This window comes from Pimephales promelas, chromosome 16 (genome assembly GCF_988280905.1).
Source record: "Pimephales promelas chromosome 16, fPimPro1.hap1.1, whole genome shotgun sequence".
Classification (NCBI taxonomy): domain Eukaryota; kingdom Metazoa; phylum Chordata; class Actinopteri; order Cypriniformes; family Leuciscidae; genus Pimephales; species Pimephales promelas.
This window is the reverse complement of record NC_142784.1, coordinates 5,810,378-5,871,325: the sequence shown is the minus strand read 5'-3', so window position 1 is coordinate 5,871,325 and position 60,948 is coordinate 5,810,378. Positions and strand designations below refer to the sequence as shown.

The window sequence follows — 60,948 nt, the reverse complement described above, 5'->3', positions numbered from 1 at the left end:
TTCATCTTTGTTAATGTTAGTTCATGAAAATACAGCTGTTCATTGTTTGTTCATGTTAGTTCACGGTGCATTAACTAATGTTAACAAGATTTTAATCAAGTATTAGTAAATGTTGAAAATAACATTAACAAAGATTAACAATATGTGCTATTCATTATTAGTTCATATTAACTAATGCAATTAACTAATGTTAACTAACGAACCTTATTGTAAAGTGTTACCATATATATATATATATATATATATATATATATATTATGCAGCCCGTTCTCATCCTTTAGTCTCACATAAAACGCTATATGACAAAACGGCGCTATACTACGCACATGGCACCCTTTATCGTTAATATAACATGCGAACCCAAGACTTCATAAATCCTTTAGCGTGAATATAACACGCAGACCCTACCCCACACAACTTAGCCCTCACAGCGCGTGTTATATTAACGATAACGGGTGCCATGTGCGTAGTATAGCACAGTTTTGTCATATAGCGTTCTGTATGACGATAAAGGATGAGAATGCGTTGATTTTATGATATATTAATATTATATTATGATATATTATTAAACATTTTATATAAAAAAATGAATACATGGCTCTGAATTCTGTATTCTTTTGAGGACAGCTTCTGCTATACTCAATTGTAAATTTCAGTTTCATGGTGTAAACATTGTTGGACCACAGTGCGTCTTTTTGCTGGTGACTGGTGTTTTTATTCCTCCCATCACAAGGTCTTTTATACCCATTCGCTGATTTGGTCTTATTTTTGTTTAAAGTGAGCTGGATGATGACATCACTGTTTTCTGAAGAACTGCTTTAAAGATGAAATGAACTAATTTAATAATTGGTGATCTTTACAATGGGACTGAATAAACACTGAATTCGCCTTTGGCTAAGCCACGCCCTAGAATGTAGATTGACCAATCACAGCCCAGCCAAGAAAGAGCTTCCACAGAGGTCCGACACTTTTTCACAGCGCTCCATTGACTTTCAACACAGGCGTCTCATATTTTTGGTCTCGGCAGGTTATTACCATCGTAGTTTTATCCAAAATATGGTTAAACGTTGTGCCTCGGGCATTTGCAACGCAGATACGCGTTTCCCAGAGAGGTTGGAGGGGGGTGTCCGCTTTTTCCCCTTCCCAAAACCAAAGTAAAATCCTGACAGTGACAAGTGTGGTGTTTGGATTAAACTGTATGTCCTCAGTCAGATAAACCCCTCAAAGATCAACAAGCACATCTTTTTTTTACTTCTAACCTTACTGTGAGTGTGAAGTTATACTAGTTAGACCGTTTTATAATGTTTTAGGTTATGATTTCAGTTCTCATACCGGTTGTTGATACGCTAGCACACGCTGCTAATAAATACAACGTTAGTACTCGTGTAGTCTGTTTGCTTTGTAATAACGATTATAGAAGTGAATAGAGACCTACCCAGCTTTACATGAACAGTGTTGCTCCCTGATATTGTTAGTCCCAGCCATAGAAAATGCGGTGGTTCATTTTTTGACTGTGACTGGTAACGTTATGCTTTTGCCTCTATTTTGGATGCCTTGTTGTTTCTTGCGTTTCACCTGTATGTCTTGACTATAGCCTTCAAACGCATATTGCAGCCCCTTTTGCCTACTTCTATCGGACACTTTATTCGCTGCTTTATAAAAGTTTGATAACATTTCTGCAGGAAGAGCTGTCACAGCATAAGCCATGCAGAGCGCAGATGAAGTTTGACGGATGTAGCAACAGTAACTAAGGGGGGCGGGGCTTAGCCAAAGGTGAATTGACTTCAGCTGAACAAAAACGTTATTTTCTCTTAGAGCTGCTGTACAGCCTTAATTATGCATCAATAAATAATTTTCCTGGTATCACTGTAAAGCTGCATTGACACGTAGTCAAAAACTGACTCTCATTTATACCTACTGATGCAATACTATAAAGAAGTCAAAGCTTTCTTGCCATGATTATCAGGAATTTAAAGTATATTTTCAAAATATTTATGGTACTTTAAGTATTAAAGGAGCCATCTTTAGAAAAGTCTCGACAAGTCGAACCAGAACGACGTGCCCAGTGAGCTGAACTGTATGAAGTTCAGCGAACTTCTGAACTGCATGAATGGCGTTCGTGGTTCGACTTGTCGAGACTGTTTTTCCAAAGATGGCTCCTGCCTGTAAACACGAAGTGAACTGTCTTTATAAAACATTTTTTCATTAAACGGTCTGTACACTTACAAAGTTCTCAATGCTTCATACTATGTTAGTGTGGGGCTATTTTGAGCCTTGTTAGTGGTATTGACTAGCGATTTCTTTTTACTTAGTAAATGCCCCCATTACTAGCGTTAAACAGTTTTTAGAGATAAAACTCTTTACATTCGATAACCATGAAAACAAATCTCAGACAACGGTCGCCAGGTACCAATGTGTTATTAGATCAAAAGGTTCATTTTGCGCCGGAGTTCTCCTTTAACATGAGTTGCAAGAGTCCACATCTACAGAAAGGCCAACAGAAGAGAGAAGTGAAACAGAGGTGGAGAAGTGAAACAACTCAAAATGTCCGAATCAGCCTTGCGTGAGCCTGCAAGGGTGAGGTCACAGCAGCATGACAAATCAGTTAATTAAGACACTAAAACATTTATTTTGATATTTTCATTTTATTACAAATTATACTACAGGGCTGTTGAATGATTGATTCTGATTGGTTGAGAACGTTCTAAAGATGTGCAATTATTTTCAGGGAAACGCACGGCTAAAGTAGTTTCAGGCAAGTTTGACCGTTCCATATCTCTGCGCGTAGTTAACTAAAATAACAGAAAATACTGTAGGATACAATTCATAACAAGAGAAGACATGCAGCCCCATGCACTTGATATGCAGTTTTCTATATCTAACTTCACAATCAATTGACACATACAGTTTAATTTTAATAAATAAAGTATGTAGTCCTATCTATAATAGGCTAAATAGAAAATTAAACTGAATAGGCGATAAAAAAACTGATAGTCCTGCTGCACGGATTTTCGTAATTATTCCAAATAATATAACAAATAAATAATTATTGATAGGCCTACTTTTTAAAAGGGCTTTGTGTGTTTCATTTATTGGGTTATCTACTGTCAATTATAGAAAACAAGAATGAACGAATTATTAAAACGAATTTAATTAATAAATAAATAATAATATTGACGCACATGCTTTTCCATCTCATTATTTCAACATCTTCCTCTCTGCATAATGCCGGGACACACTAAGGCCAGTTATGAATGTAATTTGCGTTCAGTCTTTGTTCACAGTTGGTGCTTAAGACCTGCTACAGTCAATGGAAACAGTTGGTCTTCGAATATTTCAGCGAGTCATAAGTGTGTCCCCATCATTCATTATTCTGCATGCTATCAGTGGCTAAAACCTCCATTACTACTACCTCTAAAATGACGATTTGGAATTAGCAACGGAGGCATGGGATTAGATGCTTAAGAAATTAGTCCTACATACAAGAGCATTTTAAAGGGGGGGTTGACTGCGATTTCACTTTTTTTCATTTTAAATAGTGTGTAATGTTGCTGTTGGTGCATGAACAGTGTCTGCAAAGTTGCAGCGCTGAAAGTTCAATGTAAGCAGAGATATCGTCTTTTAAAAATCAGGAAGTATATTGCCTACAAAAACGACTGAATTAGGACTACAGCTGGGTTATGGTACGTCACTAACCCACACATTTGCATCAACCCCTCCCTCAGAATATGCAAAAAAGGGCATGATCATATTTCTGAGGCACGTCGAGTGTGTTGTGTTCACCCAGCTGACAGTTCTCCTGTGTTCGAGCTTTCCACGGATGCTACTTCGTCAACAATGGATACAATTTATGTTTGATTATGTTCCTGAAAATGACGATCGTAATCTAGCTCTCTGTGCTGCGCATTTTACGGAAGACAGCTTCCAGAATCTCCACGAGTTCAATACCGGATTCTGTTACTGAAACATGAAGCAGATCCAACTTTAAAACCAGAGTCAGCAGTTGTTGGGCCACAACCTGTAAGTAGGCTAAGACTTCATCATTTTAAATGTATTTGCATGTAGAAATCCAGACGTAGCCTTGTGTTTTATTTTTTTCAAATGCCAGCGCTAGCTTTATAGCCACTGGGCTACTAGTTATGCTATTTTGTGTCTACGACAAACACGTACAAACATTATGGACCTGAATTTTGTATAGGGACTAATGTTGTAAATGTATTTTTCATGTATATGTTTTATGATGTTATTTTCGATTTGATCAAGAACGTAAACTTGCCAGCGCTGTTTGAGTATAACATAGTAGCCAGTCAGTCGCTATTGTTGCCAGTCAGATGCTACTGTGTAAAAGAAACGTATATAAAGTTAAAAAAATGTAGCAAACTATCATTCAGAAACGTTTAGTAAGAGCCGTGTGTGGTGAGGTTCTGCTTGCCTCTCTTTCTCGGTTTGATTATTCCTCAAATTGATACTGTAGTATCGACACATATTTACATCTGGACCGGAGCTCATGACGTGCACGTTTCGCCCGTAAAGGTAATGGCTGTTAACCTTCCGGACAACGTGAGTTCAGCCAATTACAACACACCGGCCCAAACTAACCAATCTGAGCCCACTGTTTCTGAGGGAGTGTTTCCATAGAATCAGGAAGTGAACCGCTCGTTCAGAGGACAGAGGAGAGCGCGGCTGACAATAAAGGTGAAGTTTATGAAAAATAAGACTTTTAAAAAAAGAAAAACCACGAATACATGTTATATTGCACCCCATAAACACAATCATGCAAAGAAAAAAAGCAGTCAACCCCCCCTTTAATGACAAAAACTTGACAAACGTCTTGAAATGCGTCCTCTGAACAATGTTTTGAGGTGTGGTAGCTGTAGCATAAGCGAATAATTGACTTCAGGTCATTGAATTAATCGAAAATCAATGAACACCCCGAGGTGCAACGGTCACAACGCGAATTACCACCTCGGGTGTGCATTATTTTTCTAATTATTCAACGGTCTGTCTTCAATTATTCCTTACTTTGATGCTACGGAATCGTTTTGATATACAGTATGTCTCATAATGGTTGGAGCGATGATGCAAACACTCAGTGGCTCCAACAGCGCCAGGAGAGTACGAAATCCTCACACAAGTGGCTTGCTTTTGATGGAAAGTCAATGAACTGGCATACAGAGGCCAAAAGTGTTGACTAGCCTAGAAAAATTGACATCTTCACCCTTAATCCAATTAATTAAAAATGTGTTAAAAATTTTGTAAGCATATTGTGTATTATGCTTTTAGTCAATTGTTTTATTTGTGATAATGGAATGAAACATGCAAAAACAAGATAAGAAAGTATGCAAAAACAAGAACCAATGAAATTGGTTATGTAGTTGGTGAATCAGAAAAAAAAACATATTTCTTGACGCATGTTTTATCACGTAATCATATTTTAAGAAATAATTATCATGTTAATCTGTTTCTCATTACTATAATTGTGTTGTTTACCATTATTATCATTTGAGATATATTTTTAATACTTTTCTTGTATTAATCTTTATGCCTCAAATGTAGCTGATTGACTTAGGGTGAACTTTTGTTCTTGTTTGGATGAGGACTAAAGTCTGTAAGTTTCAAATAGACAGACCACACATTCACAAATATCTTAGAGTTAAGTGTTAAAGGAACGTTATCTTAGTTAAACATATTGCGGTGTCTGACACCTCAGAGTGTGACGACATGAAAACTAGATATGTTTGTGTCTTGTGTGGTGCAATACACTATAAAAAGAGGAACTTAGCTCTGTTCCGATCATCTGATCCTGCACAAACTGTCTTTTCAAAGAGAGATCTCTCAACCAACTAATATTATTCTCAGAGTGTGTTCATTGTATTTTACTTAGAAATATTGGACGTATGTTTCTTTATTAAACTTTTAATCCTGATTATGAATTCACTAATTTGACTTTTCATTTATTAGTTGATTGTCTGCTATAAAAATTCGACGTAATCATCGGACTGGATCTTCCATCAGTTGTCGTCAATGCATGCTTTTTTTTGTTTTTCTAAAGCCTGTTACAGCTGTAGTTTACCCTTTTTGCCAAATAATTATGTCAGATAACGTTGACTAAGTTAGTTTTGGTGTGTTTTGGTGGGGTTAGTGCCACAACAGTGCAATTTCATACCCTGCTTACTGTGCACTGAAAGGCCCAAGTTTTTTTTAGTTGCCAAAAAATGCCAGTCAGGAGCATTTGCTGCTACTAAGACGGAAATATCATGTCTTTGCACCCAAGCACGCTTGAAGTGATGCCGGCCATTAATTGTCACTAATCTGACGCAAAACGTGTGGAAATATACAAATTCGATAATCTATTTGGGAAAAATAATCTTAGAGTCAGTCAGAATAAAATCTTTTACAATTTATTGACTAGGTAATGAAGCAATAATTCAAATCCAATTCATGAAATCATCAGTTAATCCAACCCGATCTCACGACCAAGTCGTACGAATTCGACGAATGATTAAAAAGTGGCTAATTCGTAACAATTCATACGACCTCACTCGTACGAATTAATACGATTTTGCTAAATCGTACATATTTTACGAATTGGCCAATTCGTATGAATTCGTACGAATGACCTACCCCTTACCCCGCCCCTAAACTCAACCATCACGTGGGTTTAGACAAATTGTACGAATTAGTACGAGTGAGGTCGTACGAATTAGACACTTTTTAATCATGCGTCGAATTCGTACGAATTGGTCGTGAGAGAGTGTCGGTTAATCATATCATAACAACAATTCAGAAATCCAGGAATTTAATTACCTGTAAATTCGGTTATTACCTGGCAACTAAACTACAGCGGTTGTGTGGGCAGTCAACCTACAGACTCCTCAAACCTTTAAACCCAGGTATTCAATGTTCTTTACCAAATGGTGTTGTCTGTCATTCTAATTAGATTGTGGTTCACAGCTTGAATGGGCTCTTGTTTTACATACAGGAGGTAGTTTGAGTGGAGGATTTGGGGGAGGGCACACCTTTAAGGGACACATCACTTTTCTCATACTTTATAACTTCTTTTAGCCTTTCATTATAGTTGGGAGAATGAGACCATTTTACCAGACGCACTGAGACACTTAAAATGAGACCAAACATGTATAGTTACTTTTTGTACACAGATAATATTGCATGGGTTTTCAGTGAGTTCAGGGGGAGGAGGAGAGGGGGATGTGATGAGACTGTGGTGTGATCTCCACTGTGTGTTGCCGTTACATATGCAAGAGGGAGTTCAAATGTTAATTCTCTGGAGAGCCTTTTGCTCTCTCGAGGGGGACACTCAGACGGAGACGGACTGGCACCCGGCACAACACATTTCTAACAAGGCCAGTTACACAAACTACCTTTATCATGTATACATTTTTATTTAAATCCCTGTCATCACATTATATAATACACATAATATAACTCCAATACAGTATATCTTTATCAGAAAGTGTGTGTTTTCCTCCTCCCTAAGCCATCTTGTTACTCTTAACTAGGATACTGTACCTCTCCAGCACTCTTAAATCATTTAGATCAAGTCTTGACACTTAGGAACCTTTATGAATCCCACTTATTCTTAAGTCTTGGATTTAGAGTAACTTTCTCGAATTTTGACACACTTAAAGGAGTAGTTCACTTTTGATGAACGAGTTCGAACAGGAGAGTCACGAGTGCTCATTACAGAACAGAGCAAGGCGAGCATTTGAGCTTATAAAACTTTAAACAATTTTATTTATTAATTAAATGAGCGATCGTTACGCTTGATAAGACCCTTATTCATCGTCTGAAATCGTTTTATTTCCCTTACACGAGAGTAATGTTAAAACTTCATGCTTATTTGTACTCGGCTTTCGCCAAGATAAGTAAAACTAAGACGTAGCTTTACAGTAACCTATTGGCGCTTTTCCACTGCATAGTACGGTACGGTTCGGCTCAGTACGCTTCGACTCGGAGCGGAACAGTTCGGTTCGCTTTCCGTTTCCACTGAAGTAGTACCCCTTCAAAGTGTGTGGGACTGATCGTTATTTGCGCGCGCCTCTACTGCCATGACATCATCTTAAAACCGCCACATTTTCAAACCCACAACACAGGAACAATGGAGACTATCGAGGGGATGGTGTTCCTGATTCTCGGTATGTGGTTGTTTTTAACTGCTAGACGGAAAAATGTGTTTAAAATGAGGCTGATGGCAGCAAAACAAAAATACTGCTAAAAAAGTGTCTCGTGTCGCAAATCCAATGACGCTAGTAGTGACGCTGGTAGTGACGATTCTGTCTGACCAATCAGTGATCTGCAGTGTTTCACGTCACATTTTAGTACCGGTACGGTACGCTTGGAACCTCAACAGACCAGGTACCATTTAAAGCGTCCTGAAGCGAACCGTACTGTACCGTACCATGCAGTGGAAAAGCACCACAAGTGAGCCGTACCGAACCGTACTATGCAGTGGAAAAGCGCCTTATGCTTCTTTCCATATGGTGGTGTGACTCCCCTTCTGTCCAGCTTTAACGGCTGCTGTACTTGGTGCGTCAGCACACGTGACGGCTGCAACTACAGTGTGGTCTCCCTAGTGGACCAACACGACAACCGTCTGGATTGAGCCGAGTAGGGGACATCTCTAGGGTCTTCAAGTCCTCAGTGTTTCGTCGACTAGCCCAAGACACCTCAAGAGCCCAAGACACCTCACCTCATCTTACCCCACTCTCCCCCTATGTCACACTAATGATAATCGTTATCGTAATTATGACTTAGTTTCTCATAATATTGAGCAATATAAGAGTAATTAAAACGTGAACTGCTGTGAATGAGATTTCACCAAGTGCAACATATTCCTGGATCAACATCTTTATTGATCCTGGATCAACATTTCAATCAACCCATCAGATTTGAGAGACAAGTTTAGAGTTTGTCAAATTTAAGCTCACAACCGGAGTTAGTTATTTAAACAGTGTTAAATTCACCTACTGTATCATTTCTCACTAATTTTAGGGATAGCTTGGGTTTAGAGATAGTGTTGGGAACAAGGATGTGCAGACATTGGGATGGGAAGGTCAGTGCTCAAATGAAAAAAAGGCCACTCCTCTAATACCTTTTTTCAAGTAAAGTACATATCATTGATCATCATTTTGTTCATTAAACTATAAGGCTGTTATACCAATTGAACGAAATCAGTAAACAAAGTCCATCTAACTCTTCATCATAATCAGTTTACACTGCAATTATAATTGCTAGAATAATGTTATGAGATTAATGTTCTAAATATAACATTTTGAATATATAAATATGAAATGTTAGGAAAAAAGTAATTATACAGCAATGTATCTGTTATGCTAACACTGACAAACCAAAAACAGTAAATGGGTGCCTTCCTGTTTCTCCTTGCCACAGTCTGGCATTTCAAAATGGTCACATGGCAACAGAAGTGTGTGGGTACATAGATAAAGGGAGTGGGTCAATTTACCCCATCTGACCCCACCCTATTTCTTAACATTAAATGTGAGAAAGTTTCTCAATATAATGAGACAGTAAGTCATAGGCTAACTGTGAGAAAGTTTCTCATCATTATGATTTTCAGAATCATATTTTTACTCAACTGGCACAAAACAAACAAAGCAGAGGGTGATTCAAATCGCAGTGCCGATGAAGCAAACGCTTGTTTATTTTTACAGCACGCTGCGTCATCGCTCTTGGCTAGTTTATAGAGGCGCTTGTTAAGAGGAAATCCAGTCAGTTTCACCAAACCGGTTCTGAATGTTGTGTTTTTGCTGCAGTCAACGATACTTTCGGTTTCGTTATGAACAATCTGTAGTGGATCACATAGCTTCAGTGTCGGGAAAAAATCCCTGCGCGCTTTTACGTGCGTCGACTTCTTTCTGATCTCCCACGGGTGGTTATAAATGTGTGTGAGTGTGTGTGTGTTTCAGCCATAAGAGATGAAGTCTGTGCTGTGCGCTTTAGTGACGGCCGTGATCGCACTACAGCGTGCCGAATGCATAAAGAGGACATATTACATAGGCATACGAGAGGAAGACTGGGATTACGCACCAGACGGAAACCTTGTCAACACTGATCTAAACGAGTAAGTTTGTGTGTTGACATATCTAATTATCAGTTATAGTAAAACAGGACAGTTATTTTAAACATTTTACATTACTTTTTTACGTTTTAATACTGTAGGCTACAAAAAAAAAATCAACGTTTGTGTGGATACGCTTGTAGGCTAGTGCATGTTGCTGATTCTGATCGCATGAATCAGGCTATTATTAAATGAACTGTACATAGTAAAGGCTTAATAAAAACAACAGCAATCGTAGATGTTATAATTTTAAACTAAGCGACTTACTTTCGATTTTCTCTAAACCCCTTTCTGTAATAGAGACGCATCAGTTTTTCTGACAAATGGCCCTAGCGAAATAGGAAGAGTTTACAAAAAGGCTGTGTACAGACAGTACACCAATGACTCTTATTCCCAAGAAATACCTAAACCTGCGTGGCTTGGTTTCCTTGGACCTATTTTACGGGCTGAGGTCGATGATGTCGTGGAGGTGCATCTGAAGAACTTCGCCTCCAGACCTTATTCCCTTCACCCACACGGAGTCTTCTATAAGAAGGATTCAGAAGGTCGGAACATTATCTCTCTTTATCAGTTCCCTTATTTAGCCTATTCTTTGTTCAGCCATTTCCTTTTGTTTATCTTGCTGTCCGTCTTTGTTTATCTTTGAGTCAGGGCAGCGATTTAGAGTCTCTTGACACACACCCCATAAATCAATAACAGAGCAATAAACAAAAAGTATGCAGCAAAGTGTCAAAATGCAAGTTTTTACTGAGCAGGTCAAAGGGCCAACACACAGAAATGACTTGAGTCAACTTGAATCTTTAAAATAAAAGCTACCTGAAGCAACAACTTTTATATATAGCCACTTTATTTCACTTATAGCTGAAATAATACTCTGTTAAAATATGTGCTAAGATATTGAATATATAAAACAAAACAACAACATGTATCTAAACTTTTTAATGATTTACCAAGCTAATTAACCCTTGTGTTAAAACCCCTAAAAACACATTTGATGTTCCCAGTCAAAAATGACTGGCCTATTATGCTATATTATCACCCAATATTGGATTCAATCTTTTTTTGTAAACTTGTTTTCTTTCAATTAGGACTGGTTTTATATTTCTATTTGGATCTGTTTCATTGTAGGCTTCATTTATTTGAGAGTATCTTTTTTTTAGTAAAAAATGGGATTAGTTTTGAATAATTTTGGAAATAATAAATACAATATGAAGAAAAGTGGCACAGTTGATCACACTAGTCTACTTTAAATTTTCACCATCAAGTTTGTTTTGAAAAACTTTTATTTAGTACAAAATGTCTCAGAGTTACACTTGTGGTGTTCCAATGGGCCATTGAAAGTGAATGGGAGAGACCTAAAATAATGGAAAAAAAATTTGCATGTTCATTATGTTAATGTACACATATGTGCATGTGTGCTTGCAAACATTGAGCCCTTGGCCATCTGCATGTGTAAATACATGCACACACTACCCAAACACACACACACACACACACACACGTTAAAACACACAAACTATTTTAAGTAGGGATGCACCGATACCGGTATCTGGTATCGGCCTCGATACCACATTTTCTAAAGTACTCGTACTCGTTAAAAGTCCCCCGATACCGGGGACCGATACCATGTTCTGAGAAATGGGTTAATCACAGGCGCCGAGTGCCCACCCCCAGGCTCCGGCTGCAGCTCAGAGCGGGGAGATGGGGAGACATGTCAGCCGTGTGGAACAGTGATGCGCGGGTCAATGTAAACAACCCGCACACTACCAACGTTTTCAACTACCCGCCCGCTACTCGGACCGCAAAAAAAAGTAAGAAAATATTGTACCCGACCCTCTTCCTGACCGTATTTTTTAAAAGTAGTACATGCTCATCGTAGCGTCATTGGGCCATAAACGTGTAACAACACAGCATCGCAAGAAGACGTAGCCTACATATAACAAAGGCAGCACTCTGGTCATCATCTTTCATTATTTCGGTAAATGTCTCCCACACTTACTCTTTCTATTTGTGTATTTGCGGAGCTTCCACTCCCCAGTCTTCACCTTTTCTCTTGCCGCCTCCATCTCTCTGCAGACTAGTGATCATAGACATGGCCGGTTCGTGAACGAATCGGTTCTTTTTAATGAACCGGTCGAACCAGTACGCTAAATCGAACTGAATCATTCGCATCAGTTCACGTCTTGCGTCAGTGCTGATCCACAAGTTACTACAGTTACTCACTTTCAGACATGCCTGACAGTCCCTCCGAGTTGAAATAAACCAATATCCCGAATTATATTTTCCTCCAGTAACTCTAACAGTTCACTGAACTGAGACATGTTGTTGATACTGCTGATACTGCGCATCCGCGTATAGTAACGAACGCAGAGGTACAGCGGTTCTCGGATCACACCAGTACAGAACTGAGAACTGTTTAGACTGAGCTTGTGTGTCATCTTCGTGCCAGTTATTCAGCCAATAAATAAATTCGGCCTATATATTTCATAGAAAATTCTATCTAGTACTATATAAATACAATGGTTTAATTGGCATTTTTTTCCAAACGACCTGACCGACCACGACCCGAATATCATTAAAAATATTTTTGGATGACCCGTAACTGCGGGTAACTGCGGGTAACCGCGGGTGACCGCGGCGCAGGCACCCGCTCATTTTGGATCAACCCGTGCATCACTGGTGTGGAACAATTTCAAAGTGAATGACTTTGGATTAGGAGAATAAGTTTACTTGTAGTCGCCAAGTTACTTATAGTCAGTTGAATGTCTGTTGGGGGACCAAATAAATAAAGTGTTATCAGATATTAAGCTGATCGTACTAATACTCTAGTCTACTAATACTCTAATGACAGTTAGTTGACATGTAATTGAAAAGTTACTTATAGTTAGTAAAGTGGACTATCGAAATAAAGTGTTACCCAAGTAATTTAATCAAGGACCTAAAAACCCGTAGGCCTATATAAAAATATTTAAATCATGTTTTTTTGTTTTTTTATTAAGTACTCGGTATCGGTATCGGCGAGTACTGAAATGCAAGTACTCGTACTCGTACTCGTTTTCCAAAAAAGTGGTATCGGTGCATCCCTAATTTTAAGTATTACATTTAGTCATTTAGCAGACCAAGCAAGTCATCATGAAGAGGCAAAAACAATGTAAAAAGTGCTCAAAATACAACGTTCAGGCACTGCTCAGAGAAGCATAAGCCAGACAAGGGAGGATTTAAAGGAAAAGGAAAGGATAGATTTCAAAAGACAGCTGAAAACTCATCTCTATTGTGATTCTGCATTCCGGACGGGGATGGGGAGATCATTCCACCAATATGAGACTGTGAATGAGAATATTCTGGAGAGTGATTTTTTGGCTTTCTGTGATGGTATCACGAGTCGTCGCTCATTGACTGATTGTGACGTGGGCTATTTTGAGCTTGTTGAAGATGAGACTGGAAATCCAGCCAGAAGAGCATTGCAGTAATTCAGCCTAGATATGACCAGGGCCTGGACGAGCATGCTCAGTTAGAAAGGCCTGATCTTCCTGATGTTGGGGAGCGGAAACCGGCATGATCGAGCTGTTTTTGTAATATGGTCTGAGAAGGTCAGCTGGTCATCAAAGATCACTCTAAGATTTCTGACTGACCTTGATGGGGTGATTGAGGAAGAATCTAGCTGGATAGTGAAGTTGTGCTGTAGATACGAATTGGCAGGGAGGACGAGAAGCTCCGTCTTAGCCAGCTTGAGCTGCAGGGGATGTTCCTTCATCCATGCCTTCATCCACCAGACAGCTTGAGATCCGTACAGATACTGTGGGATCATCTGGTTGAACTGAGACCAAATGAACACACATTCTTTTTCACTGAGAGAAACTTGATCCTACTCTGAACTGCATCTAATAGCCATTCATCCATCTGACACACACACACATATGTGCATGATGTGCTTCATCAGACATTGATCGAGACACTAGTGAGGAGGAGGCGATGCAGGATGGATCTCACAAGAGAAGCTAGCTTGCCTAACAGTGTTGTAGTACTCGAGACTCGGACTCGTCTCGGACTCGGTCTCGAGACCATATTTTAATGGTCTTGGTCTTGTCATGGACTCGTGTCCATTTGGACTCGGAATTGACTCGTACTCGAACATTTTTTTTTTAGGACTCGGACTTATTCCCGAGTCCACTCGAGTTCAATTCAAAATATTTTTCATGATTATTAATGTATGTTAATAAAATATTTCTTGACACGCCCAGTGATTGGTGATTTTCTAGTGCGCAACTGCGCATGACAAATTGTAATAAAATTACTTTTAACACCACCTACTATGTGGCCTTTTTACCCTAAACTGATCATATTTTTTAAACTCTAAGTAAATTCAGTAAAAAAAAAAAAGGATTTCTCTAAGTAATTAAAAGTAAATTAGGTAATCAACCCTCACTGGTCTCGGTCTCGACTCGGACTCAAACCGTCTCTGGTCTCGGACTCGACTCTCTCTGGTCTCGGTGTCAACTCGGACTCGAGTGAGGTGGTCTCGACTACAACACTGTTGCCTAATATGTGGGGATGAAGACCAGGACAAAGACAGTTCTATCTTTGGACCAGAAAGTAACCGTAACATCAGCTGGCACCTCATCATCAGAAGATGAAGACTGCAGTTCATCAGTTGTTTCAAGGTCTGGTGCCTTCTTCTTCTGACACATCTTCTAATGCTCCTTCACTGCCAGACTCATCCTGCATCACCTCCTCCTCACTAGTGTCTCGATCAATGATCTGATGAACATCATCACGGAGAGCTGTCTGTGTCTGTGCTATACAGTTTGCGCGTACATGTGTGTGTGTTTGGGTGTTGCGTGTATGCATGTATCCACACACATGCACACGTCCAAGGGCTCGATTTTAGAAAGCACACACGCACATATGTACATGAACACAATGAACATGCTCCTCAAAAAAACTAAATGTTTCTCATATTTTCAGTCTCTCCCATTGAATTTATAAAGATGCCAGTATGCAAACAAACTCGTTTACATGATTGGATAACCATGGTACAACATTTTTGTTTTTATCCAATTAACATGTAGCAACTTGTAACTTAGTAGTTTTATATTTTTTATAAGCTCAAAGGGTAATTCCACCGGTGGAGACATGAATATGTATTGAAAGTGGGTCATAAATGTTGTAGAACAGTATCATAAATTTCAAATTTGGGTCCTTCTTGGCCGATAAAACAATCCCCATAGTGCATTGCAATGCTCAGCTCCGCAGGCCACTCCCACTACTCCGCCCATCACTGTAGACTAGAGTTGAGCTCCACTCCTGGAAATCATTTCGCACAATGAAATCCGATAATGCGCGCTAATATAATCAGTCCCTCCAGAAAAACGCGATTATGCGATCGCTGAATTCAATGCAAAATCAGCCAAAGTCCGCATATGTATGCGGGGGCCGCATTTTTTCAAATACACCGCACTTTCGCCGCATAAATTGCCGATTTCCGTGCAAAATATGCGGGGTTTGCATAATTTCATAATCCTCGCATTTTCGTTGCAAAAAAGTCACATGTATCTTTGCAGAAAGTTGACAAATGTTGCGTTTGCTTCACACAGCAGCCATTTCCCCCTGTTTCCATGGGAACGTTATGAAGTGACGCAATTACGCGACGCCAGACAGACTCACGGAGGCGATTGACATCTCACAAATCGAACTCGTATTCTGTCTGTCACACGTTCTACTGTCACATCGTTACTTAATAAACAACATAAGATAAAAGAAGTAGCATCAAACAGAAATTACCCGCACACATGGGGTGTTCGACAGTTCAACAGGGAGCGCGCAGCTCTTAAAGGGGCCACACCTTATTTACACTCGTTACAGTCTGAAATAAAACAAGATGAGAAATTAAATATTCCCAGCACTTTCTATGATGTAGTATGCTTGCTTATCAAAGGAAGTATTAAGAAATGACTCTTATATTAACAGGATGTTGGGGGAATCACTTTTTTTCTCTTTTTCATCAAACCGCAATTTTTGCAAGGTCCCTCAATTTTTGCTAATTCCTGCAATTTCATCGCATAAAATTGCATAAATATAAATATATATTCCATCGCATTTTTAAAGAAAACGGGCCGTATAATCAATCAATTTTTGCCCGCAACAATCACAAAAAAACTCCGCGTTTTTCTGGAAGGACTGAATACTATTATGGTAAATGTTATATATAAATCGCACATTTTTTCACAAATTTTTGGGAATTACCACCACAAAATCAGTCATTTTGATCGCAAAAATCACAAAAAAAAATCGTGAAATCCTGGAGGGACTGTATAATATGACGACGTAAGAGCGTCGAGGCGGCGCCCGCGCCATCAGCCAATGGATTGGTGTGATTCTATATGGGCTTCAGACAATCGCCATACTTACTCTGACGCGTAATTTTACACGTGAAATGCAGCCAAACCTTAGAGCGTTTTGTCTTCGGCATCTTCATTAATCCCCTCGCTATCAGACGTCCTGAGAGTCTCCCGCATATTGATAACAACTCCCTGATGCCCGTAAATGAGTTAAAATCTCCCGTGCGAGAGATCAGACTGGGCTCCAAACCATATAGTGCGCGTACGAGAGAGAGCGAGAGACTTTGCGTGTGTGCGCCTCATGACACAGAGACTCAGGCACCGACATTTTCGTTCTTATTCGGTCTGGTTATTACCATTTACGTTGGAACCGGTTCCCTAATTGGCACCGTGTTTTGGTACCTAACACTACCCATAATGCATCCGTCATGCGTATTCAGGACCTTCGTCCATATTTTCAAAAAGTTTCTGCCGGTGAAATCAAACGCACTGGCACTGATCTGTGATTGGTCTTTTAGCGTATTAGGTCCAGCCCCCTATGGGCGGGTTTGAAAGGGTGAGATCTAGTGCTTGCAGTCTTTACAGAAATCCCCCCTCTCCTCCTACAATGACGTAAAATGACGATTCTTGCATCATTGTAGGAGGAAGTGAAAAAGGTAAATAGCGGATTTCTCTCGTCTCAGGGGAAAATGAGAGAGTGTCGCACGACCATTCAATAGTATGACTGGTTCTAACAATGGAAAGCTTAATGCAAATGGGTGGAGTGTCCCTTTAAGTACAACTTTACAGTGTCTTATTATTTCTTCATGACTGTGAAGGAAGTTACTTAATGCTAAATAGGCATTATTACGCAAACTTTTGTAGTCAGGGTTATATCAGTGTTTCTGTGAACATTTCTATGTGATCTATTTAGCATAATCTTAGCTTCCATAAGTTTGGGTGGACTGCGGAGAAAAGTTGCGGTTCATTTAACTTTTTATATTAAAAGAGCAAGGAAAATCTTGTTTACGTTGTCCCCTATTGTTAGTTCACAATAGGAATCATTGAGGAAATCAGATTGGATAATCTCATTTGCTTTTACTTGAATCCTCGACTCTTTAGGAGCGCTGTATCCTGATGGCACCTCTGGTCATGATAAGGGTGATGATGCGGTGGCTCCAGGTCAGACCTGGACGTACACCTGGCAGGTCAAGCCAGAGTACGGCCCTACTGAAGCAGATGCCAGCTGTCTCACCTGGGTGTACCACTCGCATGGAGACGCACCTAAAGACATCGCATCAGGGCTTATCGGAGCTCTGCTCACCTGCAAGAAAGGTTCACACAACCCGTGATAAACTGTTCATGCATGGAATCAGTGTCTCACAGTTAAAATACCCACAGAAGATTGTACAGTACCGACTACTTAACATCTACACTTCTCCCTCCCAATTCAGTTCTCACTATATTTACATCGCATTTCATTCTTTTCCTTATGTTTTGTCTCCTCTTTTTATCTCAGGCACTCTGAAATCTGGCAATAAGCGCTCTGATGTGGATGAAGATTTCATTTTAATGTTCAGTGTGGTGGATGAGAACTTAAGCTGGTACTTGGAGGAGAATGTTAAAAGATTTTGCTCTGACCCAGATAAAACAATACAACTTATGGAAAATGCAGATGAGGATTTCCGAGAGTCCAACCTTATGCACTGTAAGTCTCAAGGTTGAACTTTAACTTTATCAATACATAACAATTTGGGTTTTGCTTCTTGTGTTCTATTGAGGAATGTTTTTTTATCATAGAATTTTTTTTTAAATTTAAGTTTTAACTTAAAGAGATAAACGGCCTTGTATACGGCCTAATATACATTGCCTTGTAGCCGATAATCAGTTAAAAATAAGTAATTCATCCTTAAAGGAATAGTTCACTTTAAAAAAAAAAAAACTTTCGCTGATAATTTACTCACCCCCATGTCATCCAAGATGTCGACGTCTTTCTCTCTTCAGTTGAAAAGAAATGAAGGTTTTTGATGAAAACATTCCAGGATTTTCTCCATTTAATGGACTTCAATGGGAACCAAACGGTTCAAGGTCCAAATGAGAGTTTCAGTGCAGCTTCAAAGGGCTTTAAACAATTCCAGGCGATGAATAAGGGTCTTATCTATCGAAACAATCGCTCATTTCAAAAATAAATAAAAAAGTTTAAGTTTTATAAGCACAAATGCTCGCCTTGCTCTGTTCTGTGATGAGCATTTGTGACTCTCCTGTTCAAAATCGATCATCAAAATGAACAAATCTTTTTTCGAGTCATGACTCGAAGGGTCCTTGATAAGACCCTTATTCATCATCTGGTGTCGTTTAAAGCCCTTTGAAGCTGCACTGAAACTCTTATTTGGACCTTGAACCGTTTGGTTCCCATTGAAGTCCATTATATGGAGAAAAATCCTGGAATGTATTAATTTCCTTAATTTCTTTTCGACTGAAGAAAGAACGACATGGACATCTTGGATGACATGGGGGAGAGTGAATTATCAGCGAAAGTTTAAAAAAAAAAGTGAACTACTCCTTTAAATCTTTACATTTAACTCTTTGGTATTAAATTGTTACAGCCACCCTTGTCTGTTAGCGAGAGTATTTGATTATTTTGAAGTAAGCACATAAAATTCCATGATGTAATTTTAGCTGATGACACATTTTCCTGGAAAGTACCTTCTGTTCCACTTTGAAACAAAAGCGTTCAGCAGAGTTTAGTTTCTTTCCAAAGTTAGCTGCACTTTAACATTCGATTGCATTTGTTTGTGATTTTAATTTCAAAGGATCAAATGTTGTTACAGAATTATTGTTTTTTTTCAAACCTTGTGTAATCTCATATACTTTTTTCTTCAATGTCCCTTTTTGCATTTTCCCATTAGCAATCAATGGATATGTGTATGGCAATTTGCCTTCACTGGAAGTGTGTGTCGGGCGTCCTGTATCTTGGCATCTCTTTGGCATTGGCAATGAAGTGGACATTCATTCCGCTTATTTCCATGGACACACCGTCATGGATCGCATGCACCGCACAGATGTTCTTAGTCTGTTTCCTGCAACTTTTGTCACCGCAACAATGATCCCGAGAACACCTGGAAAATGGTTGTTAAGTTGCCAAGTCAACGATCATATAAAAGGTAAGTGTTCTACCGTCTCTCTGTCATCTCTGTGGTTAAAGCCCATATGTGTTCCTGCTCTTGGAAGCAGTGTATATGATCACTTTTGGTTTTGCTTTGATGATTATGATATCGTGCATTTTTGCTGACTCTTGTTTTATCTTTCTGGCAATTGCATGGTCTTTTCTTGTGAGCAGCAGGTATGCAGGGTTTCTATAATGTCTCGACCTGTGGGTCAGTGACCTCTCCGGCACAAGCCCCTGGCCCTGAGAGACATTTCTACATTGCTGCTGAAGAGATGGATTGGAACTACGCCCCTAAAGGAATGAACTTCATGGAAAATGAAACGCTTACTACACAAGACAGGTAGAAACAGATTTGGAGACACGTAATGCATGATTGAGTAACACAAGACCCACTACAAAGGCTTGGCAATTATATATTTGAAAGATTACACCTACCAGGTAAAAACATAATTGGATGATGAATCTGACCATCTGAAATTAGATTCTAATCATTGCTGAGGGATTTTTTAAGGGGTGAAGTTCAGACTCATGCTTTACTTGTAAAAGTCAGGGAATAAATTCTGATTGGATAAACTTTTGCCACTATTAATTTGAACACAGACAATGTTGCAAACAGAAATATTTGGGAGTAGATCACCATTTAAGACATAAAATTAAAGATGAATGAGAAAGGGAATAAGAAAACAACATACAGTGGGGCCAAAAAGTATTTAGTCAGCCAGTGATTGTGCAAGTTCTCCTACTTAGAATGATGAGAGAGGTCTGTTATTTTCATCATAGGTACACTTTAACTATGAGAGACAAAATGAAAAAAAAAATCCAGGAAATCACATTGTAGAATTTTTAAAGAATTTATTTGTAAATTAAGTATTTGGTCACCCACAAACCAGAAGGATTTCTGGCTCTCACAGACCTGTAACTTCTTCTTTAAGAAGCTCTTCTGTCCCCCACTCGTTACCTGTGTTATTGGCACCCGTTTGAACCCGTTATCTGTATAAAAGACACCAGTCCACGGCCTCAAACAGTCATTCTCCAAACTCAACCATGGCCAAGACCAAAGAGCTGTCAAAGGACACCAGGAAGAAAATTGTAGACCTGCACCAGGCTGGGAAGAGTGAATCTACAATACGCAAGCAGCTTGGTGTGAAAAAATCAACTGTGGGAGCAATTGTAAGAAAATGGAAGACATAAAAGACCACTGATAATCTCCCACGATCTGCCCGTGGGGTCAAATGATCATGAGAACGGAGAGCAAAAATCCCAGAACTACACGGAGGGACCTGATGAATGACCAGCAGAGAGCTGGACCAAAGTAACACAGGCTACCATAAGTAACACACTACACCGAGAGGGACTCTAATCCTGCATTAAGCCAGTACATGTCCAGGCCCATCTGAAGTTTGCCAGAGAGCATATGGATGATGCAGAAGAGGATTGGGAGAATATCATGTGGTCAGATGAAACCACTGGATGAAACTTTTTGGTAAAAACTCAACTCGTCGTGTTTGGAGGAAGAAGAATGCAGAGTTGCGTCCCAAGAACACCATACCTACTGTGAAGCATGGGGGAGGAAACATCATGCTTTGGGGCTGTTTTTCTGCAAAGGGGACTGGAAAACTGATCCGTGTTGAGGGAAGAATGAACAGGGCCATGTATCGTGAGATTTTAAGCCAAAACCTCCTTCCATCAGTGAGAGCCTTGAAGATGAAACGTGGCTGGATCTTCCAGCATGACAATGATCCCAAACACACCGCCCCGGGCAACGAAGGAGTGGCTCCGTAAAAAGCATTTCAAGGTCCTGGAGTGGCCAAGTCAGTCTCCAGACTTCAACCGCCCCGAAACATCACTGCTCTAGAGGAGATCTGCATGGAGGAATGAGCCAAAATACCAGCTACAGTGTGTGCAAACCTGGTGAAGACTTACAGGAAAAAGTTTGACTTCTGTCATTGCTAACAAACGTTATGTTACAAAGTATTGAGTTGAACCTTTTTTGTTGACCAAATACTTATTTTCCACCCTTATTTACAAATAAATTCTTTAAAAATCCTACAATGTGATTTCCTGGATTGTTCTTTTTTCATTTTGTCTCTCATGGTTAAAGTGATGAAAATTACAGACCTCTCTCATCATTATAAGTAGGAAAACTTGCACAATCACTGGCTGACTAAATACTTTTTGGCCCCACTGTATTTGTTCAGTGAGTGAGTGAGTTACTGTTACACAGGCCCTCAGAGTTCACCACTGATATGAAGTTGATGTAACCCATTCTAACAGATCAATTTGGTGTAATCTGTTCAGCAGTACACTGGATTTTAAAGTTAAGATAAAAGTCTAATCTCGTTTTTTTTTTTTTTTTTGCTTTACCTTAAAGTAGCTTTTAGTTTGAATATGTTAGCCTTAAGGTTAAGAATAAGCTGGTGTGTTCCAAACCAATGACAAAATTCACATTTAAGAGATATAGGGATTCAAAACCTACAGTCTCTCACTTCCACTAAAGTAGATAAATGATATTAAAGGGTAACTAAACCCCTGGTGAGAGCCTGACTCCACCCACTGGCAATATCTGAAAAATGCTGAACAAATGGACAGACCCCAGCGGAGATAGAGGGGACGAACCGAGGGCGGGTAGCTTTGCAACAGAGCGGTCATTTGAAGTCGAGGACTTTTCTCCACACCTTCACCTGAAGTAGGCTACACAAAATAATCAAAATAAATCTAAATGATTTGCTAAATAAATGCTACAATATTCTATCCTGATTGTTTTCAATACTCGTAATTGGCAGTGGTTTTGACGAAACAAGATGACTTTTAAACTGCCAAGCTTGTGGTAACTCGTACAAAGGGCGTGGTGAGCAGGAATCTGCTTACCTGTGTACGTCACGAAGACCCGCAAACATCCAATAGGAAAATTAAACTGCAGTAGCCACCGTTCAACCTGAAGAGGGCAGCACTCAGACGTTTTTACACCATATATTGTAGAATTAAAACACTTTATATCCAAATGTCAAAAAAGTAACTCGAATCAATCATCAGCACTAATAAAGCCCCATTCTTACAGATCATTAACTAAAAAAAGTTGGTTTAGGGTTTAGTTACCCTTTAAAAACATCACTGAGGGCTTAAGCTTCTCTTCACATCTTCTGTCCAATCAAATGCTCTCTAGAATCTAAAGCTGTGCTATAAATACCACCTGGCCAAAGTGACCACGCATCACAGAGAAATATGGGTTGGTTGTGTGTCCAAAGTGTGTTCGGCTGATCGAACGCTTGAGTTTTAGCCCGTTTTCCAACTGTATGTTGGTTAAGAATTAGAATATATTCACACCTCTACTATTGAATCAGATGTATCATCAGCGCTCAAATTCGCTTCCATGGTTCTTTCAAGTACGAATTGCAGTTATTATGCTATTGGCTATTTGAAAAGGGGGAGGGGCCATTCAATATGTCCCGCCTTAGCTTCCTGTTTCAGTGGAAATTACGTCGACGCATCAAACAAAGCGGCACTTCAGCGGGCCTGTAATATATCTAGATTGACCTTGTTTTTGAAGGTACACAAAGATTTAAAGATGTAAATATCACAGATATAATTGTTGCTAATTGTTCCTACCTGATATTAACTCATATTTAAAGTTCGATTTAGCATTTTATTTTGATGTAATATAAGTGTTAATGTTGTCATTGAATTAGCATGTGAATGTCTTTCTTTTCCTGCAGTGACTCTGAGCCGTACTTCAGTCATGATGGTGGTAAACTGGGTGGAACTTACCGCAAGGCCAGATACATTTCATACACTGATGAAACATTTACTAACAAAACACATATTGTGGGCTCAGATGAGCATCTTGGAATTCTGGGTAAAATCCTTACTTTTGTCTTATATATTTTATGAACACTGAAATGTTCAGTGACATCTTTCAGTCAAACAAGTTACTTTGCCACATTGTGATGTTTTTGTGAGTAAGATGGCTAATTTTTAGCCATCTCGCTTAGCCTTAGCTAATTTTTAGCCATTTAGCAATCGTTAACCATAAGACCAGATACTTTAATAAAGAAAATGTGTTAAATTTTGATTTCTTGCTGACTTTAAAATGTATGTATATGAGTTAGCTGGTGCCATGCTACGATGCATGAGTGCGTTTCAGTTTCATGAAGCACAGTTATATTCATATAGTTTAAACATTCTGTCGTGAGATGGTAAGTGATCAGTTATGTCCACCCACCCCCACCCTAGGTCCTGTCATCAGAGCAGAGACTGGGGATGTTATCATTGTGACATTCCTCAATAAAGCTACACGTGACTACAGCATTCAGCCGCATGGTTTACATTATGAGAAGGCCTATGAAGGAGCAAAGTATCAGGATGGTAAGTCATAAACAGCTACAGGTGTATATATACACATATACACACAGATAATCATTAAGACCTTCAAGCTAGGGGTTCTCAACTGGGGTGCTAAGAGTAGAGTGCAAAGTAGAGGGGCATTCATCCATTCAATTTGGCCTTTGGTTAAATTCTTACCATTGCTTTAGTCATTTGTTGAGAATTTCCTTTTGAAACACAAAGAACAATAGTGTAATACACACACATTGCATAATATTTGGCTAAAATATTAAAAATACATAGCATAAATTGAGAAGGGAAATGATTGTGTCCTCCACAGGTACTCAGAAAGTTGGCGCCTCTGTGGCTCCGGGTAAACAGTTCGTCTATCACTGGAGAGTAATCGAAGGTCCCTCTGATGATGATCCACCTTGTGTTGCATACTTGTACTATTCCGCTGTTGATCCTGTTCGGGACAGTAACTCTGGTTTATTTGGGCCCATTCAAGTGTGCAAAAAAGGTGTTCTTGATGGAAGTTTGCATCAGGTAACAAACTGTCATACTGTAGGCAAATGCAGACAATATGGTACTTTCCACAAATATGGCACAAGATACTCTTGAAAAAGGAAGGAATTTTTCCTTTTTCAGCAACTGTTCAGTGACTCGATACATCAAGATTAGTTTTATACAAGCTGTTTTATTTTTGTGGGTAACAGGTTTGCAAATCTATCCTAAATGAATCAGTCACTCAGTTGGGGCTATCAGGTTTTGGGTTAAATGTTGGTTTGTTGTTATAAAAAACCTATATTTCCATACATTAAAAGTAATATTTTTTTTAGATGAGTTTTCTTACAGTAGAGGTTTGATTGTTTGAAAACTGCCGTCAACACTGTAGTTTGTGCAAAAATTGGAAAGTCATATTTAACGATGTGTTTTAGCAGAAAATCATAACGGGTTGTGCACGATACAGCTAATGTGGGATATTCTGTTACATTGGTCATTTAGGTTTAATGGCTATTATACAGATGTTTGAAACGATCTACTTTTCATACTAGAATAATTAGGTTCAATCACAATCTAATAGGTCTCACAACAAAAATAAGATTTGTGCCTGTAATGCTTTTAAAAAAATCATTGGACACCAAACAAGTGGAATGTGCCATACTGTATATTCAATGCATCTGTTGCTTTTCAGACCATGCAGGTGAATATAATAACCTATATATTTTGTGTGTGTTTGTTTCCATGTTATGTAAGCATGCTGACAAAATCCAGCACGAGTTTTTCCTGCTATTCTCTGTGATGGATGAGAATGAAAGTTGGTACCTGGAAGAGAACATTAAAAAGTTTGGCAGTGATAATTCAGTTAAAGAAAATATAGAGTTTCAGGAGAGCAATAAGATGCATGGTAAGCATATATGTGTTTGTGTGAGTTTAATCACACATTTATGTACTTTTACTTCCTCACTTTGGGAATACACAAGTTTATTTCCTGGCAGTATTATAATTAAGAATGTTTGTGTTTGTTCTCAGCGGTAAATGGCTACATGTATGGAAACCTGCCTGGTCTGGATTTGTGTAATGGGGAACATGTTGTGTGGCACACACTTGGCTTGGGCACGGAGGTGGATATCCATGGGATTTATTTTCAGGGCAACACATTTCAGCGTGATGGGATGAACCGTGACACTCTCAGCATTTTCCCGCATACTTCTGTGACTGTTAGCATGACACCTGACAACAATGGTAAGTCACAGCGCTTTTTATATCAGCAATGTGTTGGTGTGTCAATGCTTATCTGTTATGCTCAAGCGATGCTTGGTGTGATTGGCTTTGATACAGCACTTTTAATACTAATAATTATTTCGGTGTTGTGCCAGATCCTAAACTATGAATGTTCTGAAAAACGTTATTTGTGTAGGTAATTCCCGGAAGAGACACTGCAATGTTTTTTGTTTTTTAGTTAGCAAGTTTTACAAACCCAATTCCATAAAAGTTGGGACACTGTACAAATTGTGAATAAAAACAGAATGCAATGATGTGGAAGTTTCAAATTTCAATATTATATTTAGAATACAACATAGATGACATATCAAATGTTTAAACTGAGAAAATGCATAATTTTAAGGGAAAAATAAGTTGATTTTAAATTTCATGGCATCAACACATCTCAAAAAAGTTGGGACAAGGCCATTTTTACCACTGTGTGGCATCCCCTCTTCTTTTAATAACAGTCTGCAAACGTCTGGGGACTGAGGAGACAAGTTGCTCAAGTTTAGGAGGAATAGGAATGTTGTCCCATTCTTGTCTAATAAAGGCTTCTAGCTGCTCAACTGTCTTAGGTCTTCTTTGTTGCATCTTCCTCTTTATGATGCGCCAAATGTTTTCTATGGGTGAAAGATCTGGACTGCAGGCTGGCCATTTCAGTACCCGGATCCTTCTTCTACGCAGCCATGATGTTGTAATTGATGCAGTATGTGGTTTGGCATTGTCTTGTTGGAAAATACAAGGTCTTCCCTGAAAGAGACGATGTCTGGATGGGAGCATATGTTGTTCTAGAACTTGGATATACCTTTCAGCATTGATGGTGCCTTTCCAGATGTGTAAGCTGCCCATGCCACACGCACTCATGCAACCCCATACCATCAGAGATGCAGGCTTCTGAACTGAGCGCTGATAACAACTTGGGTTGTCCTTGTCCTCTTTAGTCCGGATGACATGGCGTCCCAATTTTCCAAAAAGAACTTCAAATTTTGATTCGTCTGACCACAGAACAGTTTTCCACTTTGCTAGAGTCCACTTTAAATGAGCCTTGGCCCAGAGAAAACGCCTGCGCTTCTGGTTCCCGTTTAGATATGGCTTCTTTTTTGACCTATAGAGCTTTAGCCGGCAACGGTGAATGGCACGGTGGATTGTGTTCACTGACAATGTTTTCTGGAAGTATTCTTGAGCCCATGTTGCGATTTCCATTGCAGGAGCATTCCTGTGTGTGAAGCAGTGCCGTCTAAGGGCCCGAAGATCACGGGCATTCAGTATGGTGTTCCGGCCATACTGAAACATAATTCAAATCTATGCATATTTACTTGGTAATTTGATGGTAATGAAATTACAGACCTCCAATGTTGTAGTTACGAATGTTGTCAATTAGTAAATTAGGTCTTTGCGGACCAAAAAGTATTGTGTTGGGGCATTTTCTGGGCTGGGTGCAAATCCAACATCTGGCCTGGATACAGATTTCCTCAGACTGTCTACTAACTCGTTTCCACCGAGCGGTATGGTACCGTACAGTACAGTAAAGTTTGCAAGTATTAACATTTTCGATTGTCTGAAGGTTTGAATGGGACCAAAATACCAATAATCCGTTGGGGTACCAAGCACAGTAGTCCGATACCTAAAGGGCAGAGTTAGACTCACTGCAGAACGCTAATTTGTTGACAGAGAATTGTGTGACAACACAAGAGGCAACATTTTTTTAATGCAGTTTAAACACAATACCATTGCAACATTTTTTTTTTATTGTAACAAGCAGCCACATGCTGAGAAGCAAGAATAAGATCTGCTGTATGTCCTCCATTGTTGTTTACTAATCAGCAACCATATAACCCTGTAGCCCAAGACTGGTTGCCCACTGAAGCTGGTCAGTAGCTGGATGGGTAATCTCGCGTAGCCAGACCTTCAGACTGACGGCTGAAGGTCTGGAATTCATAGCAGCTTTCTTTGGCCAAGGCCCGCCCATAAGGCCGTTTGACCGACATGTCAAACAACCAATTACAGTTCGTTTCATTCAGCGTCACGTTTCGGGGCGTGGAAATGTCCCCACAACAACAGACCGGCGTGCAACAAGTCAGTCAGCAGCAGTCACCGGAGGCGCTCGTTAACAACGCTTTGCGTTATTAAATTCACCCACGAACTCGCGCTCATGTCCATCTTATGCCCGCTTTGTCACACGGCCAGTTCAACCTCGTATAAATCAGGTTATGTGTGTAAATCACGTGCCCGCTCACGAGCGCTTATGGTGCGTTCTATTATAGCCAACGAACCGACTCGGACCTCGGATTTGACGTCACGTCCACACTTCAAGCGTTCTATTTGTTTTGCGCGTCCGAGTCGGAGAAAAAAATGGACGCCACCCGGAAAGCTGTTATAATGGTAGCACTAGCCGAGTACCAGGCACTTACATTAAAAAAAAAATTACATTAATGTTTTTCATGTTAATCTTCTGTTAGCAACGCTAGCAACGTCAGTAATTGCACTCACAACAACCGATTCCCATACCTACAGGGGACGCAGTAATACGCGTGATTATAACCGTCATTTAAAATACCAAATCGGTTCAAAAACAATGAAAACAATTCATTCGTACAAGTCACAGGGCGCAGCCATCTTGAATTCCGAAACGGAATTCTTGCTCGGTGTCCTCACGGTTGTCCGACGCAGAGGTGGAAGTAACGAATTACAACTACTCAGATTACTGTAATTAAGTAGTTTTTTCGTGTACTTGTACTTTTATGAGTACATTTTTAAGTCTGTAATTTTCCTTGTACTCGAGTACAAATTAAGTTAAGTAATGTACTTCACTACTTTAAAAATCCCATTAATTACAAAGTACTTGTACAATTTGAATTCAACAATTATTCAAATCTCTGACCAGCATTTGGGTATCCAATAGAAAATAACTGATCGTGGGCGGGCCAATAAAAACCCTTGTATTTGGAGCGGGAAAAAAAGCCCGGTTCCTGGAGAGCTATATTCGTCCTCACACGTCCTTCAGGGTGTATTTAAGTGTTATCAAAGAACTTTGCCGTTATGGACATGGAGATTCGAGACACTGAATTCATTGAAAATTCTGAAGAAATACCAGATCACATGGAGGAGTTGTTCTTATACAGAGGAAGGAAAGGAGACAGCGTGCGTTTTATCCACAAGTTTCCGAGGGGCGCTCCTGTAAAAAATAAATTGGGTGAAACTTCAGGTGAGGCGGCGGAAGTAGCATTCCAATGGTATTTTGTGTGTTAGTTAGCAAAGGCTAGCTGTTTTTCGGAGAATTATTTTACTATTTAAAGACGCAAATCTTTATGAGAGATGTTGTTACGGAGCTCAGGGACAACATGTGCTGTTCGCGGTTGTATGTATAACCGGACTAAAATAATTCCGTGGCTTAAACGTGATTGTTTTGAACATAAGCTAAAAACGAAATCAGAGTGATCCTGCAGAGCCCGTCTCTGATCCTGCCAACTACTGTAGTTTCCATCACCTCCCAAAAGACGACGAATCTTCCTGTGTACATTTGTTTAAATTCTTAATATTCTATAAACTCTATCAGCATGTGATTGGCTGTTCGCTACTGATGTTACACCTAAACTCAGGATCAAAGCCTGAGTTGACAGAATACCAAATGTGCCAGTTAATGTATTCAAGCAGCACATTCGTTTATATTTTTGAATAAACTCCAAAGCACAATGACTAAGTGTATATTTTTTATTTTAATTGTTTGTCAGCTCGCACAACTGTCTGTCACCATGCCTTGATGAGTATTGATTATTAATAATGTGATTATAATACTCCCAATCAACTACTGCGGAGGGTAAAGGGACTGTTATTTCACCCTTTTTAATTTCGTTGAGGTTGTGTTCCCACATCGTTAGCTAGTTTGGATCGCTATAACTTGAATGACTGTCAACTGTTGAATGAACGAGTGTCAAGCATGTCAAGTCGCGCTTTGTTTACTTCCAACCGGAAGTCGCGCCCACTTTTGACGCAAGGCCTCATGGGGCGTAGGAAACTTGTGGATAGAAACTTTGTTTCCGCAGTGATTTCGGCTTACAAGACTTCAGCCTCTAATCTCAAAAAAATACATTATGGTAAATTTATGTGATAGTTCAGTTGTTTTCGTTTTTAAAGTTGGGTAGACCTTCAGCGTTACTCAGTGACAAGCACATATACTGTAATAAAGATTTAGCATTGTAAACTTAGATTAAAAAGTTATATTGTATGTCATTGTCAACACATTGTTTTATTAATATTGAATCAGTGTTTTAAGCTTAGAATGAAGAGTTTAATAATGACTCTTTCATAAAAACACTATCTTGCCGGCCACGACCCACTGGCATAACAGTGTAACTGCACTGGGGTGCGTTTCCCGAAAGCATCGTTAGCCAACTATGGTCGCAAGTTCCGTCGTTATTAGCATAGTTCAACGATTCGGTGTTTCCCGAAACCATCGTTCCAACGAACATTCGAAAACAGCATCGCAAAGTTGTGTGGTTTGAACGACAGCTCTCGACCTATGGTTAGAAGCATCGTTTCTATATTGCAACACATTTGGAGGTAATAAATCCTTATCTTGAGCATAATGAGCAAGCTGACATTCAGTACAACCGGTGCCTTTTATTTAGAATACTTACAAATGGAATTTACGTCTTTTAGTTTGTCAAGAGATTTGAAGTAACGTGTTTGAAAAGTGCGCATGTGCGAACATGCTCTACTATGTAAGACCGAGCCAAATATTGAGTCTGGTAATAAAGCAAAACTACTAAGAACATGTAGAAATAGTCCTCAGATGACATGTCTGTAATTTACATAAAACAATTCTAGCGTTAATTGGATCTCAAACAGTTTCATTAAAAGCAGTTATTACTCCACCACGTGCGAAACCAACGTGGTTGAACGATACTTTGCGACAGTGGGTTTCGGGAAACAGTCGTGACTAGCAAGTTGATTTTTCCAACGATGCATCGTACAATGGTAGTGAATCTGTGAACTACGTCGTTGTACGGGAAACGCACCCCTGATTGAAGTCTGTCTAGACTGCGCATTTGTGTCAGTGCTAAATGCTGATAACTTTTGAAACTTTTGAAATATTAGTAGGGTACTTTTGGAAAACTTTATTGTAAAAAAAAAAAGAAAAAAATAAGTTTATAAATAAAATAACCCAATAAGCTTATTTATTTTGCATTATAATTCATTAATAACCATATAAGACAATTTTTATAACTTGGTTTCCATAAAAGTAAATAAATATCACAGGCTAAAAGTAATTAGTACTTGAGTAGTTTTTGAGAGGGGTACTTTGTACTTTTACTTAAGTACATTTTTAACACCAGTACTTTTGCTTGTAATCGAGTATTATTTTAGCAACTACTTGTATTTGTACTTGAGTACAAATTTTCAGTACTCTTTCCACCTCTGATCCGACGTCCGAGAGGAGAAATCCGAGGAAAGGGGGCGTGTTGCTAGGCAACGTCTGTCGTCCGATTCGGATCTCCGAGACGGATGAATAATAGAACGCACCATTACTCCTAACAGACACACTGTCCCCGGCGCTGCTCGTGCATCACAGTTATGTTCATAAAGCGCTCCCCGTTCACAGTAACCGGCTCGTCTCATTCAAAACAGCCAGCTGTAACATTAGCTGTCAGCGAACCGCCGCACACTGAATACTCGCATGAGTCAGGCTGCGAGTGTAAGTTACGTCCCCGCCCCAGCGCGCTCCGGCGCCGCACACTCGCTACATTCCCTTTAGACATACAACTACGTTTATCTGATCTTGATTAATGCTCATTGTCACTCATATAAACACAACAGTTTTTCTTCCGCAATCACACGTCTGCGCTTTGTTTCTCGGCGGACCGAAATTAAATGCGACACTGGAAATCCGATAAAATTTAACCAATCAGATGACGACTTCGATATTCCTGAAGTGTTTCCAGTTAAGTGTACCATATGCAGACGTTTAGCCAACGTTCTGTGGGCGTGACGTCTGAGGCTGAGACTACTGGATGGGAGACCTCCTGAGAAAACCAGGTTGCTGCTGGAAGAGGTGTTAGTGAGGCCAGCAAGGGGGCGCTCACCCTGTGGTCTAACGCCCCAGTATAGTGACGGGAACACTGTACTGTCAAAGAGCACCGTCCTTCGGATGAGACATTAAACCGAGGTCCTGACTCTCTGTGGTCATTAAAAATCCCAGATCCCAATTTGCCCAGAATTTGCCCATCATGGCCTCCTAATCATCCCTATATATACCAATTGGCTTCATTACTGTCTCCTCTCCACCAGTAAGCTGGTGTGTGGTGGGTGTTCTGCCACAAAATGGCTGCCATCACATCATCCAGGTGGATGCTGCACATTGGTGGTTAAAGGAGATTCCGCTTTGAGGTCCCAGAAAAAGTGCTATATAAATTAAACAAATTGTTATTATTATTTCTTCTTCGCATGAGAATGACATCGATCACAACTTTCTGGCATACACCAAGGAAGGGTACTGTTGGCGGTGGAAATGCAAGCCGAGGGCTGAACGTTTTCCAGCCCGAATCGTACTGTACTGTACTGTACCACTCAATGGAAACGAGACATTTGTTAACCTTGGGATAAGAGTGATACAGACAGATACTAATATTATCATCATGGTATAAGTGAAGTGGTTCCACCTAACCTAATTAATGAAACTTGCTTAAGGCATTTGAGTTGCAGAAATACGGTGTTGTTCTATGTGTATGCTTTGTTAAGCCTGGGGCACACCATGCCGACTTTAAAGAACTAGCGACAAAGAAAACCGACAGTGCTGTCATTTTGCGTTGGCTGTGTCTGGACTAAGAAGCTACGCTTGAACACACAGCACAGACTACAGCCAACTGCAAACTGGCATGTATGTTCTGCGCCTGCGTATAAGCTATTAACTATCTACACTATATTGCCAAAGTTTTGGGACATCTGCCATGAACTTTAATGACATCCCATTCTTAATCTGTAGGGTTTACTTTGGCCTACCCTTTGCAGCTCTAACAGCTTCAACTCTTCTGGGAAGGCTCTCCACAAGGTTTAGAAGTGTGTTTATGGGAATTTTTGACCATTCTTCCAGAAGTGCATTTGATAGGTCAGGCAGTGATGTTGGACAAGAAGATCTGGCTTCCATTAGAGTCCATTAGAGTGAATTAGAGTCCACTCCACTCGAATTAGTCCCAAAGGTGTCGGGTTGCAGTCAGCTTTGCTGGATGAACATTAAGATCTCCAAGTATTATAGTGTTGGCAGCAGTACTGCACATTGTTGTAAGAAGAGCATGCAATTCTGTAATAAATAGTGAGTTTGGTCTGGGGGGCCCGGGCCAATAGATAATTATTGTCATAGGAAAACACCAAACTCTAAACTTGCTCATCCACATTTTTTATGGACCTTGCTTTGTCCAAAATGTCTTGGTGTGCTGAAGCATTAAGAGCAGGGATGTAGTGGAGGCTAAACGCACGTAAACGCCGTTTACGCACCTCCCAATATTCGGAAATAGCGTTTACCCACCTCCAAAGTGCGTTTATCCACCTCTCAATTGCGTTTATCCACCTCTAGATATCCTGCATGTAGTTCCTAAGACATTTTAAATCAAGCTTATGCCGTTTTAGTTTCATATTGTTCACTGTTAGTTTCATAGGTTGTTAAACCTAAGACGAACTCTTTCATATTGCGCTGCATTACTGTCAGTGTTGTTGACTATATTACTAAGGTTGCACTGTTGACGCTTGCACAGCGTTTTAAGCAGAAATCTACACAAATGAGCGCAGCACACACACACACACTCAGTTAACAACATACTGCCTATAAAAATCGAAATGTGGAGTTTTTATATTTTTAACATATGCTAAGCAACCTGCTAAGCAACCTCAATTATGTTTTCTGAACACCATCACAATTGAAAATGTGACATTGATTTCTACAACAGTTCCATAAACAGTTAAAATAAGTCACTTACATTTTAGATGCAATATTGGCTGTTTTTTTTCTGTTTCAGCAGCGAAAATAGCAGCGAAAACCATGGCGCATGTCTTAGGAACACTCAACCTGTTTTCATTACTGAATTATTCAGCATTTTGAACGACTCGATTGAGCCAAAGATTCAATGACCCATTCATAAACATCGGTCTCATTCTTGAATGAATCAGCCGTTTGAACGAATCGTTTGAATGAATGAATCAATGACTCACTCATTAAGACCTACTGGCGGTTTAGTGTTAAATGTTTAAAAGTAGTATCATTCTTTCCAAAGTTTCTTATATGTTAATTTAAATCAGTTTCAAAACGTTATTTTATGCAATTGTAATTTTTCAGTGTAAATGATTTAATTTGATCAACCCTACCTAGGTTAACAGCCCTATAGTGTCTTATTATTCGAAATAATTGAATTTATTGATCAAATTTAGGAATTTAAAATGAATTTAAATTTATTTTTGATTTAAATATCAAAGCTGATTGAACACTGATGAGAATATTGTTTCAGAATAAATTAACACACAAAATAAAAATAAAAAATCCAGACGAGCAACTTTTTTACTCAAGTTGAGAGTCGAGTCCGAGTCGAGTCCGAGACCAGAGACGGTCGAGTCCGAGTCGAGACTGAGTCCAGTGAGGGTTGATTACCTAATTTACTTTTATTTACTTAGAGAAATCCTTTTTTTTTTTTTACTGAATTTACTTAGAGTTTAAAAAATACGATCAGTTTAGGGTAAAAAAGCCACATAGTAGGTGGTGTTAAAAGTAATTTTATTACAATTTGTCATGCGCAGTTGCGCACTAGAAAATCACCAATCACTGGGCGTGTCAATCAATTTAAAGAAATATTTTATTAACATACATTAATAATCATGAAAAATATTTTGAATTGAACTCGAGTGGACTCGGGAATAATTCCGAGTCCTAAAAAAAAAATGTTCGAGTACGAGTCAATTCCGAGTCCAAATGGACACGAGTCCATGACAAGACCAAGACCATTAAAATATGGTCTCGAGACCGAGTCCAAGACGAGTTCGAGTCTCGAGTACTACAACACTGATCCTACCAATACTACTTACTCTAGTCGGCCAAGTCTTGTACTTATACCCTAGCGCATCTCCACATCGACGTCGGCTGGGTGCTAATAATTCTAACTTACTTGTTCTTGCTGCACAGTCTTAAAGGGATAGTTCACCCAAAAATGAAAATTAAGTCATTAATTACTCACCCCCATGCTGTACGAACCCTGTAAGACCTTCGTTCATCTTCATAACACAAATGAAGATTTTTTGATTAAATCTGAGAGCTGGATCACTCCTACATAGACTGCCTAAGGGATTGAAACTTGACAGCCCAAAGTCATTAAAGAAAATGTTTAAATATTCCATGTGACTACAGTGGCTCAACTATAAGTTTATCAAGCGACGAGAATACAAAAATAACGACTTTATCCGACTATTCCTTAGACGAGAAGTAGTAGAAAAATGACACAATTCTCGCACATGGGATGTATATATACTACATCGTTTTGAGTCCGTTTCAGTGGTTTCATGTGTACGCTGATATTTTTCGAGACACCGCCGTGTTTACAGACTTTTTTTTTAAACATCGGATAGGGAAAACTCTGGCTTTGTGTGGATGTGGCCTTATATTCATTAAATATAATGAATATGAATAATTAGTGTGTGTGTCTGATTTGTCCAGACTCTACAAAGGCTACATTAAGTCAAAAGTTTGTTAGATGGTTAGTTCATATTGAAAGTTCATATTAGGATGGCTACATCCTAAATAAAAGGAACTAAGATTTATCTTGTTTTATTGTTAGATCTAGAATGGAAAGTTCAGTCACCTTGAGACAAAGAAGTGGAAGTGTGATAGATTTTATCACATGATAGAAATATAAAATCAGAACTTTAATTATGTTAGTGAACATAATTCATCTTATCTATTAAAATTTCTACGACAGGGGCCAAACTCAACCCCTGAAAAACAACCCCACATCACACCCTCCTCCACCAAACTTTACACTTGGCACAATGCAGTCAGGCAAGTACCGTTCTCCTGGAAATGGCCAAACCCAGACTTGTCCATCAGATTGCCAGACAGAGAAGTGTGATTAGTCACTCCAGAGTCCAGTGGCGACGTGCTTTACACCACTGCATCCCACGCTTTGCATTGTACTTGGCAGCTGATCCACGAAGATCCATGGAGAACTCTCTACGCACTGTTCTCGAGCTAATCTAAAGGCCATACGAAGTTTAAGGGTCTGTAGCTATTAGCCGCTTTCCGACCGGAGGGACTTTTGCAGTTCCTAAAACCTAACGTTCCTATAACCCTTTTTTTCTCGTGTTCCGACCGGACTAAATTAGGGATTTTTTAGTTCCTCAGACTGTAGTTCCTATAACTCTTTCAGTACCTAGTCTAGAGCGAGGACTTTTTTAGTTATCTTTCCCTAGGTCTACGTTGAGTGGTTCAACTTATAAGTTATGCCCACTGTCAACACGGAACTTGCAGCGCGTTGTCTGCCATACGCGTGTGTTTTTGTAAAACATTACAATGAGGATTAAGACAAACATAACGCATTCAACCAGCTGATTGCTAATAATAGCTAAACTTACCCGTCATTTTGTTTGCCTCCTGCGCTCAGCTCTTTTATCTTCTTCCATCATATTACTTAATATCATATTACGCTGGAGCCTTTGTCTTCTGTGTTTCTCTGTACAGAACTCAAGCATAATCTTTAAACGCCGCCGTTCGTTCTCCGTTATTAAGGTCCCGGCAAGGCAGAACAGGAACCAGGAACATTGCAATAGCCTCCTCCATGCTGATTTGTTGTTGTTGTTGTATCCGGCCGCAAGACCGTCGCCGTGCTTGCGATAGCCCTCCTACCAGTTCCTATGGCCACTTGGCCAGTGCGAACGCAAGCAGCAAAACCGAGTTTGGGGGAGAGTAGTTCTTAGAACTGTTTAGAAGTGAACAGTTCCTATAACTAAGTTCCTGTAACTACTTGGTCGGAAAGCGGCTATATTGACTCTGAAGAAAGTTGGCGACTTTTGCGCACTGTGCGCCTTAGTATGCACTGACACGTTCTCTGATTTTTATGTGACCTACATTTCGTGACTGAGTTGCTGTTGTTCCCAATTGCTTCCACTTTGTTATAAAACCACTAACAGTTGACTGTGGAATATTTAGTAGTGAGGAAATTTTACGAATGGACTTATTGCACAGTTAGTGCTATAAGCATAGTGAACCTGCACGCTTGAATTCACTGAGCTCCTGAGAGCAACCAATTCTTTTACAAAGGTTGTAGATTTGATACAACTGTGGCCATGGAAGTGATTGGGACACCTGAATTCAATGATTTGGTGGGGTGTCACCAATTCAATGATTTTTGGCTTGCCATTTTGAATATCAGTTATGTTGATAACTTTCTTGATTTTAAGTGTTATGGAAATATTCATGTTTTGGAATGCTTGGGTAGGATAACATAGCTGACATCTGTCGGTTGTCCTTGCATCTTTATCTGATGTCATTTGACATTAGTTTGTCCAAGTCCACCAAGATCGAACCAAAATGTAGCAAACCTGGTGCAGTCAGAGAGGGCCTGGCCGTACAACTGGGTCCTGGAATGTGCGGCTAAATAAATATAAAAATAAATAAATCATGCAACATGATTTACTAAAGATTGCGTAGTCAATTTACTAGTTTTTGCACCATTGACTTGCTACTCTAATTGCTGCTTTAGTGAAGAGAACAGAGAGCATGTGGTAGAATGAGCTCAACTCGTGTTTATTTATTTGGAACGCAAGATCCGAACATATGAATTTCTCAAGCCATATTAGTTTTAATTTGCAGCATCTGTTGTTTATAGATTATCTGCACCTGATTATCATCGGCTTCTTGTTTGCGACCCTACGCCATTGCTCTTGGTAGATTGTGTTAGTCATTATGGCAATGAGCTTCGTTGTCTTTGTTCTGTGTTTTTTTATTTGCACGTTGACAGTAGATCATAAGCGGAATTTTCCACTCCCATCAGCGTGTTTATGGTCACGCTAGTTTGCCCTGTTTAGTAAATCTGGAATCCTAACTGAAAGCTTTGTCTGCGGGACATATTTATACTTGGCAAATGGGCTTCAGACAATGGATCCAGTTTTGATGACCTCCCACACACCTATAGAAAGTAGTCTTTTATTATTCATTTGTCACTGTCTATACAACCTGGCATATGTGCAACACAGAATTATTAATACTGCTCCAGTTTTGCTCCAGTTCATATCTCGAAAGCACATATAATTAGGTATGGCTATAGGACATTGCTTACATTTTTAATATGAAATATGTATCCGTTGGAGAGATTTGATAAAAGTTCCTGAGCATAGATACAGCACAGCATAAATAGCCTATCAAGGATGATTTGACCCGATAATATTTTTTTGTAAATGAATATGTTAAATATCAACTATTTGGATTTTAAATTACAGCACAGTCTAAAATTATAATGATTGTTATGAATTATTGTTTTATTTTAAAATTATTTAATGAGATGTTATATGTAAATCATCACACATGAGGCATTACACCAGAAAAAAATATATTGTTTGCAGTGCACCATGTAATATCCAGACAAACTTATATTACATTATCCACTTTGAAGAACTGTTTAATCTTGACTTATGGTGTATTATTTGATCAGCTACATAATCATGTAGATCAGGCTTTACGAACTGTTACCCCTCGGGGGATGTAGGATTTGGCACGACAATGGGTTTAACAAAATGAAGGAAGATTATCCCAGTTCATTGCTAGCTGCTAGGTCTCGTAATGTCTGAAACGCTTGTTTTCTTAACTAATTAAAAGATATAAGCAAAATACATTTTTTTTGTTTGACAGTGAACATTTGCTAATACGTTTGCACTTTTACTCCAGGCCAGTTTGAGCTGAGCTGCCGTACAACTGATCACTACAGGTCGGGCATGCGTCAGCATTACAGAGTCAAGGCCTGCTCTGCAAACACTCCTGCACCCGAGCGCGTCACCTCCACAGTGCGGTACTATATAGCAGCAGAGGAAGTCCTGTGGAATTACGCACCAAACCGAACATGGGAACAAGAGAAGCACAACGCTACACTGGGGGATAGGTACAGTATACACACAAACATATGTGCATGTTTGTTCTCACACATAACTTGAGCTCTAAAAGGAAACATTAGGGCTAAGATTCTTCTCAGTCAACCCTCACTTGATAGTGTTCGTCAAGTCTCGTGCTTGAGACCCTCTATTTCTCACAGTACTGTTACCTATTTACACATTTTCTTTATTTCTGTCTTTCTTTTTCTCCCTCTCATTCTGTCCTGCCTTACTCAGCCCTGGAAGTATTTACCTGGAACAAACTGAGGATCAGATTGGAGCTGAATATAAGAAGGTGGTGTTTCGTGAATACACAGATGGAACATTTACCAAAAAGAAGCTCAGGGGCCCAGATGAGGAGCACTTGGGGATAATGGGTATGGCACATCTGACTTTGTAAACTCTTTTGTCTCTGACAACACTCCTTAAGATTTAGGAATAGATCTTACAATCCTGTGGCTCTCCTAAGTTCAAAGTTATCTGTGTGTGTATAGTTATAGACAGTATATTATGACATGCCATTCAGGAAATCATTGTATTTATAATATGAAGTTTAAATATAATACATTTGAACTTCATATTAGGTGGGTTGCATATATAGAATGGAACTAGCAAGGTTGCAGCAATCCTAAGTAATGATGAGCTACAGTAATGCATGCACTGGGAAAATTACTGGTAACTTTATTCAGTACAGTTCTACTTAACTCGACTATTTAAACGCAGAAGACTGAATGCCCTGAACCTCACAGGCCTGGATCTTCCTGCTTATCAGGCAAACATAGATAGAGAAAAATCATGCATCCCACCTCATAGGGAGCAGCCATAAGCCCTGTCTACAAGTGATGCAGAATGTGCTCTCCAAATATCATGCACTTGCATATCAGCTTCTACGTGGAGTGCTGTTTCAGCCAACATCACTCAAAGTGATAATAAATTCCTTCGATAATGATGCATAATGTTTTCAGCAACATTTTGAGGAACACGATTACTCATAAGCATTAAGAATGTAATGTAATGAACGTATGATACGTATGAACGTATGTTAGCATTGATATGACAGGCCTCTATGGCAAGCCATTTTAACTTTTATTAATTTCCAGGATATGAATTCTTGATATCAAAAATGTAATTCTTGATATCAACAATTGTATTCACCATAGGCTGCCATTCAAAACCAATTGTTGATTTCAAGAATTGATTTCTTACTAGTTGAAATTCCAATTTCGCATATGAGAAATACAATTATTACTAGTAAAAACCTTTATTTTTGATATCAAGAATTTAATTGTTACTAGTTGAAATGTCTATTCTTGATATCCACAATTTAATTGTTACTAGTAACAATGTTGATTTTTGATATCAATAATTCAATTTTTACTAGTGACAATGTTCATTTCTGATATCATGAATGTGATTGTTACTAGTAAGAAAGCCATTTTAGATATCTGGAATAATATTGATATCAGAAATACATTTTCAGATATCAAAAATGATCATTTTTACTAGTACCAAGTGAATTGTTGATATCAAGAATAGACATTTCAACTAGTGACAATTTAATTATTGATATCAGGAATTCGCATTTTTACTATTAACAATGTAATTATTGATATCAAAAACGATATTTCTATTAGTAAAAAATCAATTCTTGATATCAACAATTTATTCTGAATGGCAGCCTATGGCGACATTTCACCAGTGAAAAAACAATTACAGATATCAGCAATTAAACATATCCTGGAAATGAATAAAAGCTAAAACGGCTTGCCATAGTACTCTTTGTTTTAGCTCTATACCTGTGTGGTTCAGTAGTGACCCTTGTTGTATTCGCAGGACCCATCCTTAGAGCTGAGGTTGGTGAGATGATTCAGGTTGTGTTTAAAAACAACGCCACCAGGCCATATTCTGTTCATGCCCATGGAGTGAAGACCAGTGAAACCCATCAGAATGGTGTTCCTCAAGGTTTGTTTATAATAATACAAAAATTCTAATATGTCATACATCAAATGTGTGCCGGAGAGACTAGTATATTTGTATGTGCATTATGTGTGTAATAGGTCAAGTGGTGACATACAACTGGACCATTCCAGAACGATCAGGTCCGGGTCCCAATGACTCAAACTGTATAACGTTTGCTTATTACTCTTCTGTCAGCTTTGTTGAGGTATAAAACTCATAAATAATATAATCTATACATTATCTATGTCATTAACAACCAACATACATTGTTAAAGCATGTATTATGTAACATTTGTTGATGTGTGTTAATAAAAATGTTGTTCATTTCAGTTCAGAGCATTAACTAATGTATTTTGATCTTTAAACTGTTAGTGTTGAGATTAACATATAACAAAGATTAATGTAGAATTGTTCATTGATTATGTAAAAAACTAATTTAGCAACATAATGTTCAAAAACGAAACCTTTATTGTTTAGTTTTAGTGAAAATGTTGCATTTGTATGTGTACTGCATGTAAATAAATCAGATCTTACTTGGAAATGTTGTGAAAGCAATAAGTAGAGCTGATAATGTGAGCTTTTACAGTAAGATTGAAGATTCACAGATGTACTATGTGAATGTCCTTCAGGACTTGATGAGCGGTTTGGTGGGTCCACTGATAGTGTGCCGTAAAGGCACCCTGAACACTGACAGACGGAGAAAAGACGTTGATAAAGAGTTTGCCCTTCTTTTCATGGTGTTTGATGAAAATGAGTCCCACTACCTGGATGACAACATAAAAAATTACACCAAGGGCGAACGACTAGACAAATATACTGAGGACTTTATGGAGAGCAACAAAATGCATGGTAAGTATTCATTAAGAATGTCATTATCTTTCTGTATGCTGAAATATATGCATGTTTGTGTGTAGGTGGGCTGTACATGTATCACTGTAAAAAAAAAATATTGTTGGTTTAACTTAAAAAAGTAAGTAACCTGGTTGCCTTAAAATTTTAAGTTGATTGAACTGGAAAATGTGAGTTAATACAATGAAGGAGATTCATTTAATCCTCAGAAACTCAAAATAATAAGTTATCGCAACTAAATAAATTATTTAAGTTGATTTGACAAAAGAAAAAATGTTGTGATAACAAATCTTGATAACTTTTTACAGTGTAGGCATGTTAGTGAATGTGTGTACAAATGTATAAATATGAATATATATATATATATATATAATTAACAACTGCAGAAGGAACTAATATCCTGTTAGATTTTTGTATGCATAAGGGAAAGACGAAGAATTTCTGTTAAGCATTTCTGTACTCTTTATAGTTCTACAATAAAAAACTAGAAGGTCATTATCCGTGTTGCAAGAGAGAAATACATGGTACAATCAGAACTTAAAACTCTTGATCTCTTCCACAGGGATTAATGGAAAGATGTATGCTAACCTCCATGGGTTAACTATGACAGAGAACGACAAGACCGAGTGGTATTTGTTAGGACTGGGGAACGAAGTGGACATGCACACTGTGCATTTCCACGGGCAGAGCTTCATTTACAAGGTATATACATAATCACAGAAGAGCAGATATAGAAAATGATTTATGGAGTGACAGTGGGGTGGCATTAGGTGTATCGACACCAAAGTAAAGCAAGTGTTCTATTACTTCATTCTAAGCTGCATTTCCCCATATACATCTCAAATCAATAATTTTACTGTTTAAAAATCATTCAAAATAAGCAATATTTCAATATCCAGGGCACTACGGCCGTAGCAGCCTTCACACGTTAAATCAGTGAATTTACCACATTTTTACTTTTAACATCCGAATCCGCTAAAAAGTACGGTTCATGTGAACTCCGATACGGGGGAGGGGGGAGCAATCGAAATTGGGTTCGGACCAGGCAATCTGAAATGTGAACGCATCCTAAGAAACACTGTTTACATTTATGTTTTATTCATTGTTGTCTGCTTGTGGCAGTGCCACGAACAGAACAGTAGCCATGTTGTCAATCGAATTATCTGAAAGAATCGGTTAAAAAACTCACGCGGATAAAGCTGGTGAAAGTGTGTTTCCATCCAACGGCTTTAAAGCGAATAAAAACCTGTACGTAATGACGTCACATGCTGTTTTGCGATCAAATTGGTATATCGAATTGATTTGAGACATTTTAAGGTGTTTCCATTTATTTTCGCACTGAATCGAACAACATTCAAGCAAACTTTTGCGAACAAAGTTTTGTTAGACAAAACGGATCGCGCCAGCTACCAAAAATGATCAATATTTCACAAGTTGAAGGCTAATAATGCTTATGTGCCAGCTGATAGCGACATATGAATGGGATAATGTATGCGAGGCGGTTGTTGTATTCACTATAACAACCGCCTCGCTATATATTATCCTGCTTATTACATATAAATCAACCAAATAAATAAATCAATCAATAATTTGACACAAAATATTGACTTAAAAACGAGTTTATTGATTTAAAAACGAGTATTGCTTCTGCTAAAGAAAATAGTCTGTTCCGTCTCTGAACTGCGTCCATGGCAACGGTGTGTTATACTAGCAGCGCCGCAGTCTGTTAACCAGGAATAACAATAATTACAATTCAACCAAGCCACGTAAAAACAAGCAAAACTAACCTAAGAAAACAGCCACGCTATAAACATTGCTATGACGATGACGATGCACGTATGCCCGACGACAGCGGAGGTGACTGTGGTGTGGGAACGACAGCGCTCCATCAGTTCTGGGAGATCGTGGTTCACGGAAACCCTTTGGTTGAAGCATCTTTTTGCTTTGTCCACTTATACATCTGTCTTTGTTGACATCCGCCATGTGTGCGCAAACAGACTGGCCGGAAATGAACTCGTCTTCTGACGTGTTGCAACCATAAAAGGGCATAAAACTTAATCGCAATTCATTATTTATTCGGCAAATAACGTTTCCATCAGCTTTTATCGCATTAGCCGTATATCGATCAAGAGAAAATCCGATGAGACCGAACGTATTTCATTTGAGTCGATTTTCATGAAATTTCATCGAATTTTACCGTTTCCATAAGGCATTTTTCATTCGATATCACTTAATTCGGATAAAAACGTGTCGATGGAAACATGGCTAGTGGCAGATGGTTTGGCCTTGTCCGTGGACACGAACACAGGAATTTTCCATTCGGTTTGGCCATTCGTACACATGCAAACGTAGTATCCGGTCACAGGACTTTGGTGAAGATTTTTTAGAAACTCTGGTTGCAGTGTTGTCGTGTAGCCGGTAAAAACAGATATTATATAAATACGCTGTTATCTTCTTTGTTTGACGTCAGATGTTGCGCCTCTATCTCCTTTGTTTACATGAGGCGAGTCTATGCAATGGCGGACGTAGCCAAAATATTGCTGCTAATAACTGTGCTAACAGGGCTTATAACATGTCTACAGATACATGCACAGTTCTCCTATCATATTGTGGAACAGAGGCGTCAGATCGCAATACTACGCTGGTCACTGCTTATGACAACATGTTGTTAGCCTACCAGAACTGGTAACCTTTTTTCAGGCTTCTGATTGGCTAACGTGGTTTTACGGTCAGGGTTATATCGCCACCTGTTGGTTTGGCGTGTTCGACCATGTACAAGATGGACAAGATTTTTTTATTTTAGGAAAAACTCATTTTATAAAAATCCCTGTGTACTTGTGAACTAGGCTTTAGCATTTCTAACCCCCACCATGCCACACTAGTAGCTTCACTTCAGAAACACAATGTCTAAATGCCACTTAGATGTTAAACTGTCCCTCAAACACTCGTTTTCTCTCCTTCAGACGGGTCATTCTCATCGTGCTGATGTGTACGACCTATTCCCAGGAACCTTTCAGACCATACAAATGACTGCAGGGATTCCTGGACAGTGGCTGCTGCACTGTCACGTGACCGACCACATCCATGCGGGGATGGAGGCGCTTCTCACTGTTCTTTCTAAAGGTTAGGAGTAAAAGGACTAACACAGTGCCAAAGTAAAGTTGGCATTTTCTGAAGTGGTGCTGGATTTTTATTCACGCTTTGTTCACACATACTGCAAGAAATCCACAAATGCAGAAGTAAATTCAGGAATGCATGAAAATGTACACATAAGAAGCTTACATGGTTTTTAAAGCTTACAATATAATCCACAAATACACAAGCGACGTTTGTGGTTTTTTACATACATATTGAGCTTATTACATTAGTATACTGTATCAAGAATATTTGTGAATGCTGTTCGGCATTTGTGGATCTCATAACGTTCGTTGTCTATATAGGCAGAGGATCTCAGATGTTTGTGGATCTCCTGCATATTGATAAACGATGATGTAGATCAAGGTTTGTGGGGGTTTCGGTCATGGAAACTTTAAAAAAAATATTTAAGGTCATCATGTTCTGATATATTGGCTTTAAATAACTTTTTTATGTCAACAGGCTGCACATAACTGGGTTACCTTGAAGCAGTGTTAAAGTTAATGAGATAATTAAGTGAATAATTGAGTGATGATTGAACATTATTGAAGAAACCTGATGTTAACAAGCAGAATCACTGAAGTAGAAAACCAGAATTTAAAGTCACGATTATGGTGATCGGTGTCTGTTTTAGTTGGGCTCTTGACCCTCACATCATTAACTTTAGATCTGATGGTGTTGGTTGTGTTTTAACATAATCATTATATCACAATTATTTGACCTGAATCACTGAACTCATATAGGCTAGAACCTATAGAGTTAAGTTTACCTTATGGTTTAAAGCAGAACTGTCATTGTAGAGAATACCATTTTTAACCTTTTCAATGAAATCCAAATTATCAAATCACTAAAAAAAAGAAACTTCTTAAAAAATAGTTTATGTCAACATTAAGAATATCATACACAGACATCAAGAATCAGCCTGTGAATCTCAACAATGGTGACAAATATAAAGCATGTTGCAGTGCATTCTGGGTGCCACCAATTAAAACTCATTCATGGCTCCAATCATGCATTGCTGTATGAATAAATAATGAGCTTTTGTTTAGAGGATATCTGTTTGTCACCATTGCTGAGATTCATATGCTAATTCTTGATGTCTGTCTCATACAAATGTTTTTTTTTATTGATTTACCATTTTGATTTGATCATTTTGGATTTCATTGAAAATGCTAAAAAAAATGGTATGCTCTACAATGACAGTGCTGCTATAATCCATAAGGCAATCTTAACTCAGAATTTGGGTTCTATAAGAGTTTGTGAAATCATGATTATATTAAAATACAATCAACACCATCAGATCACCTGTTTATTTGTTCATCTGGCTGTTATAACTCAGTTACAGCAGCCAAACAATATCTAAAGTTATTGATGTGAGGGTCAAGAGCCCAACTAAAACAAATACTGATCTCCATAATGGTGACAATTCCGGTGTTCTGTCGATTTTTGCTACCTTGTCGAAAAATGCTACCGTAGCGCGAATTGATCACAGAATGCCGATTAAAGTCGTATGAAATACAATTGTAATACAATTCGAAGTTATGAGTAGCTACTGTATACTGTAGACTATTGTTTTTACTTTTAAAACGGTGTGAAAAGTAAAAATTATCATAAAATATATTCATCTTTGACTTGTCAAAGTACACATTTCAGTTATTCTTTTTCAGCTTGCTGACCGTACAAATATTCATATGGTAGTAAGCATTTTTTAAATGGAAATTATACATTATAACAGGAAAATGTACCTTTTGTATATATTAAAAAAAAAACTCTGAGTCTGCACATGCGCATAACCAGTAAGTAGCAAATCTTGATGGGTAGCATGAATCATCAGAACACCGGTTTTCTCCTTCAGTGATTCTGCTTGGTAACATCAGGTGTCTTCAAAAATGCTCAATCATCACTCAATTTTCAATCACTCAATCACAGAGTTTAATTGGGTCGCTTACAATTACTTAATTCCATTGTTGAAGTTACATGAACAAATATGTTTGTTAAACGCAACCCAGTTATGTGGAATCTGTTTACATAAAGTTAAAGTCAACAGATTATTTTTTGAGTGCACTCCTCCATGAAGCTTCAAAGCCTTTACGAGTCTTTTGTTCGGAATCAATGGTTCAGAGTGCGTATCAAACGTCACATGATTACAGTTAATGAGGCTTCTTTACAAACGTTTCGAAACACTTTGAATTGTCAATGGTTCAATGCAGGGGGCGATGATCTCTGACTAATCATTTACCATGAGGAGTTACTGAGAACAACTTAAAAAAGTGTCTGTGGGTTTTACCTGATCTCGGATCAGCTTTATGCATTTGTAGATGTTTTAATTATACATGAATAATGTAGACAATGAATAATGTCAGTTAATCGTCTTATTGTCCCGTTTAGCTGAGCCATTCATAGAACAAATCAAACCCAAAACCAACAATTGCACAACATATATACACTTGATAATCTTACTAGATGATTAGATAATTGCGTTTGAAAGATTTTACTTACAATCAAAAATTGCAAAAGGTGTTTTTATGCATGTTCTGACCACTAGGGGTCGCCGTGGAGACGATACAGCACATTTGCTTCAACTGTTTCAGTGTTTCACAAAGCCTCGTCTGCTCGTCACTAAGCATAACTTGACAATAGTGATGACAGGTGTGTGCACTGGATTTATTTCACTAGTTTTAAAGCCTCCTGTCCACTATAGCTTGGATCATTTAAATGCAGCTTTGGCACTTCACCAGGCGAGGTCGCTGTTACTGAAGCTTCGAGTTATGAACCCATTTTCAAGACAATTGTTCTAAGTGGTTGAGTGCTTCACCAAAGCTCTACTTGACATGACATAACACACACCAACAGAGGTTTACTATACAAGACAAGAGACTGTGGAAACATGAATAAATACACAGAACTAATGATTTGACACAACTGAGCAATGAACCAATGAGAACACATTAAACAAGGAAGCACATGACATGATCACAAGAGGATGAGGGAATCACACGACAAAGGGGAGCACAAGGCATGTTACCAGCTTTCATGTTGTCTTATTTTGTGTGGTCACGCTGGTCATTAGTGTTCCTACTGAGTCATTTGGTGCGTTTCGACTCCAGCTGCGGCTTGATGTAACCGATCAGCGAGAGTTGCCGCTTGCAGTCGGTACACTTCCTGTAGTGATGCTTGAGTGGTGTTTAGCTACTTTATTATTGATAAAGTGAAGTAAATGCAATATTTGTCAAATACACAGCTGTTTCAGAGACGTTTTCACTCAATGCACTGCCTAATACAGCTTCTGTTTAAATTTCAACATAAGTCTATAGAATTTGAATATACTTTTTGACCTAATGGCTAATGGTTTTGCACCGATATACATTTTCCGCTCTCAGGTGTGTCCAATCCTTAACTACAGAATTCAGCTCAGCTCCATTTAAACACCCCTGAACAAGCTTATTAAGGTCTTTAGGATTACGAGGGCTGCGTCAGAAATCACACACTCTCTTGAGTTGGATACATATTTTGAATAAGTAATTACCTCACGACCAAAAAGTATGTTCTATCCACAAGTTTCCTACGCCCCATGAGGCCTTGCGTCAAAAGTGGGCGCGACTTCCGGTTGGAAATAAACAAAGTGCGACTTGACATGCTTGACACTCGTTCATTCAACAGTTGACAGTCATTCAAGTTATAGTGATCCAAACTAGCTAACGATGTGGGAACACAACCTCAACGAAATTCAAAAGGGTTAAATAACAGTCCCTTTACCCTCCGCAGTAGTTGATTGGGAGTATTATAATAACATTACTAATAATCAATACTCATCAAGGCATGGTGACAGACAGTTGTGTGAGCTGACAAACAATTAAAATAAAAAATACACACTTAGTCATTGTGCTTTGGAGTTTATTCAAAATTATAAATGAATGTGCTACTTGAATACATTAACTGGCACATTTGGTATTCTGTCAACACAGGCTTTGATCCTGAGTTTAGGTGTAACATCAGTAGCGAACAGCCAATCACATGCTGATAGAGTTTATAGAATATTAAGAATTTAAACAAATGTACACAGGAAGATTCGTCGTCTTTTGGGAGGTGATGGAAACTACAGTCGTTGGCAGGATCAGAGACGGGCTCTGGCAGGATCACTCTGATTTTGTTTTCAGCTTATGTTCAAAACAATCCTGTTTAAGCCACTAAATTAGTTTAGTCCGGCTATACATACAACCGCGAACAGCACATGTTGTCCCTGAGCTCCGTAACGACATCTCTCATAAAGATTTGCGTCTTTAAATAGTAAAATAATTCTCCGAAAAACAGCTAGCCTCTTCGCTAACTAACACAAAAAACACCATTGGAATGCTACTTCCGCCGCCTCACCGGAAGTTTCACCCACTTTATTTTTTACATGAGCGCCCCTCGGAAACTTGTGGATATAGTATGAATGTAATCTGGACGTACTACAATCGCCTTGCTGTCATGTTCATGTGACCTACCAGGGTCAGTTACGTCGCTTCACTGCCATTCATAACCCAGATAGCAAACTGACATTGAATCAACGTGGAAATATGACATCGAAACAACGTTGATTTGACATTGTTTTGCTCATCGAATTAACGTTGAACCGTCAGACGCGTCATTCTTTCAAAACTAATGGAAAATCAACTTGAAATCAACGCGTTGTTTCAACGTTATGAAAGCAAACCAATTTTCGATTTTCATTTAGCTTTGAAGAATGCCGCGTCTGACGTTGGTTCAACGTTAATTCGATGAGCAAAATCAACGTTGTTTCAATGTCATGAGAGACGCCGTTTCCACGTTGATTCAATGTCAGTTTGCTGTCTGGGAAATCTTCTCACGTGGCCTCATAGTACTGTATGCACACTTCAGAATCTCTGGAAGAATAGATCATCAGGGTACTTTTTTCCTACTCTTTTATGAGTACTATGAATTCGGACATACTTCTTTTGTCACTTACTGTTTTTCGCTTAGTAGGGAAGTATGTGATTTCGGATGCAGCCTAGAAAGTTCCAGTTAGGTGTTGGGGAAATTTGTCCAGGATGTTGACCCTCCGGAATCTGGTTTGGACACTGGCAAATTCTATTGACTGATTCGGAGAGGTGAAATACAGATCCAAAGTAGACTCACAAATTAGTCAAAGTGTACAAACATCTCTAGAGAATCGGGACACAACACTAGAAATCCTCTGTCTGACATCAAATGCATGAGAACTGGAAACTCTGCTTTCCCTCATTCATGTTTGCTTAAATGTAGTAGGTTCTGCTGATATCCCACCGTCACTTCTCTCTTTCTATTTTAGTTATATTATAAGTGTCCTTTATTGGCATGACAGATAGTTTGCATTTGTGTTGCATGTAAAGTGCATGGTTGTTGCTCTCCTGGGCATGTTCATTACAGAGCATGAGATCAGCAGTTTTGAGACTCTGCGCCATTTTGAGAAATCAAGATTTATGAAACATGATGCCTATAAACCCTTAAACGTAACCATGTTCTTGCTTGTGGAAGTACTATTTACAGTGTATGAATTTTTAAACTGGATTCAGTGAGTGCAAATAGATTCATATGCATTAATAAAGATTTTTATTTGTATCATCAGAGAGGATCGGTGATCCGGATCGGCGAAATTGGAACAGTGGTAAATAAACATTTGCATTCACTGAATTGTTGTTGTTTTTTTTCTTAGAAGATCATGCAATGTTTAAATATGATAAATGGTATTAAAGAAAATATTTTTTTGTTTTTGTTTTTCTCTCCAGGCATCAGCCATTTTGGAAGCCTTTACACTGTGATGTTGTGTGCCCTTGGATCGGTCCTATTGACCTTGCTGTAGCTCACTGAAAAAAAGAGAGATGCACCAAACAGAATGAATATTTATTGTTGCTCACTACTTAGTTACCTCATCTGGCATTATCACTGTATAGCTGTTAGGTAAACATAAGCTTTTGGGGATAAAACAACTCTTAAAAAATAAAGACTGAAGATTATTATTGCTATTTTGATTTACGATGCAAGTTATGGTAATTTAATTTGGTCATATTTAGTGTTAATAAAACCAAAGCCTCTTGTGTCTGCTAAAACAATAAATATCTATCTATTACAGCGATGTATTATAAACTTTGAACTGCTTAATTAATCAATTCTAGTTGACAAAATTCAAATCTACAAGATTAAAGACAGAACAACTTTACACTTATAAACACTGAATCAACTGTACCGTCGGTAGAATGTCAGATGTCAGAATGTGTTGTCAGATGCTGTGAAGTCCCACACATGTTGAATACACTGATAAAGGCCTTTGCATTTCCACCTTTTTTAGTAGTAACTCAGTGAGAGTAAGTCGATTATTATGAGTGTGAATGTGGAAGTGACTTAATGGGTAAATTGTTTGTTTTGCTTTTCATGCTCTGCTCCTGAATATCAAACTTTGTTGTATATTATAAAGAAAATAAATGAAAACGAAGAGCTGAATTATTATGTAGACTGGTATATTTAAGCATTTGACATTAGTTGGTTAGGCATTACATTACATAGGCGTTACAGATACCTGACATGGGTACAATTGGAACAAAAGTACTTGTATTTAATAAGTGAATTAAAAAGCTTAATTTTCTGCGGGTGCTGTGGTGGTGGATGTATACAGTGAAACCTCTAGATGGCAGTAAAGCAAATACAATCAATTTTCAATTCAATTTTCATTTCAGTTGCAACAACATCCATTTTAATGCACACAAACAACAAACAACACAAAGAACATCATTTTTCAGGTAATAATGTTGCCTAAATAATTGATTTAATTTGCATATCTTAAATGAGAGAAAAAATATATATAAATCCAGAAGTTTCGTAGACAAATGTGTAAATGTTTTAAATGTGTTGATTATTTATGTCTAATATAAAATTTAAAAAATTGTGTAAAAAGAACAATACATAAAACACTGATTGGCAGATCTTCTCTTAGTTCAATTTGACATCACTTTACGCCAGATTACAACACTTTTATATCATTAGTTAGGCTGTCTGTTTAGCCCTTTATCTGTTCCAAAAATAATAATTAAGGTAAATGACTTTTGACTCACTATATTCCAAATGAGTAAAACAGATTAGAGATGTGTTATTACTCACATCACATACTGTCCTTTCAGATATGAAAAATCGTTGTTGTATTTTATACCACAGTCAAATTACCATAAAAATAACTATAGTATATTTAAGCATACTTTAAAATGTTGTACAGCATTTTTCTGTTATTTATTAGCATTCTGAAGAACAGTATTATTCTGTTTTTATTTATTTATTTATTTATTTATTTATTTTGCTTTTTTTATGCCACACAGAACATTTATATTGTTATGGAAATGTTACTGTTGGCAAAGCCCATTTTTGTAAATGATAATTGGTTAATTTTAATAAACTTTATGAGGGAAAAAAACACATACATCACTCGTATTCTGTTGGACCGAAACATCTTTTATATACCCATTTATGGATAGCAGGGCCAGATTTCCCGATAACGATGTTTCTTAGCTCTAAAGAGCGCTCTCTACGTGCAAGGTTACGAACACTCGCCGCAATTCCATGCGTGTTTCCCAAAAATGCACTTAAAGGTCCCCTGACATGTTTTTTTTCATTATTATTTTATAATGTTTTCTGGGTTGCCCTTATAATGTTAGTATGTTTTTTTAGATCAAAAATAGTCATAATTTAGAAATAAAAGGCATTTTTCCTAGCCTGATTTAGCCTCTGATTTGAACGCTCTGTTTGAAGGGGCGTTTCTGCTGTGGGATTCAGTGTAACCACCCACTGCTGTGATTGGCTGACATGCTTGCATATGAAATAGCTACATATTACATGTGAAGCTCTTGAATACTTTTACTACAGCTATTATACATTTGTACTATTACAGATATCGAGATTACTGATTCGTGAGAAGTTTATAGATTCTCATCACATGGTTGCTGTGATGAGCATTGAGCAGCAGATGACAGTTGTCGATCGCAAGAATGAAGATCTTATTGTATAACGCAGTTTCTGCACTCTCTGCTTTCACCAATGCAGCCAGACACGATGATGTACATACAGTAAGAGCTTCGTTGTGCATGCAGTTTCTGTTCTCTCTAAAGCCCGGAACTCGTCCGCTCTCGTAAAAGGTAAAAAAAGGTAAAAAGCTGCACTTGAACTCACCGAGAGAACTACAGCCCACTGACAGCTATAATGTGCGTTCTGCGTTTAATGAGCCAACTGTCTATTTCTGCAGATATATTAGTCTATATTTATCATTCAAAAAGGACGTTTTGAATATCAATCCTGCTAAACGCTTTCTTTAAATAAGATTATTTTCATCCTACTCAAAGAAATGATGTGAACTTGATAATAGTCTGGCTTGACTTACTGATGCATAAACAGTATCGAACGATTTTGAGAGAAAGATTAACTAACCTGTCTCCTGCCTGTTGGACCATACAAAACTTTGGGAGTTGAGTCGGCGCATTTCCATAGAAAATAAAATTAACCCATTGTTTCTTCAGAGGCGCGGATGAAGGAACTAAAAAATACTTTTGTGTTCATTTGTACATCCGAACACTGAGCAACTGCCATGCTTCGCTCGTTTGCAAGCCATGATATCTCTCGAGGAAAAACGTCTCGGTTACGGATGTAACCCTCGTTCCCTGAGTAGGGAATGGAGACGTTACGCCAGAAGTGACGGAGATTGGGGTTTCGCATAGAAAGCCAATCCTCTTCGAGTATTTAAAAACGAGCCAATGGCATGCAATGCATTGGGGCTGCGGAAATTTGCATAGCGTACTCCGCCCTACTCCGTGAGTATAAAAGGAGGAAGTGAACGCAACCGCAGTATGTCTTCGCTGAGGAGCCAAGACTGAACTCGGCGTCTACCCAGCGATACAGCAGAAGTGGCATGGAGACGTAACGTCTCCGTTCCCTACTCAGGGAACGAGGGTTACATCCGTAACCGAGACGTTCCCTTTCGTAGTCACTTCGAGTTACGTCAGAAGTGACGGAGATTGGGGGTCTGTGCCATCACGCCATCTTCAAGCTGTCTACCAGTGCCCTGCGAAAGTCTGGACCCCTCCTCTCTTTTTTTTTTTTTTTTTCAGGGATCCTACTTTGACACAGGATTACCAAGGTACACTGGGAAACATATCCCGGGAGGGACATGCTACCAGATGCCTACCGAAGGGAGGACTTACGAATACGCATATGGCCACATAGGAACGCATATGGAAACACTGGAGCACCAACCGCAGGTGGCTACTAAAATTTTAACTCCAGGGGTGGCAGATGGCTTGCCAAGGGAAGACACATGCTCAGATAGGCTTACAGTGGATAATACACATGAGACGGTTACCATGGGGAACCGTGCACACGGAGGCACCTAGCCAGCATCCAGAGCAACAGCAGTGGTGCCCGCATCGTCGGTGCTGGAGGACTCAAGACTTCAATGGAAGAACTGAGGAAATATCGCACTTATCCAGTCCGGGGAGTGGAGTGGCGAGCAAGCGAAGACACCTGAGCGGATCCAGAACTGGCGGAAACGAGTACGTGAGAGGACACCGGCTCAATTCGCAGATTATAGAATCTGGCGAAGGTGTTGGATGTCGCCCAGCCTGCAGCTCTGCAGATGTCTGTTAGCGAGGCGCCGTGCGCTAGAGCCCAAGAGGAGGCCACACTCTGAGTGGAATGGGCCGTCACACCAAGGGGGCATGGGCGGCCTTGCTGCTGGTAAGACAAAGCAATGGCGTCCACTATCCAATGGGACAGCCGTTGCTTTGAGAGAGCCCTTCCCTTCTGGCTCCCCCCATGACAGACAAAGAGCTGGTCTGAGGTCCTGAAACACTGCGTTCTGTCGATATAGGTGCGGAGAGCACGTACCGGACAGAGCAGTGCCAAGGCTGGGTCTGCCTCCTCCAGGGGCAGCGCTTGCAGGTTCACCACCTGGTCCCGGAAGGGAGTGGTGGGAACCTTGGGCACATATCCAGGCCGGGGTCTCAGGATCACGTGAGAGTAAGCCGGCCCGAACTCCAGACACGCTTCGTCAACGGAGAATGCGTGCAGGTCGCCCACCCTCTTGATGGAGGCCAATGCAACCAGGAGTGCTGTCTTCATGGACAGAAACTTTAACTCTACCGATTGCAAAGGCTCAAAGGGATGCCTCTGCAGTGCACTTAAAACTACCGAGAGGTCCCAAGAGGGTACGAGGGGAGGACGAGGCGGATGAAGCCTCCTCGCTCCCCTCAGGAACCTGATGACCAGGTCGTGCTTCCCTAAGGACTTACCCTCCACTGCTTCATGAGAAGCGGCAATGGCCGCGACGTAAACCTTAAGGGTGGAGGGCGACAGCCTGCGCTCCAACCCTTTTTGCAGGAAGGAAAGCACGACCGCGATCGAACATCTCCGGGGGTCTTCTCCGCGAGAAGAACACCAATTGACGAAGAGGTTCCACTTCAACGCATAAAGGTGTCTCGTGGACGACGCTCTTGCGGAAGTGATGGTTGCCGCCACCACAGGTGGCAGCGAACTCAAACCTGCCTCGTCCCGTCCAGGAGCCACACGTGCAGCCTCCAAAGATCGGGACGAGGGTGCCACAGAGTGCCCCGTCTCTGAGAGAGTAGGTCCTGTCTCAGAGGAATAGGCCAAGGAGGTGCTGTCGCGAGGAGCATGAGTTCGGAGAACCACGTCTTGGTGGGCCAGTAGGGGGCTACCAGCAAGACCTGCTCCTCATCCTCCTTGATCTTGCACAACACCCGTGCAAGGAGGCTCACTGGGGGAAACGCATACTTGCGTGGGCCCCGTGGCCAGCTGTGCGCCAGCGCATCTGAGCCGAGCGTACCCTCGGTTAGGGAATAAAACTGGGCGCAGTGGGACGAGTCCCGAGAGGCGAACAGATCTATCTGTGCCTCCCCGAACTGGTCCCAAATCAGCTGGACCGACTGGGGATGGAGTCGCCATTCGCCGGAGATAGGACGGACCCGTGACAGTTCGTCGGCTGCCAGGTTCCGGTCTCCAGGAATGTATACTGCACGAAGGGACCTCAGGTGCTTCTGACTCCATATCAAGAGGTGGCGGGCGAGCTGCGACAACCGGCGTGAGCGTAGACCCCCCTGGTGGTTGATGTACGCTACTGCCGTAGTGTTGTCTGAACGGACAAGCACATGCTGGCCCGTGAGCAACGCTCGGAAGCGGTGCAGGGCGAGCCGTACTGCCAGGAGCTCGAGGCAATTGATGTGCATGAGGCGCTGGGCTCCCTTTCCAGGAACCGGCGGCTGCATGCCCATTGCACATGGCACCCCAACCCGTGGTAGACGCATCCGTGGAGACAACGAGATGCCTGGAAACTTGCTGAATAGGGACCCCGGTCCGTAAGAAGCTGAGGTTCGACCACGGGAAGAAGGTTCGGCGGCATGCTGGAGTCACTGGGACTCGGAGCGAACCGCGATGCCATGCCCACCTCGGGACTCGATCGCGAAGCCACAGCTGAAGCGGTCTCATATGAAGCAAACCGAGCGGCATTGCCGCGGCCGCGGATGCCATATGCCCCAGGAGCCTCTGAAATAGTTTCAGTGGAACCGCACTCTTGCCCTCGAACTGTCGAAGACAAGTCAGCAGTGAGTGCGCGCGCTCGTTCGTGAGCTGCGCAGACATGGCGACCGAGTCTATCTCCATGCCGAGAAAAGAGATCCTCTGCACGGGGCAAAGTTTGCTCTTTTCCCGGTTGACCCGAAGGCCCAGACGGGCTAGGTGCCGAAGCACCAGGTCTCTGTGTTCGCAAACCTGAGCTCGAGAGTGTGCTAGTATCAGCCAGTCGTCGAGATAATTCAGGTTGCGAACCCCGTGCTCGCGAAGGGGAACAAGGGCTGCCTCGACGATCTTCGTGAAGACGCGAGTGGACAGAGCTAACCCGAATGGGAGAACCTTGTACTGATATGCCTGGCCCTCGAAAGCAAACCGAAGAAACGGTCTGTGTCGAGGCAAAATGGAGACATGGAAGTACGCGTCCTTCAGGTCGATCGCTGCAAACCAATCCTGAAACCGAACACATTCGAAAATGTGTTTGGCTGTGAGCAGTTTGAACGGTAGTCGATGGAGAGAACCGTTCAAAATGCGCAGGTCCAGGATCGGTCGTAACCCACCGGTCTTTTTGGGGACAATGACGGGTCTGTAAAACACGGACCTCATCTCGGCTGGAGGGACCGTCTCGATTGCACCCTTCGCCAGCAGGGTCGCAATCTCCGCTCTCAAGACCGGGCATTGCCACCGACCATCGTGGAGCGAACTCCCCTGAAGCGGGGAGGAGACCGTGCGAACTGAATCGCGTAGCCGAATCTGATCGTTCTGATGACCCAGCGGGATAGCCCGGGAAGCTCTAGCCAGGCTTCCAGGAAGTGAACCAACGGGGTCATCCGAACCACAGACGTCCCCCCGGAGGGGCAGCGAGGCGGGTCGACCGGCATGCGCGCAGGAGTTACCCCGCCCGGATGCACCGTCGAAGCCTGCTCCCCGACAGAAGAGACCAGGGAAGGCAGAGCGTTCCACGGGGGTCTGTTCTGCCGGGGGTCTGGCGATAGAGGGGGAAGGGATTGGCGTAGCCCGGGGACGACACACGCACCCTTCCGCGCCCTCAGAGACAGAGAGGAATGTGTGGGCTGACGCACTGGGACGTCGAGCGCACCCAATCCTGTCTGTGGGCTCAGTGATGATGTCAAGTCTTTCTTTAACCAACTCAGGGTGCTGCCCACCTGTGGGTGAGCAGCGGGGAGCTGAGAACAAAAGATTCTCCCCCGGCCCTCCACCGGGGGAAGGAGGGGGCCTGCTACCGCCTCCTGGGAAAGACTCGACTTCGTCACTGAGCAGCCCGTATCAGGATCGTCGCTTAGCCTGGCGTTTAGCGGGGCGTGCGGCCTGAGGGGGCTGTGACGGCCCGGGTGAAGGCTGGTGCTGGGGCCGGGCGGGAGGGAGGCGAGCCGCGGGGGGCGTCCTCGGCGGCGAGCAGCGGGAGGCATCTGTGCCGGCGACTGGGTGGAGGCAGCAGCTGGTCGCCGGGGCAGAATATGTTTAATTGCCTCCGTCTGCTTCTGGGCAGTGGAGAACTGCTGGGCAAAGTCCTCGACTGCACCGCCGAAAAAGGCCAACCTGGGAGAGTGGGGCGTCGAGCAGACGAGTCCGCTCAGCGCTCCGAGTGTCTGCCAGGTTGAGCCAGAGATGGCGCTCCTGGACCACACTGGTGGCCATCACCTGACCAACGGCGCGAGCGGCCACTTTCGTTGCCCGGAGAGCAAGGTCAGTGGTGGACCGCAAATCTTTAAATGCCGTTGGATCAGTCCCGCCCTCGTGCATATCTCTGAGCATCTTCGCTTGAAAGACCTGCAAAGTGCTCATCGCATGCAAAGCGGAGGCCGCCTGTCCCGCCGCTCTATAGGAACGTGCTGCCATAGCAGACGAGAACCCACAGGCTTTGGATGGGTGCTTAGGAGGACCACGGGAGGAGGCGCTCTGTGGACACAGCTGCATCGCAACAGAGCGCTCCACCGGGGGCATCGCAGTGTACCCACGGGCGGCCCCACCATCGAGGGGGGGAAAGGCGGGGGAGAGATCGCGCTCTCGAGTGGACAGGGGAGCCCCCCAAGAGCGCGATAACTCCACATGCAGCTCGGGGAAAAAAGGTATTGGAGTTGGCCGTGGCCTTGCGGCGGCAGCTTTGTCTAAAAACCAGTTATCCATCCGTGAGAGATCGGGGCAGGACGGAGGGTTCCATTCTAACCCGATACTCCCAGCGGCTCGAGACAGCATGGCCGTCAGCTCGGGATCCGACGCGGACAACGCTGGTACTCCCGAAGGAGGCAACGCAGCCACATCCTCATCTCCCGAGGACTCTAGCCCGCCTAGTGATGCTGTGATTGACATCGCATCATCATCTGGAGCGCTGCCCGAAGCAGCCGGTGCCACCGAAGAAGCAGCCGACTGAATCGAGCTAACGCTCGCTGGCTCTCGCACTGAGGCGGGAGGTGTGGCCCGAGGAATCGTCGGGGCTTTATCCCACACCGTCACCGTTAAATCACCAGATCCCTGGGTCGACGGGCCCCCCGTGAAGGAAGCCGATCGAGTAGGGGGGACCTGGACTCTCACTCTAGTGAGATCATTGAGCCTCGACCTCAGTGTAGAGATGGTCATGTTCCCACAGAAGGAACATGAGTCATCCACGAACGCTGCTGCTGCATGCTGAATGCCCAGGCATACAAAGCAGCGATCGTGACCATCAGATGACGACAGAAATCGACCACACCCAGAAGAACACGGGTGAACCATCTTTAAAAAGACGTGCCACGTGCAGCTCTTTCAATGAGAGGAGGAAATTCACTCTTTCAGCGCTGAGGCGACCAGGGAGAAGCGCAAAGTCTGGCAGACCACTGCACAGATCGCAGGCGATGCAGAATCTCGCTGGGTACCGCCGTCACACCAACACTGAAGAGGACGCTCGTCTCGAAGAGTCTTGAACAGTGAGAATGGCTTTCAGGAGTGAAAAGGTTCTCTTGGCTCCGAAGCGAAAACATACTGCGGTTGCGTTCACTTCCTCCTTTTATACTCACGGAGTAGGGCGGAGTACGCTATGCAAATTTCCGCAGCCCCAATGCATTGCATGCCATTGGCTCGTTTTTAAATACTCGAAGAGGATTGGCTTTCTATGCGAAACCCCCAATCTCCGTCACTTCTGACGTAACTCGAAGTGACTACGAAAGGGAACTCAAATCTCAAAGCCATTTCTCTTGGAAAAAATAAAATCGCGCCTGCGTGTTCGTACTTCCTGTTCCTAGCTCGTTTTCTCATGGTCGGGTCAAATTCTCTGGGCAGGCAAAGCAGAGAAAGGGAAGTAACCTTTCTCCTATATGACGTATGTAGGGGGAGATTCTAGATCAGCGCGTCTGAGATGCAGACGGATGCAGAGAAGAGAAAAATAGCCAAAGCTCGGTTTACACCGATTGAAAATTCTAGACACGACGAGGGGACCAAATACAGTCTAGGGGAAATCATATTAATGTTAAAAAACCTCAGAAAATTAAAATTTCATGTCAGGGGACCTTTAACATGAACGGGCGAGAACGCGTTCTACGTGCTACTTAAGATTCGCTGTCCATTTGAGAAGTGCTGAAATATAACCTTATATGGAATCGTATTCTGAACGTTTAACCTAATCGTCATTTGTTGTGTATTAGAAATCAAGACAAGGCTTGGATATTGGCATATGGATATAAAACACCTATACAGGCTGACAAAATGGCTGAACAAAAACAAAAAAACAAAAGAAGATACCTTTCAAAAAGATAAAATGAATGTCCTTCTAGAGGAGATAGAGGGAAATAAATATTTTTATTTTTAACAGATTTAAAGGACACCATACAAATAAGGAAAAACAAAACATCTGGAAGGACATAAGCATACCCGGTCTTAAGCATATTTCCCAGATAACTTATTTTATGATTTTTTGTTTTTTGTTCATTCGTTTAATTTAGATGTGTATTTCTGTTTTTTTTTACCCTTTTTAATTATTTCATTTATTCATTTAAACAAAACACAAGTACAACAAAGTGTACAATAAAGTATACAAAAACAAAAATCAAAACCTATAGATTACTTTGCAGTGTAATCTGTTAAATCTAGATAAAAGTGTAATCTGCCAGTTGTCCTGCAGATGACCTCACGACTCGGTCTTCTTACGATGCACTTGGGGATGTACGATTACTCCAGAGCACGAGTACTTCTACGAAGATTTTCAAGTGCTACTTAAGTTATGATTCTTTTGGGAAACAGACCATAATATTAAGATCAGTCGTACGATTGTTTTTATGATCAACTTAGGCTTACGATGCTTTTGGGAAACGCAGCCCAGGTCACTTACACGTGACATGAGCAGTATGAGGGCACACCTATTACAACCTTTAACACCCCCACTTGTTCTCGTACTGTGCAGTTTACCAATATAACAACATAACACATCAACAATCTTGTATTCCTCATTTACATGCCAAACATGAAACTCTTGAACTTTTCCAGTTTAAACTTTGTCACTGGTTTAGTCATAGTCTCAAACATAATTTCTTCTGTGGGTATATACTTAATTGTCACTTTACCATCACTGAGTGCTGATGGAATTAAATGATACATCAACATGTTTGCATCTTTGCCGACACACAGAGTAA

General features: G+C 40.5%; 1 protein-coding gene across 3 annotated transcripts; it reads left to right on the top strand.

Moving 5' to 3' along the window:
• Positions 1 to 9,744: 9,744 nt before the first annotated feature.
• Positions 9,745 to 51,350, top strand: hephl1a (hephaestin-like 1a). 3 transcript variants are annotated; one of them, XM_039694313.2, is made up of 20 exons: positions 9,745 to 10,102; positions 10,400 to 10,644; positions 17,539 to 17,751; positions 17,936 to 18,124; positions 19,326 to 19,580; positions 19,757 to 19,925; positions 23,299 to 23,438; positions 23,816 to 23,947; positions 24,246 to 24,451; positions 25,163 to 25,313; positions 25,439 to 25,651; positions 38,586 to 38,796; positions 39,023 to 39,162; positions 40,619 to 40,747; positions 40,843 to 40,949; positions 41,374 to 41,593; positions 42,156 to 42,295; positions 44,557 to 44,717; positions 50,329 to 50,375; positions 50,497 to 51,350. In XM_039694313.2, exons 1-20 carry the CDS (start codon positions 9,957 to 9,959, stop codon positions 50,568 to 50,570), a joined length of 3,288 nt encoding a protein of 1,095 aa, XP_039550247.2. In that variant the 5' UTR covers positions 9,745 to 9,956; the 3' UTR covers positions 50,571 to 51,350. The 3 variants fall into 3 exon arrangements, with proteins under 3 accessions (XP_039550247.2, XP_039550248.2, XP_039550249.2); XM_039694314.2 differs by having other exon boundaries at positions 9,746 to 10,102; positions 44,557 to 44,716; positions 50,337 to 50,375; XM_039694315.2 differs by lacking the exon at positions 50,329 to 50,375 and having other exon boundaries at positions 9,746 to 10,102; positions 44,557 to 44,716.
• The last annotated feature ends 9,598 nt before the right edge of the window (positions 51,351 to 60,948 follow it).

Excerpts from the sequence above, each read along its gene's own strand:
- hephl1a (XM_039694313.2), top strand. The coding sequence starts at position 9,957 with ATGAAGTCTGTGCTGTGCGCTTTAGTGACGGCCGTGATCGCACTACAG. Across the intron at positions 23,439-23,815 it reads TGAGCATCTTGGAATTCTGG|GTCCTGTCATCAGAGCAGAG; the intron begins GTAAAATCCTTA and ends CCCCCACCCTAG. Across the intron at positions 42,296-44,556 it reads GGCAGAGCTTCATTTACAAG|ACGGGTCATTCTCATCGTGC; the intron begins GTATATACATAA and ends TCTCTCCTTCAG.